A 72089-nucleotide genomic window follows, 5' to 3' on the forward strand; every position below is an offset into this window, starting at 1 on the left:
ATTGATTTCAGAGAGGAAGGGAGAGAGTGAGAGATAGTAACATCAATGATGAGAGAGAAACATTGATTGGCTGCCTCCTGGCGCTCCCTACTAGGGATTGAGCCCGCAACCCGGGCATGTGCCCTTGACTGAAATCAAACCCGGGACCCTTCAGTCCGCATGCCAACATGTCCTGTCTATTGACAGCTGTATTCCTAGAACTTAAAACAGTACAGTACTTGACTTTTAGTAACTACTCCATAAATATTTCATTGCATTTACTAAGCACCTTTCTAAGCACTGGGGACACCTCAATGAACAAAATAGATAAAAATCCCTTCTCTGTGACACTCAGCTATAGAGTGGAAGAAAGAAAAATAAACAATAAACATTAAATCAATGAATCATTCAATGAAAAGATGAAAAACTAACCCAGTGTGTTACCAGGGGAGAAATGCTATGGAAAACCAGAGAAAGACAAAAGGGGTTGAGGAAGCAAGGTAGAGAAAATGTGCAGAAGGGCAAGATGGTCACAGTTTTAAATAAATAAAGGAATAAGAGCTGGCCCTTGGAGAAGGCAACATTTGAGTAAAGACTTAAAGGTGGTGAGCAAGGGAGCTCTTCAGAATCTCAAGGAAGAGCATTCCAAGCAACTAATACATAAGGGAACAGCTAGTACAAAGGCCCTGTGGCTTTAAGGAATAGTGTTGAAGATACTAAACCCAAAAGAAAGTGAGCAGATGGGAGAGAGGTGTACTAAGTGTAGTAAGAAGAGGTCAGACATCTTGAATCTTGTAGGTCAATCTTACTTCTTTGTCTATTACTCTTAGTGAGAGTGACACGGGGAACCATTGCAGGACTTCGAGCAGAAGAGGGACATGCTGTGGTTTTAATTTTAAAAGAACACTCTGGCTGCTGTGTTAAGAACTGGTTATAAAGGAATAAGAATGGAAATAGGGAGACTAGTAAAGAGATGTGCAATAATTAAGGTGAGAGATGGTTAAAAGCTTGGACCAGGATGTAGCAAGAAATGGGGGAAAATGATCAGATTCTAAATATACTTTGAATGTCTCTAGGGGTAAGGGGATTTGTCAGCCAATTGAATATGGGAAATGACAAAAATAAGAAAATAATTCCTTGGACGATTCCAAGTTATATGACCAAAGCAACTGAAGAATGACGCTACATTAACTGAAATAGAAAGAACTGTAGGTGGGCCAGGCTCGGGGGAGGATTTGAGTGTGGATGTGTAAGGTGGGAGAGGTCCATCAGACATTCAAGTAGAGGTGTCCATAGACAGTTGGATCTACTCAGAGTTCAAAGAAAATCTGGATTAGGAGTATAAACTTTGGAGTCATTATGAATATATGAAAAAAGGGCCCTGAACAGTGATAAAACATTTTTACCTTTACTCAAGGAACTTTAACATTCTGTAGCTGAAGGAATGAATTCTACAGAATAAATAAGACCATTTATCAAGAAAGCAAGTCAAAACCTCTCTGATGCTCCTAACCTTCCATTTTAAAGCAAAGTATCTCAAGACATGGCCTGCAGATCCCCTGAATAGAATAAAACAAACTTTTCATTTATTTTCTCCTTCTGCCAAAAGATGGTTTATCTCTTTTTCATATTTCCAAGTCAAGAGGTTTCACAACTTTCCCTGAAAGTACTATGTCAATAAGATTAATATTAAAACATCAGATAATTTACCTTCATCTTTCCTATTGAGTTTTCAACCAAGTTTCTCAGCCCATCACCACAAGAACAGAAACACTATTCTGTTTACCACTTACCACATGGTGGGTGTTTAATTAGTGTTAAAAGCCTAACCATAATATGCAGAAGGTGAAAGAAAAAGTTATGTATTTTTAATAAAAGAGTGTGATAATTTAAAAAAAAAGAAAAAGAATAACACTGACTTTTGTCATAAGCACTCTCAGTGATTCTCACACATATTCAAATCTGAAAATCACCCACTCTGTGTAACTATGTGGCATAGTGTCATTTGAAAGATTTCAATTTCATCCTTATAATGGCATCTAAGTATGGGCTACACATGATGGGCACAGACAGAGGGCAGAGTCACTAGGAACCGCTGATATCCAACTCATTTTATAATTGCCACAAACTGACACATGTTTCATGTTTCATGTTTCATTCAATATTCAAGGAAATATATTTCTGAGCAATCTTCTGAATCATTGCCTGCATCATCTCCATAGCAACCCTGATCATTAGCCTTTAAGATGGATCTCTCTTGCTATGAGTTATAACAACTTGGTTTCGGATGAGCATGATGGTTCAGGAAAGAGGCTGTTGTTTCTCAGCCATATCTGATACTCGGGGGTCAATATTTAAAAAGCTATATGCTCATGACAGTTTTTCAGTTCTTTGTAATCTTGATTTTTTTTTCTTTTACTATTTTTTTGCTTGCTGATGAAGTTTAAGAGCAAATAAGAACTATACTATAGTCTGATGAACTGGAAAGTCCTGGCAAAGTAATTGGTTACTCAGAGAAACAAACACAGCAGATATGTGAAAAGATTACCCAGGTACCCACCCTTTCAGGGAAATGCTAATTCCAGAAAACTATGCAAACACACTTAGGTTTCTTGACTAGCCATTTTAGTCCCAGATTAATCTATAGTAACTAGGTAATATTTTCAAATTTTCTGGACCAGGGAAGCCATAAACCCATGTATCTCTACAAATATTTGTCAGAATACGTGGTAGCTGTGGGCTTTATTCATGTATTGGTCCTTTTGGGTACTGGAGTTACCATTCTTAACCTACATCTACTGTTCTCATGGGTTCAAGATCATGGAACTATATATTTAATCTATGTCAAAAAGAAAAAGCCACGTGGCTTGGTATACTATGGAGAATCTGGTATTAGAGAATCTTTAGAAAGCACTTAGGCCATTTTTAAATCATAAAATCCAAATTTGTAGTATCTCTAGGTTTTTGTTTTCCAAAATTCTAAGTATTTCTGACTTCAGAATAAGTATTTATTGGCTGGACAAGAGGTTTACATTTTAAAATATAGTTGTCCTTTTCACTTGTCTCAACCTTAAAATAATATATATTTTTATAATTTTGTTGCATAAAACATTAATAAATTTGATTGATAGGTTGCACCTAAATTCAGCAATAGTGCTCAAGGACTGAGAGTTCAAGACAGAAATTAGAGATCATAAGGAATCACAATCATGTGGTTATGAGAGAGTCTATGTTGGAGGTCACTGTCCCACAGCATCTCAGAACTGACATTTATAATCCAAAGAAGACAGGGCCCAGGACTGGGGAGGGAAAATGGTGCAGTGAGAAGGTGCTGACTCTGATGACTCTCTGGCACTGTCCTAAGCACTAATTCTGGCCTGGACTCTGATAGTGGTGGGAGGAGAACTCAATGGAGGCCCCGGTCCATAGACAGTAGAAAGATGGCAGGGTTTCCTGGGGAAGTCACTCCACCTCCCTGAATGTAAACCAGAAGGAACAGCAGTATTAAATAGAGAAACACTGACTTTTTCTAATTAAATTCATGAGCTATGAGTCCAGGCAGATAGCAAGTTTGTAAGTTACACCTTTTTTTTTTTTTTTTTTTTCATTTCCCACTGGTTACTACTAAACAGATCAAAAAGGACTTCATAAATATTGAAATATTCCTTCAAACTTTTATCCTCCACTTTGTTCATATGACACTTCATTCAAATCTTGCTTTCTCCTGGGAGGCACTGAATCTTATTTCAAAATATTAAACTACATGATTTCCTTTCTTTTTCTAAACATGGTAAGTAGGAAGCACATGGCCATGAAAAGCACTAGGACCAGTATTGAGATATGGTGGTAAGGAAGGAAATACCATGCCAGGGCACATTACAATGTCTGGGGAGTTCTTCTGTACTTTCTTTTTCCCTCCCTGGCCCGGGCCCTAGTCAAGGCAGGAGGCAACCAATCAATGTCTCTCTCTCACATTGATGTTTCTCTCTGTCTTCCTGCCACACTTTCTATACGCCTTTCCGTGATGTCATTTTCTCTTCAGTTACTTTAACAAGTCCCTGCAATACAGGCATCCTGTTGTCTTTCTATAGTACTTGGAGTTCTGTTGCATTAGATAACCACCAAGTATTTATTGATTCGTGATCTATGCAAATTAAAAAAGGGAAAAAAATTAAGATATCCTACCAAGCCCTGGCTGGTGTGGCTCAGTTGGTTGGGTGTTGTCCTGTGCACCAAAAGGTTGTGGGTTTGATTTCCAGTCAGAGCAAATGCCAGATTGTGGGCTCAATCTCTGTAGGGGGCGTGCAGGCGGCAGCCAACCAATGTTTTGCTTTCACATCAATGTTTCTCTCTTTCCTCTCCCTTCCTCTCTCTCTAAAAATCAATAAAATTATTTTTTTTAAAAGATATCCTACCATGTGTCCATTTTCAAGGCTGCAAATAGCATAAGATGTTGTCACGGAAGCTTAGAAAAGTTGCAGTGTGCTTACGTATATGGCTAACCTGGGAGCTGTAAATAGGAAGAAAAATATAATGTAACAAAATGTTTTCAACACTATTTGCCTAGAAGAAATTACCATTTGGAAGGTATCAATAGTGTCTGCTAAATTGTCTGTTATTAAATATATTGTCAAGAGAATAAATAATTTTGTTGCATGTTGTAAGCAAACAGCTTTAAACAAGATTCCAAGAGGAAGGAAAGAAAAGGGTAAGGATATTTGGTAAAATATCCTTTGTTAAAGTAGCAGCTGCCATTTCCCTTTTATTTTTATAGCTGGTAAAGATGATGAAGACAAAAAAACTAATAGTCTCTAAATATTTCAAACTATATATATATATATATATATATATATGAAACATTATCTTATTTTTAATGGTGTATAATTCTTTTTACAGCAACTATATGAGATAATTCACAGAATTTCCTCAAAGGGATCTCTAAATGCTCTAGTAAAAACTTAGAAAATAATTGAATTCTTCCACAGGAGCATTTTCATTAAGTCAATTATGATGAACTAGGATGTTAACTAGACTTAGTGTGGTGATTATTTCATAATATATACAAGTGTCACATCATTACGTGTACACCTGAAACTAATGTCATATGTCAATTATTTATCAATTTTAAAAAAGAAAGAAAACTCAATTAAGCTAATAAAATGCAGGAGCAGAGAAAAATAGGTATAGAAAAGATCAGGTAAGTAGAAAGCATAAAATAAGATATAAATAAAAATAACATATCAGTAATCAAAATAACTATAGTCTAAATGTATTAATTAAAAATCAAAGACTGTCAGATTTAATTTAAAAAAAAACAAACCACCAACAAATCCAGCTGTGCAGTGTTTACAAAAGACATATCTAAAGCAAAAGGATAGATGCAGTTTGGAAATAAAAAATAAAATAAAATAAATCAGACAAATACTAATCAAAAATAGCAATATAGCTATTGTACTGTTGAAAGCATGATTAAAGATAAAGATGATCACTATGTTATGATAAAAAGGTAAAAAATTCATCAGAAGGATTTAGTAAATCTAAATGTTCATTTTATTTAATAACATATCAAAATATAGAATGAAAATTTGGTAGAATTACACTTTATAAATTGATAATCAAAACAGAAGATCTCAACATACCTCTCAATAATTGATAGATCAAGAAGATAAAATATTAGTAAAAACATGGAAGATATAAAGAAACAATTAAGAAAATACCATTTTGGTTATATCTTCACTGGTCTAACAATCTTCCATGGCTTCTTACTGCCTCTGGCATCAAATCCAAAGTATTCTACTTGATCCTAAAAGTACTCCACATTTGGTACTGCCCTACCTATCTAGCCAAGCTTATGTCATACCCAATACAAATCATCTATCCTAGGCAAACCAAACCTCTAATGCAGCGGTTCTCAACCTGTGGGTCGCGACCCCTTTGGGGGTCGAACGACCCTTTCACAGGGCTCGCCTAAATACATCCTGTATATCAGATATTTACATTACAATTCATAACAGTAGCAACATTACAGTTATGAAGTAGCAACAAAAATAATTTTATGGTTGGGGGTCACCATAACATGAGGAACTGTTTTAAAGGGTCACGGCATTAGGAAGGTTGAGAACCACTGCTCTAATGGACTAGATAGAGGAAGCTCTATGGTACAGTGCTTATGTGCCTGGTTTGGTAGACTACAAAGGTTTAGATTCTGGTTCTAACATTTACTAACTTTGTGACCTAGGACAAGTTACTTAACCCTTGTGATTTCAGCCATTTTTATAAAATGAGGATATTGGTAATATCTAGGCCTATTTTGAGGATTTACAAAGAATATTAATGCCTGATACATTATACTTGCTCCACAAATACTGGCTACATGTCTTTATTTATATTGTTATCATCCTGGAACACATTTCTTTCTCCTTCTATCTATTCAAACTCTATTCAAGCTCAACGGTTAACTCAAGTTCCTTTTCTTTCATAAAGCCTTCACCAATTACCTGTCTAGCCTTCATTTATCTCCCTCTTCTATAGTACAGTAGTTCTTAACCTTGTGGGGGAGAGGTAGAGAGTCAGAGATGCCTTAGAGAATCTTATGGGAGAGTGGGAATCTTCTATTCATAAAAATACACATGCATCACCACATAAGTGCATAAAACATTAGGGGATTCATGTCTCTCTGAAGCTCACCCTGGGGATCCCAATTAAAGTTCCTCTGTGGAGGGGGGTGAGGGGCAATGGGGGCATAAGGACACATATGTTAATACCTTAATCAATAAAGAAAGAGAAAAAAAATCCTCTGTTGTCAAGTCTGTTTCACCATCACACACTCTTTTTTCCTGAGGCCATCTTAACAAAAGCACACAATGCTACATGGAGCTAGAAGAGGCAAAGAGAGAAGCTAATGAAGCTCACTTCAAGATAAGGAAACTGATTCATAGAAAAATGAAGTGACTTACCAAAGCCACAGACAACTAGAGTGGCAGAGATGGAGCCAGAACCTGTATCCTGACTACCCTTCTACGATTCTTTGCAAAGTGTGTTTGAATAATTTATCTCCAACTCAAAGAGCTCTAAAATTGAAAAATAATGTTAGCCCATTATTCAGATGGGGTGATGATCCCTTGGGGAATTTGTCTTCAGGTAATCAGGCCAGAAATCACCAAGAATCATTCTCAGAATGATAATTACCAAACATACCAGAAATGTTGTATTTTATTCTACTTTACCTTTCATATTTTGAAATTCTCTCATTAGTTTTCTCTGAAGCAACACCAAGCTAGGAAAAACAAAACTGCCCCAATTTTATTATTTGAGGAAGTTAACTTTGAACTTTATTTAAAACTTTTCTATGACTATAATAATCAAAGAATATCATCATCAAGTTCTACATCTTGAGCCCGGAAAGACACAGATAAAGCCAATCCAAAATCTTTCATTCTCAGACCTGACCTTATAAAATATAAATATTTTAATAAATATTTTATAAATCTATCTTCTATCTTTTTCCCTAGAATACATTTGTCCAGAATCACTAACAAATAGAAAAATGAACTATACCTTGCTCATTCTCTACCCTACCTTCCAATTCTCAAAGTAGTTTAATGATTAACTAAAGAAAAAAGAAAAGATTATGAAAAGCCTATGAACACAATAACTAGCCTCCATGTTATTAAAAACTGATTCACACTTGTGTAGTCACAGTCTCCTTGTGCATGCAGGAAGCTGTTCCACTGTGTGGAGTCATACAACCAGCCCGGGAATGAGATAAATGACTCAGGGGTGGGGGAGGTTGTAAAATAAAATACATTAGTCAAAAACTTTAATCAAAGAATTTAAAATAAATAAGCTTTAATCAATGACCAGGAGCCCTGGTCAGATAGCTCAGTTGGTTAGAGTATCACCTGATAAACTAAGGTTGGGGATTCGATCCCCAGCCAGGACACATACAAGAATCAACCAATGAATGTATAAATAAGTAGAACAACAAATCAATGTTTCTCTCTTTCTCTCCCTCTTCCCCCCTCTCTCTAAAATCAATAAATTTTAAAAAGAGAAAGAAAAACAGTAAAGCACTTTATAAGAAAACTAGAGGCCCGGTGCATAAGATTCATGCACAGGGAAGGGGGGTCCCCTCAGCCCAGCCTGCACCCTCTCCAATCCAGGACCCCTCAGGGATCGGGTTTAAACCAGCAGTCGGACATCCCTCTCACAATCCAGGACCACTGGCTCCTAACTGCTCACCTGCCTGCCTGCCTCATCACCCCTAACTACCCCACTTGCCAGCCTGTTCACCCCTAACTGCCTCTGCCTGCCAGCCTGGTCACCCCTAACTGCCCCTCCACTGACCTGGTCACCCCTTATTGCCCCCCCTGCTGGCCTGGTCACCCCCAACTGCCCCCCTCTACTGGCATGGTCACCCCTAACTTCCCCCCTGCCAGCCTGCTTACCCCCAACTCTCCCCCTGCTGGCCTGGTCACCCCCAACTGCCCCCCTGCCAGCCTGGTCACCCCATGCAGCCTGCTATTCAGTTGTTTGGTCATCCCTCACTAACCCCCCTGCCAGCCTAGTCATCCCACACAGCCTGCTGTTCAGTCGTTTGGTCGTCCCTCACTAACCCCCCTGCCAGCCTTGTCGCCCCATGCAGCCTGCTGTTCGGGTCATTACTGTTACTGTGATAGCATCCCAGACAATTTGCATATTCCTCTATTATTAGTATTGATAATATTGGAACACCTGAAGAGCATAAAATTTTTAACAAAAGAATCAATAGTATAATACTGATTCGCAGAGATGAATCAAAAAGACCATCTAGTCAAAACCTTTTATTTACAATACAATACTAAGCTGAAGCCTGAGCCCTAAACTGTATCTCCTTTTAAATCCACAGGCTTTCTGGGACCCACCACAATAAGTCAGCTTCCCCAACTGAAAATTAACACTATCTTGAATGAGTATGCAAGTGAAATAAACACTGGAAAGTACCAGGAACATTATTTATACACTAGAGACCCGGTGCACGAATTCATGCACGGGTGCCTCCCCTCTGGGTGGCCTTGCAGGGATCAGGCCTTGCAGGGATCAGTCCAACGCCACCTGCAACTCCTGCCTGCCACTCCTGCTCATCCCAGCCCCACTGTGCCTGCCACAGGCTCACACCCAATCAGTCCCAATCGGGAGAGGCTCATGCTGCTGCAGCAGCACTCACCAGCCCTGAGCCCTGCATCTGGCACCCTCCCAAGGGAAGTGGCCTGCGGGATCCGGCTGAAACAGGCTCTCCGACATCCCCAGAGGGGTCATGGATTGCAAGAGGGCACAGGCCAGGCTGAGGGACCCCACTGGTGCACTATCGGGCAGGGGAGGGACCACAGGAGGGCTCCAGGGCATGTCCGGCCCATCTCACTCAGTTGGCCAAACCCCAGCAGCAAGCTAAGCTACCATTTGGAGAATCTGCCCCCTGGTGGTCAGTGCACGTCATAATGACTGGTCAACCAGTTAACTGTCTGCCCCCTGATGGTCAGTGCACATCAGAGTGAGCGGTTGAGCAGCCTTAGCATATCATTAGCATATTACTCTTTGATTGGTTGTCTATTTGCATATTGTCCTTTTATTACATAGGATTCTAAATAACAAGTTCTATTTAGGCCTGTGGGAAAGTGTACACTCCACAAGCAACTGAATCTTATGCATTTACCAAGTGGCTCAGGTAACTAGATGAGACTGCAGTGCATTCTTGGATGCTAATAAGGATACAATGACACACCTCCTTGCCAATAAGAGGCTCTTTCCTTTGGCAAGTAAAAATACCTAGAAAAAGGAAAGTGTTGGCTACAGAACTTACCTTACATCTGTATATATAAAAACCTAAGCGACCATTACGACCGGTTGACTGAACAACCGGTAGCTATGACACACACTGACCAGGGAGCAAATGCTCAACGCAGAGCTGCCCCCTGGTGATCAGTGTGTTCCCACAGCCACTGAAGTTGGCCAATCTCCTGATCGGGACTGGGCGAGACAGCCCCAATTGGACCCAATCACCAGCCAGGCTGAGGGGCCCCACCCATGCACAAATTTGTGCACCGTGCCTCTAGTGTAGTTATAGTTTCAGTATTTCTATTAATATTTTTTCATAGATGTATTCTAAAAAAATAATGGATCAATAGTGTTCAGAAACAATGCTTGGTTAAGAGAGGCTAAGAATTAATGTTTATTTGGCATAGCAGTAACTTGCTGTATATTATTAATATTGCTTATGTGGGAAATTTAAAAGAAAATGTGATTAACCCTGTGAGTGCCAACCAATATCCTAGGAACTATGCTAAAATTGCCAAGGCATTTTTGCTGATTTTACAGCAGTTTAGGAAAAAAAATTATGAATCATAAGTAAATGAAGTTACATATTCAAAAACTTAAGGAAACCTTTACTACATTTGTTTTCATCTTTGACAAATATTGTTTGCTGATTGTATTATAAAATACTAGTAGAAAAAAAATTTGAACAAAACATATAATGTTAAAATAGAGGGACACCCTTCTCTAATATCTTCCACAAAATTGTCATCTTCACAGCAAGAATGGACATATTTAGCAATATCATCATCACTAATAAAAGCAGACTTAGAACTGGACACCATTTCAAAGCTTTAGGGCTATAAAATCTGAGTAAACTTCATAAAATCGTACTACCTCTAAAAAATTAGGCAGATAAATGCCAGTGGTCAATTTTAGAACTACAATCATTCGGCATCATAAGTAATCTGCACTTAGGTGCCATCTGTCAATAAAGAGTGAACTACTAGCATCTAATAGTGACACTGCAGGAGGAGCGCGATAGTGCTCCGGGCACTTTTGGCGAAAGACAGGAGGAGCACGATCACGCTCCCCGGCACTCTAGGGGTTAATGTATATTCACAGATGGTCTATGGTTGCAAAGAAAAACTGAAGGTTGTTTGAAAACAAAGTCGCTTTCCTGAGAGGAAAGGCATTTATGACTCAGGTGCCTAAACGAGGATAAATCACTTAAAAGTTATTTGCAGAGAACCAAGATGGCGGCATAGGTTAACGCAGGAGTTTGCTGCTTTGAACAACTACTTCAAAAGTGAAACCAAAAAAACGGAAGGGACATCACCCAGAACCACTGGAACGCTGGCTGAGTGGAAGTCCTACAACTAGGAGGGAAGAGAAACGCATAGGGACACTCAGAGGAGGCGCAGTGCTGAAGTCAAATTCTGAGGTGCGGAGTGCGCGGAGCTGGCTGGCGGCGGAGGGCGCGGTTGGCATTTTCAATCGGGAGGGAGTCGCAGACTCTGAGCTCCAGATACAGGCAAGTCTTTAGGGACCCAGACTCAAACGGGAGAAGCGGGACTGTCTGGCTTCGGTCAGACAGAGTGCAGCTTTCTCTCCGAGCTTTGCAGCCATTGCTGGGACTCAGAGAGGCAGAGCCCCTGGGGACAGGACTGAGAGCCGCCATAACTGCTCTCTCCGGCCCACCCTGTTGATCCTGTGCGACCCGCCCCGCCCAAGCCCTGCACACAGGCATTTGCCGTATAGCCTCAGGCAAAGGCTAGATTAGCACCTCCCTAGAGGACAGAAGTTCTCTCACTGCTGACACAGCTGATTCTCATAGCCACTTGGCCTGGAGGTCAAACCCTCCCTGGAATTAGCTACAACAATCAAGATTTAACTATAAGACCATGAACAAAGACCACTAGGGGGTGCATCAAGGAAGCATAACAAAATGCGGAGACAAAGAAACAGGACAAAATTGTCAATGGAAGATATAGAGTTCAGGACCACACTTTTAAGGTCTCTCAAGAACTGTTTAGAAGCCGCCGATAAACTTAATGAGATCTACAAGAAAACTAATGAGACCCTCGATCGTATATTGGGGAACCAACTAGAAATTAAGCATACACTGACTGAAATAAAGAATATTATACAGACTCCCGACAGCAGAACAGAGGAGCGCAAGAATCAAGTCAATGATTTGAAATGCGAGGAAGCAAAAAACACCCAACCAGAAAAGCAAAATGAAAAAAGAATCCAAAAATGCGAGGATAGTGTAAGGAGCCTCTGGGACAGCTTCAAGCGTACCAACATCAGAATTATAGGGGTGCCAGAAGATGAGAGAGAGCAAGATATTGTAAACCTATTTGAAGAAATAATGACAGAAAACTTCCCTCACCTGGTGAAAGAAATGGACTTACAGGTCCAAAAAGCGTGGAGAACCCCAAACAAAAGGAATCCAAAGAGGACCACACCAAGACACATCATAATTAAAATGCCAAGAGCAAAAGATAAAGAGAGAATCTTAAAAACAGCAAGAGAAAGAAACTCAGTTACCTACAAGGGAATACCCATCCGACTGTCAGCTGATTTCTCAACAGAAACTTTGCAGGCCAGAAGGGAGTGGCAAGAAATATTCAAAGTGATGAATACCAAGAACCTACAACCAAGATTACTTTATCCAGCAAAGCTATCATTCAGAATTGAAGGTCAGATAAAGAGCTTCACAGATAAGGAAAAGCTAAAGGAGTTCATCACCACCAAACCAGGATTATATGAAATGCTGAAAGGTATCCTTTAAGAAGAGGAAGAGGAAGAAAAAGGTAAAGATACAAATTATGAACAACAAATATGCATCTATCAACAAGTGAATCTAAGAATCAAGTGAATAAATAATCTGATGAACAGAATGAACTGTTGATTATAATAGAATCAGGGACATAGAAAGGGAATGGACTGACTATTCTTGGGGGGGAAAGGGGTGTGGGAGATGCAGGAAGCGACTGGACAACAATCGTGCACCTATGGATGAGGACAGAGGGTGGGGAGTGAGGGCGGAGGGTGGGGCGGGAACTGGGAGGAGGGGAGTTATGGGGGGGAAAAAAGAGGAACAAATGTAATAATCTGAACAATAAAGATTTAATTAAAAAAAAAGTTATTTGCAAAAGCCATTCATATTTTATGATTAAGAATACACAAAAGGACTTCTTACTCATTGTAATCTTACTTTCAAAAATTAAAATATAATAGAAAAGGATAACTGGATTCATTGAGTACAAATATCCCTAAAATTCTGAAACTTCCGTTTTCCTTTTTATATCGATCTTTTGTTCTCTAATTGAATTCCTTATAGATGTAAAATCTGAAGCCTAACACAGTCTCATTCCCTTGGGTCTTGGTGATGAAGTCTTATGAATGAAAACCATCAGCCCGTGGTGCTTACCTATCTCATAGGTAGTGGTAAGATTTGGCAAATAAAGAAAACTGCATTTCCCAATTTAAAAAACACACAAACAGAAATCATCGTGTATTTTACAGAGAGCAAAACAAATTAAGTCAACTAGAAAATACTACCATCATTTTTACTATCCTAAAATCCAAAGTACTTTCTAGGCAAATGTACGTTTGGTTGTGTGTGTGTGTGTGTGTGTGAGTGTGTGTGTGTGTGTGTGTGTGTGTATCTGCTTCTACGCTATCTACACACAATTTTAATGCTACACCTTTTTTGTTCCTTTTAAAAATAATTATATTTTGTGCAGATTTCTGACTAAAACTAAAACAAATGAATACAAAGATTTTTGTCTCTGATTAAGAAATTTCTAAATTAGCCCTAGCCGGTTTGGCTCAGTGGATAGAGCATCGGCCTGCGGACTGAGGGGTCCCAGGTTCGATTCCGGTCAAGGGCATGTACCTTGGTTGCAGGCACATCCTCAGTAGGGGGTGTGCAGAGGCAGCTGATTGATGTTTCTCTCTCATCAATGTTTCTAACTCTCTATCTCTCTCCCTTCCTCTCTGTAAAAAATCAATAAAATATATTTTTTAAAAAAAGAAATTTCTAAATTAAATTTTCCCTTCAGGTACTGCCAAACTATGTGAATAAAATAAGCATTTTAAGGGTCCTTTTTTACTACTTTATCTAAGTACTGGCACATTGAATTTCCTACACAAAAATAATAACTATGTTGAAAGAATGGTTGAATTATCCCTAAAAATTTCCACTACCAAAAAGAGACAACTGAAAAACATTTAGCATGTAAATCTAAGTGAAAGGTTCGGGATTGGGCCAGGGTCACACAGAACGGACTCAAGGTTCAGTGTAATCAAATGATATTTCTTCCAGTCACCTGGGTGCAGGTGAAAGAGCCAGCGGTGAATTGGGGAGGGAGCAGGCTTTTTATGCGCTCAGGGAGAGCTGCAGATGGGACTTCAGCTTGACCCATGTATCAGGTCCATAGTTTTAAGGCCTTGCCCTTTGTCCTTCTGCTGGCACCAGACATCCTTTGTGTGTGTGTGTGTGTGTGTGCGCGCGTGGGGGGAGGGGGTGTGTAGAGGGGGCATGCAGGGGTGATGGTCTTCAGGAATTTCTGTAAAATAACCACTCAAGGGGAGCATGTTTGTGCAAGGCTTAGACTAACAGAACGAGCTTTCCCTTTGACATTTGTTAGATTTTGTAAGGCTCAAGCCATGTGTTCTCCAGTTAACCCTTTCACTAAGTTAACGCAATATCAAAAGAATGAAGAAATTGCTTACAAAAATGTTTTACTGGCCAAAGTAATTATGTTTTGAGGAAAGGTGAAAGGTGTTGCTTTCTTTCATGTCTTTAACTTTCCTGTTCCTGATTGAAGGTGAGGGTTTAATCTCCCTATAGGTTTACTTTTGTTAATGAAAACTTCTCAATAGTTGCTACAAAAAATGCAATTGTTGCTTCTTCTTTCCTGCATGTAATTTTTGCCTTTTTTGATAACTGTTCTTAAGTTTGTAGAAAGCTAAGATAAAAAATAGGAATGGGGAAGAAATATTTAGAAAATAAGCATAAGCAGCACTATCATACAATGTGAGTAAAAGAGTCGTTTGGGGCTAGATCATAAATATCCAACACCAAGAACAATCATATTTTGTTGGGTAGAGAAGGGAGTTTTTGAGTAAAGTGATTTGGCCAGGTCTCTGGAAGATAAATCTTCAGAACTGGCCTGTAGAGAGAGCCGAGGCAGGAAACTGTTAGGATGCTTCTGGGATAGATCTCTGGGTATCAGTCATGGTCCTAGCAGGAAAAATGTAGTAGTCAACCTGGGTAATTTAAAAAGAGCAACAATGGGAATATTACAAAAATGTGGGCAGAGTTTAAGAAAACTCAAAAATAAGAGTGCTACAATGGCGAGAGCTGTAACCACTCCCAGGCCTAGAGGAAGCAGGAGAGAAGTTAGAGGAGCTGGGTGAGGGTGGCTGCAAGAAGAGAGCTGCCTGAGTGGAGCTATGGCCTTTTAGAAGAACCAGCCAACCAATAGCAATGTGCAGAGGGTTGGAGGCATACAGAGCTTCACCTTCCTCTCTTCCCACTCTCTGATCTTTTGTCATTGCTACACCCAGCTGGATGCCAGGAGCAGAGAGCAGAGTGGAGGGAGGATCTAGAGAAGCAAATGGAAAAGTCCCTGTCTAGGGGTAAGGTCATGGTAGAAGAAATGGAAAGGGCACAATATGAGACAAATTTAACAGGACTTTGCCTGAAATGGATTTGGAGATGGAAAAAGAAAAGTCAAAAATGACATCCTAGTTTCAAGCCATAGACTAAAATGACAATAACCTCAATTGAACCTATTTTTACTAACTATTATATTCCCAATGCCTTGCACAGAACCTTGGGCATAAAAAGCTTCTATAAACAAATTGGAGTGAATGGATAGACAATGAAGAAGAAATTCGAGGGAAGATGATGTTTATGTAACCTTACACATACTGAGTTTGGAGCATGGTGGAAGAGCCCAGCAGGTGATTGGAGATTTGAGCCTAAAGTTCTGAAAAGGAAAGAAATAAAGATATACTTCTAAAAACCATCTGCACAAAAATGTTGGCTGACACCAAGAGCGTGGATGACATGGTATGAAGAGAAAAGAAGGAGGGCCTAATACCAAACTTGAGAGCTCTGATATATGGGGCCAGAGGAGGAAGGGACACCAACAAAGAGGGGGACGGGTAGGGAAACCAACGAAGGGAAAAGACAATCTGTGCAACCATTTGCTGTATTATTAAAGTAATTTCACATACATTTGCACATCCCTGGCAAGCTCTATTCTTCTTGACACTGCAGTGTTGTCTAATATAAAGATGATACAAATGCAAGCTGGAGTTCACCACTTACCTTCTTGCCTCAATAAAGGCTTTTTGTAAAGCCCTAATTCCCCACCTTACCAGTTTTGCTCACCTTGAATCTAACACAGCCAACATTAATCCTTTCATAATTTAGAAAAGTCTGTTCGGCTTCTTCTTTCAAACAATCATGTATTGAGTATCTATTACACATCCAGTACTCTGCTCAGCAAAGTGGAAGTAAAAATCAATCTCCAATCATCAAGAAAATTAAAATCCCCTTGGACTAAAAAACCATTGAGCATAAAACAGTTAAAGTTCAATTAAGAGCTGACCTGTATGATTCACACCAAGTAGCATTTCATCCAATGAAGATTCATACCATTCAGCACATGTTGACATCTGATTGTTTTTTCCTAGCTCAGATTGATAGAGGAGATAAATTCTACATAGGTGTACTTCCTATTAAATGCCTAATTATGCCACATAGTAAATATCTCTTTACCTTTCTTCTCCATTGTTCTCAATAATCTTTGAACATGGTAGTCATTCAAATGTTTGTTATATGTGTGAATGAATCAGAAGCTAAGCCAAGTCCAGAGCAACTGTCAATGTTCTTAACTCTCTCCTAAGGCAAATCTCAAAAGCTTTAAGGTTAAGAGTCTTGGCCCAGGGCAGTGGTCGGCAAACTGCGGTTCAGCAAACCGCGGCTCGTGAGCCACATGCAGCACTTTGACCCCTTGAGTGTGGCTCTTCCACAAAATAACTGGCTCTTCCACAAAATACCGACTTCTGCACATGGGCCACGAAGTTTCAATCGCACTGTACATGCGCGCCCACATGTGGTATTTTGTGGAAGAGCCACACTCAAGGGGCCAAAGAGCCGCATGTGACTCGTGAGCCGCGGTTTGCCGACCATGGGCCCAGAGGATGGTTGGTATTAAAGACATGGTACTGAATGTTAAGGCAAAGGCTCAGAAAAACCCTGGGAAATCCTAAAACACTTTTAGAAAAGAGGAAAAAAGAAGATTCTAGCAAAATTCCTGAAGCATAAAATGTGTTCCTTAATCCCACTAGGGGGTGTGCAGGAGGCAGCCAATCAATGATTCTCTCTCATCATTGATGTTTCTCTCTCTCCCCCTCTCCCTTCCTCTCTGAAATCAATAAAAAAAAATTTTTTTAAATGTGTTCATTAAATGTTTATGAGTGAGTGAACAAATGACAGCTGAGGAAAGATAGTAAGCTCAAGAAGAGACCGAACTCAGAGAGTATACATGACAGATGAGGCTGTATTTAAAGCCCTCTCTAGCAGAAACTCTTCCTAGCAGATTTACTTCCTAATGGCAATTATGTCCATTTCTATGGATTAATTCTCCAGCGTAACCCTTTCTTCACTACTTCCAAACTCCCTTTAAAGGAAAACCAAACCTCAACCCCACAATCAGCAGGGCCTCCCAAACTCAACTATACATACTCATCGCCTAGAGATTTTGTTAAAATGAAGGCTCAGAATTATTACATCTGAGGTGAGGCCAGAAATTCTGCATTTCTAACAAACGCCCAGCTGGGGCTATGATGCTGGTCCAAAGACCACACTTTTAGAGTGTCAAGAGCCTGAAGACATTACAGAGAAAAGGTAAAAAGTCTTAAAGCTGTGAGTAAGCTGCCTTCTGCTCCCACGTTTCCTACTTGTACAACAAGCATATCAAACTCGCAGCCTGCTGGCCGCACGCAGACCACACGAATATTTTTGCAGCCTAGCCAATATAATGGTATGTAAAACGCTTTAATAAAAATTTCATAACTTAATTTTTACAATATCCGGTTATACATAATTATCAATATGAACTACAATGTTCGCTAATGACTGATTACTATCATGTTGCATTCATTTCCCCTACATGCCTTACTCGAAGGCGCACCATTTCTCTCCACTAATATCAGCAGCGAATATTTTAGCAGCCAACTGCCATGTCATTAGTCTTGGACTGACTTGTTTGGTGTGCGCAACAGGAAATATTTTGCTTTCGGAGAACAAGAAAAATAGGTTTATTTGAGTTACGCTTATTAATTTGTGCAGTTATTCAGTGTCTGCTAAGTAAATGTTCAAGAAAAAATATTAATTTTTTATTAAAATGTTCTATTATTTTTATGTTAACAATGACTCATTTATTTCAGCCCTTTGTACTCAGAATGTCTCTATCGAAATAAACCTACGTTTCTATGAAAATTGAAACTTTTGGGGGGTTTTTGCGGCCCACATAAACATAAACCTTGTTTATTTGGCCCGTGTTCACCTTTGAGTTTGACATACTCGTTGTACAACCTTAGACAAGTCATTTTACCTCCCTGAGCCTTCCTTTGTCATCAGAGGAACATGGTGAATAACAACAGCTAAGACTTACTGAGTGCTTACCATGTACCAGAAACTGTTTCATAGTCATCATTTTAGGACTAGGACTTAAGTTAAACAACCTGTCCATGCCCTAACCGGTTTGGCTCAGTGGATAGAGCGTCGGCCTGCGGACTGAAGGGTCCCAGGTTTGATTCCGGCCAAGGGCATGTACCTTGGTTGCAGGCACATCCCCAGTAGGGAATGTGCAGGAGGCGGCTGATTGATGTTTCTCTCTCATCGATGTTTCTAACTCTCTATCCCTCTCCCTTCCTCTCTGTAAAAAATCAATAAAATATATTTAATAAAAAACAAAAACAAACAACCTGTCCAAGGTGGTTACAGTAACCCTAGGTCTGACTCTAGATGCCAGTGTCTAATCACCGTGTAAAACTGCCTCTGCAGCTTCGCTCTCAGAGTCTTTTTTTTAAATATATTTTATTGATTTTTTTACAGAGAGGAAGGGAGAGGGATAGAGAGTTAGAAACATCAATGAGAAACATCGATCAGCTGCCTCCTGCACACCCCCTACTGGGGATGTGCCCGCAACCCAGGTACATGCCCTTGACCGGAATGAACCTGGGACCCTTCAGCCCGCAGGCCGGCGCTCTATCCACTGAACCAAACCGGTCAGGACTCTGAGTCTTTATGAAGATTAAATAACAACTGGTACGCAGCTAGCATTTATTGGGCACTTACAAGTTCCAGGCCCCAGACGAATCTCCCTTGGAAGCATATCAACTCATTTATTTTTATACTAGCCCTAGAAGATCACAGGTTTTAAAACAGGCTGGTGTGGTTCCGTGGTTGGGTATGGACCCATGAGCCAGGAGGTCCTCTGCCAGGGTTGTGGGGCGTGGGGGAGGCAGCCGGTCAAGGATTCTCTCTCATCGCTGATGTTTTTTTCTCCCCCCCCCCTTCACCTCTGAAATCAATAAAAATATAGTTTAAGTAGGCCCAGAGACGTTAAAGCTGGAAGTCAACCAGTGGCACGGTCAGGGCTGGACCCAGGCAGTCCAGCGGCAGAGCCCGGCGCTCTTCGGCCGCCAGCCAGGCGAGCGCGCGGCCCAGAGTCCGAGCTGCGGGGCTCCGCCGGCGGACGGTCCGTCAGCCCCGCTCGCGCCCCGGGCAAACCGAGCCTGCGCTTAGCGCCACGTGTCTGTGCAAAGTGTCCTTCTCGGCCCTAACCCAGGACCCCCACGAGCGGGCCAGGGTTCGGGTGATATAACCTGACTGGCTAAACATCTTGAGAACACATTTTCACCGATATCGTGACAGAACCGCTCCGGAACCCCACACTCCGTGGGCCCAGGAACTTGCACCGCCCACCTGCGCCGCCGCCTCCGGGGACCCTGGAATTTGTAGTCCGGGTTCTCGCACCGGCTCCGCCCCGACCGGGCACGAGCCAAAAAGGCCGCTTCGAACCCCATCTGCTCTCCAACACTGCCCTCTGCCGGCCTCTTCTCATCCAGTCGCCCGGATGATGAGCCAGTTCCGGTTGCTCCGGAAGTGAAGCTTTCTCTTCCGGGGCGAGCGTCTGGGCTCTCGCACGTGGTTGTGTTGCCCCGGCTCGAGCCGGCGCTGGCGGAGAAGTAGTTTGAGTTGTTTTACTGGAGCTGGTGAGCGGAGCCGGGACCATGGAGGGCCAGAGCGTGGAGGAGCTGCTGGCTAAGGCGGAGCGGGACGAAGCCGACAAGTTGCAGCGCATCACGGTGCACAAGGAGCTGGAGCTGGAGTTCGACCTGGGTAATCTGCTGGCCTCGGACCGGAATCCTCCCACGGCCCTGCGGCGCGGGGAACCACCCCCGGAGGCCGAACTGCGGGCCTTGGCGCGGGACAACGCGCAGCTGCTCATCAACCAGCTGTGGCAGTTGCCCACGGAGCGCGTAGAGGAGGCGCTGGTGGCGCGGTTGCCGGAGCCCACCACTCGCCTGCCGCGCGAGAAGCCAGTGCCCCGGCCGCGGCCGCTTACCCGCTGGCAGCAGTTCGCGCGCCTCAAGGGCATCCGTCCCAAAAAGAAGACCAATCTGGTGTGGGACGAGGTCAGCGGCCAGTGGCGACGCCGCTGGGGCTACCAGCGCGCCCGCGACGACACCAAGGAGTGGCTGATCGAGGTGCCCGGGAGTGCCGACCCCTTGGAGGACCAGTTCGCCAAGCGGATTCAGGCCAAGAAGGAACGGGTGGCCAAGAACGAGCTGAACCGGCTGCGTAACTTAGCCCGCGCGCACAAGACGCGGCTCCCCAGCTCGGCCGGGATGCACCCGACGGGACACCAGAGTAAGCAGGAGCTGGGCCGCGCCCTGCAAGTGGCCAGGGTCTCCACCGCTTCCGTGGGGCGCTTCCAGGAGCGCCTGCCCAAGGAGAAGGCCCCCCGGGGCTCCGGCAAGAAGAGGAAGTTTCAGCCTCTTTTCGGGGACTTTGCCGCCGAGAAAAAGAGCCAGTTGGAGATGCTGCGACTCATGAACAGCAAAAAGCCTCAGCTGGACGTGACCAGGGCCGCCAATAAGCAGATGAGGGAGGAAGACCAGGAGGAGGCGGCCAAGAGGAGAAAAATGAGCCAAAAGGGCAAGAGAAAGGGGGGCCGGCAGGGTCCTGGGGGCAGGAGGAAAGGGGGGCCCCCGCCCAGCCAGGGAGGTAAGAGGAAAGGAGGCTTGGGAGGCAAGATGAATTCCGGGCCGCCCGGCTGGGGTGGCAAGAGGAAAGGAGGGCAACACCAAGGAGGAAAGAAGAGGAAGTAAAGTTGACCCTCTGACCCGAGTCCCTGTAAACCAAGAACTCCTCTACATGTTAAGGTGTCGTCCTGCAGGGGGTGCAGAAGAAGGTGGCCACCACCTTCATTGAGGGTGAAGGGACAGGATTGCCCTCCCCTCAAAATACTATGAAAATGTTGGACTTTACAAAGGAATGTTTTTCCAATAACCATGTCTTTGGCTGGAGATGTAAAGGATGTATTTTTTTTTTTTTTTATTAACTTTGGGTGTGGTATGAGGGACAGTTCATATTTCAGAGACAAAATAGTATGCCTTCAGCTTTATTTTTGTAACAAGCTTGTGTATTGATCAAAGTAGCTGGGAGCACACAGAAAAATTTCAGAACTGACCTTAAAAGTAATTGTTGTGAAGTTATTTAATAAAAGTGTGTCTGTATTTAATGTTGCTTTTCACTATTTGGCTATCATTAAATAAAGCCAGTGACCTGGCTATCTGGCACATACTATTTTACTTTCTAAAACAGCAGCATACTTGTGATTTTAGCAACATCACTGTAAAAAAAAAAAACAACTTTTAGTATCAGATATAATATTGAAGGTAGAGTATAATTGGTTTTTCTGAAAACAGATTTCCTGCTTTTCAACACAAAATATTGATTTGCTTGCTGTAAATGATAAGTTTGTGTATAACTGAATAACGGTGGTAATTGTCATTAGTCCAGAAAATACTTAAATATTTCTCAACATTTTATGTCCCCAATTTTTTTTTAAACTTCAAATAGGAGCTGTTTTGGGAAGACAGCTTACAAAACTCTTAATTGAAACATTATCTTTTACTCATTTGTCAAATTGGCCTGGAGCTGGTTTGTTTAGGTGTTGAAATGTTATTGCCATTCTGGTTATCTCTCCCTAATATCTCCTGAAAAGTATTCATAGTAGATCTCAAATCCAGGGGGGTCTTTTTTTGCTGCTATTACAGAGCTGAGAGCCATTATACTCTGCTGTTTGGTCTGATAATTGATAGGAAATTAAAATTGGGAATTCATTTTTTTCAGTGTCTCATTTTAATAAGGTTGCTTTAGAAATTGCTATGAAAGAAAAGAGATTTCATACAGGTTACTTAAGACACTTGTTCAGTCATTACTTAGGATATTTTCTGATTAAGTGAAAGTTGAACTTTTCCAAGTTGATCATTGATCAACTTTCCCACGTGGACTTGGTACACTTGGGGCTGCTAAGCCCTCCCAGAGTGTACCATTTAATGGAATCCTGGAGCAACTTCATCAAAAGCCGAGCCATTCAGGGAGCATTTAATCTTTAATCCTCACCCGAGGATGTTGTTTTGTTTTTTGTTTGTTTTTGTTAGAGAGAGGGAAAGACAAATCAATTAGTTGGCTCCTGCACACCCCCAACCAGGACGGGGAGCTAGGAGGAGCCTGCAACCGAGGTACCTGCCCTTGACCTGATCCAACCCCGGACATTTCAGGCTGCAGGCCAGTGCTCTATCCACTGGGCAACACCTGCTAGGGCTAAAGAAATTACTGGGAAAGGTATGCCCTTGTCTTTCCCTTTCCCCACATAAGAAAGAGGGTTTTAAGTGGAGACTCAAGTACCCAAGACCCTTCGGAACAGTTACCTCTGGCGATTTCCAAGGCAGATAGGGGACTGCAGTTGGAGCACTGGCGGTTTTGACTCGTGGGAAAGTGGCCCTGAGCCACCCGGAGGGCCAACCAGGGATTTGCCCAACTGAGGCGGGTGGGCGGGAGGAGGAGGCGCGGCGGTGATTGGCCCGAGTGGGGGGCGGGCCCCGGGACGCGATTGCGCAGCCATGGCCGCCGCCCGCGCTCGGGTAGCGCACCTACTGAAGCAGCTGCAGCGCGCAGCGTGAGTGCGGGGCCGGCGGGCGGGCAGGGACCCGAGGGTGCCAGGGTGCCACCGTGCCCGCGCAGCCCCCTGGGTGTGATCCGCCCGCCCTGCGCATTCGTCCTCGGGTCACTTTCAGGAACCGGGGAAGGGGCTTGCGCAGGGCGCGCCCACGGTGCGCCAGGGGGGACTGCGCCGTCAGATTGTGCCCCGCATCCGCACCCCGCGCTGGGAGGCGGGTTTTACCCTGTTCTGTGTGCCGTCCAGGAACAACAGCCGGTGGTCCCACGTCGTGCCAGGCAGTGGAGGGCCTGGCACAGTGACCGAGACAAATGCTTGTATCCAATCAATACATTTATACTGGGTGCATGTGATGTGCCAAAAGTTGTTCTAGGAGCTGGGGACACAAAGATGGGAGATCCTGGAGCAGTTTAAAGGCTAGTAGGATATTGGATGCAGGGACAAGGTTTGTAAAAGGGGCCTGTGCGGAATGCAGCCGATCAGGTATAGAAGAGACGGATGGACTGATGTCAGTATGTTAAATGCTTTGACATGCCTGACTCTCTCTCCATTAAGGAAATGTGGGGTACGTAGCAGCCACCTGATAAAATACGTGTTGAGTGTGCAAGTATTTTGAATAGTGGGCCAGGGAAAACATGGAAAATTTAAAGCAAAGAGGTGGAGATACATAAGGAAGGAGGGGGACTAAAGAGGAATTTCAGGTAAACGGAGAGCAGCGCCAGAGACAAGAAATGTAGAAAATCTAGACCTCCCTTCATAGGAGGAGGTGAGGATGGAGAAGACAGACGGTAAAAGACCACGAATAGAAAATAGAATTTATTGGGCACTTACCATGTGCCAGGCACTGTACTGCACATTTTACACATATTATTAATAGTAACTCTAATCCTTACACCAACCCTATGCAATACTGTATTATATCCTCATATTACAGTAAAGAAATAAAGGCATGGAGAAAAAGAGTTTGTGCAGTGTCAGACAGCTAAGTAAATGGCACAGCCATAATATGAGCTCATATATTCTGGCTTCACAGTTCTTGTTCGTATCCTCTGCTAAGGCGCTTGAATGGTGTCATGTGGATAATGGAAAGTTATGGAAGCAATAATCCTCACTGTGAAGCTGCACCTTGAAATGCTCCACGAAAAAAGAAGTACAGGTGCAAGGACTTTGCCAGCTTACATCTGGCCCCCAACACATGGCCACATAGATTTGAGCTCACTGCTACATAGCTCTCTTGTAGAGTCAGGATGCATGTCTGCACATGAAAGGGCTCTGAGAAGTCCTGCAAAAGGTGGGGGGGGGGGGGGGCAGTGGGTTAGCTGTATTTAAACTCTTGATTCTAAACCTGTGTCAGCATAGAACTTTTTATCAAGCAACACCATTCCTTGGAATCAGTGTCATGTAGAACATGTAGGTAGAGTGGTTGCATGGCAAAGGAGTGTGGCATAATTAGAATTGTGTGAGAGCTTTCGGGTGGCATTGCAGAGTGGGGAAGAAACACTAGAGGTAATCGTAGTGCTCCAGCTAAAAGGTGATGGCTTCAGACACCCTCGGGAGGCAGCTGGTACAAGGGGTAGATATGAGAAATACTGAGGAGTTGGTTAGAATCAGCAAGATTTTGTTTTTTAGTGAAACAAGGAAGAAATTGAGGTTTCTGGCTGAGGCATCAGGTAAGCAGTGGGGCCATTTACCATGATAGGTCCTGGAAGAGGGTTTGCTTTGGGAGGAAGATGATGACCTAAGACTTGGGCATTTTGAGTTGGACATGCCTCGGGTACGTCCAGATGAGGACCTCCAGCAGGGACTTGAATATATTTTTCTGGAGTTCAGGAGCAAGTTGAGAATTCATCCTTGAGTTGGGAAGCAAGGTTTTGGCAAACTGTAAGCATAGAAGAAAAGGGCACTATGCTAGCCACTGCAAATAAAGTTATGAAAAAGCGTAGCTGTTGCCTTGTTATCACAAAATTTACAATCTCAAGGCAAATGCCACCAGGAAAAGGGCACCAACACAGTGTGGTAACAGTTTTAATGGGAAGGGAGGTGCAGTACCAGGGATCACAGAGAGAGGGTGTCTACCAGGAGGCCTCTGCCCAGGGAAATTGACATCTGAATTGACCTGAGAAATACTAGTTACCCAGAAGAGGCAGGAAAGTGAGTTCCAGGCAGAGGAAATAACGACAGAGTTCTGGCGGCCAGAGAGAGAGGATGTGGCTGATTAAAGGAAAAGAACCAAGTTAATTTTTTGAGAGCTCAACCCCAGAGATGGAGGATGATGAGGGGCTAGGCTGGAGAGGATAGTAGGACCAGTGAGGTAGGGCCACATCTGAACTTTATCCTAAGAGCCGTGACAAGCCATCGAAGGGAGCAGCATCCTTGGAAATATGCCCCTGATCACAGTGTAGTAAAAGTAGAGCGAGTGAAGAGAAGCCTGTTAGGAACGTCGTAGTAAATCCAGATGAGAGATGACACCAGAACCAGAGAGTGGCAGAGAGCCCCGGAGCAGTAGATGGATTTGGCTAGAGAAATATTTGGGGCCTTGATGCATGGTTGGCTATAAAAGGTGAGGGGTGAGCCCTGCATGGAAGCCAACCTTTAAGCAATGGGCAGAGTGGAAAAGAAGCCAGGGGCAGAATAATTAGAGGTGAGGAGGGAGTCTGGAAGCCAAGAAGAGCGTTTCAGCCTCCTAGGGAGGGGTGGCCCACAGTGTTTCCTGCTATGAGAGCAAGGTGCTAGGATGAGGTCAGAGAAGTGAGGATGCAACAGGAAAGCCGGGACTTCTGAAGACAGAAGCCAGATTTCAGGGTGCAAGGCAAGGAAATGATGCCAGCAGATGTAGGTCAGGGGCAGAGAACCAGAGAATGAGCAAGCCAAGGGGGTTGAGTTCTAAGCATGAAACTCTTAAACATGATATGACAAGGATCAAGTGAGGGGAAGGACTAGGGAATGTAGGACAGATGGAGGCCCCAGGAAAGCAAGAGGAGATGGGATTCAAAGCACAACTACGGAGTAGAAATGATGGATTGAGGTAGCCTCTGAACCTGAAAAATGTAAAATAAAAGGGGGGGGGGTGGAGCATGTGCTCCCATGATCCTGGGCATTAGAAAGCTTTGAGTTTGATTTTTTTCTTCCCTTTGCCTCCCTTTTCTTGGAGGGCGTAAAGCTCACGTTGGCCTTGCCTGCTTTCATTTTTCCTGCAGGAGTCTGTGGCTGGATCAGACCAGCTGGGATGCTCTAGGACAGGCATGTCAAACTCCTGGCCCATGGGCCACATGCAGCCCACAAGGAATATTTTTGCAGCCCAGCCAATATAACGGTGGGAACAGTTATTTACAATTATGAAAGGAAGTAAGTCTCCTGTCAGATCCAGAATTACTGACATTCACCGTGGGTCAGTTTTGAAAGTAATCACTGCGAACAAGATTTCCCCCGAAGTAGGAAAGAGAGTAGCAGAGAAGAGATAAGAGATGCCAAGTGTCAGGAAGAAAACATTAATTTTATCATTGCTCTTGTTCTCTTTTTTTTATATGCTATACTTTTCTAAGTAAAACTACATTTCTATGAAAATTGAAGCTTTTGGTTTTTTGCGGTCCACATAAACTTAAACCTTGTTTATTTGGCCCTTGTTAGCCTTTGAGTTTGACATGCTTGCTCTAGGAAACCCCGTAGCACTTGGTGTGCTCAGTGGTGCCCACCAGATGGCAGCCTTGATTCATGGTAACGTGCACATTCGCCGCCCATATAGTTTTTGACTGCAATTCTGTTTTTGAGATCTTGACTATCACTGAGTTCAACCCTTTTCTTTCTTTCTCCTTCTTTCCCCTCAGATGTTTGAATGGGGGGTGGGAGAGGTTATACACTCACTTATCTATAGGGAACTCACTATGACAAGGCCCCCTGGACAATAAATAGAAATAAAACCCTTTCTCAACAGCACTCAAACACAGAAAGCAGGACCAAAGAAAGCCAGAGAAGGGACTGCCCAAGAACGAGGAGGTGACTAGGACAGGGAAGGGATACAGAAGGCAGGGGTAGAGGGACAGGTGTGGGCGCAAGAGTGGACAAGCACAGGGAGCCTGGGCAGTGGTCTCAGAGAAAGGATGGAGGCATGAGGTGGTCCCCAAGGAGGCCAGGGAAACAGGCCCAGAACCTTTTTGAAGAAAAATGAAACACCTTGAGGACAATGGGAAAACACAGAGAAAGGGGGAATGAGATGCCCAAGTAGTTACCCTGGGTCAATTTGGTTAAAGTTCCTAACCTAGTAAGAGCTGAGACCTCACCCAGACCAAAGACCCCATTTTTAATTTACTTGCGTCCCAGAGTGCTCATCTCGGCTCCTGCAGGGATTTATTAAGAAAGAACGAGCTTACAACACTGGGAAGACTCTGAGTCCACTTTTTGTCCATGGTGATGTCTGTTTTTTTCTACGTACAGTGTTTGCCAATAGCTACTGCTTTGCTAGCATTTTAACACTAAGGCTGCAGAATAAATTAAGACTTCTTACTTTTGATTTTCTAGTTATATTTTACATTTTTTTCTTTTTCCTTTCTTTTCTCTAGATGTCAGTGTCCAACTCATTCTCATACTTACTCCCAAGGTAATAATATATTTTGTGTTTTTAAACTAACTACACTTTCCATTTCCACAGTTGGCACTCCAATACATTTGCGCAAAGGGTAAAGCAAGAAAATCAAAGGATAGAAGAAGGAAGTTGATGAAATTAACTGCCTTTTCACTTGAAATTGGCAGTATGTAGTTCTAATTATATGATGTTAGCTGAATGTATGCTACAGATTATGTGTTTGGCATATATTTATACATATATACATAAATATTTAATGTCATTTTTAATGTATTTCTGTTTTAAGTAGAATTATTTGCCAAAGCTAAAAAGGATGCCACAGATAGGATCTTAAGATTGTCTGAATGCATTAAACAGAATTCATTACGATGAAATCTTTGGAAGTTTCTAATACATCTCAAAAAAAGAAAGGGGCTAAAGACCAAGGTGCTTCCTAGAAGGGAAAATCTTGTATATATTAATTTTTAAAATAGCATTCTATTTTTTAATAATTAAAAATAATGACCAAAGTTTTCAATTCCCACAAACATCTTAATCCTTACCAACTCCATTGTCTACGGAGCAGCAGGAAGCTCATTGTAGCTTCTGCATGTCCTCAGAATGTCACATGAATTATTGACACAAACACTGATTTCACCTCTTAGAAGAAAAGGTCAAATGTAAACAGTTATGCAAGGGATGAAAAGGAAGGGGCCTAACCAAACAGGACCCTAAGCAGAAACCCCAGAGAAGCCCGTTGGGAGTGGAACAGATACAGAAACTAAGTGCTTTTCCTGCCCATGGAGTGACTCACCCTTCAGGACAAGCCAAGGGACCTCCCATTCACGAACGGCCATCTACCAGACGAAAGCATGCCCAGCCTTTCAGGCCCTCGTGAGCATGTGCAGAATTTCGTCTTCAGCCGGTTGTATCCTATTCTTACTGGGCTTCAGCAAAGATTCAGGAATTTCCGATTTGGGTGAATAAAATTAGTAGTTTAGGGAAAGTTCATTTCATTGTTTAATAGGATCCAATTTATGTGTTTTCCTAAACTTTAGTCACAGAGTAATAGATTATTTTTTAAACCTATAGAGATCAAAGAACTTTGGATTTTTCATTCAGGAAACTAGTTATAATCTCTTTTCTTTTTTTCACTCTTATGACTAACCAGGACTGATTAAAAATAAGCAGATAAAAACAAGGGTGAAGTTCATTTAGTGGGGTCCTCTTGTTTCAATATGACAGAAAATTATTTTTTCCCTAACTACAACTGTTGCAAAGAAGTATTAGTTTATAAAAATTCTTACTAAATTTCACAAAGAAAACTAAAATTTTTATACTTATAAGCTTGAGAAATAGAAATATCTTACTGTGATACGTAACCTCCATGGAAAAATATTAATTGAAACAAATGGTCACAGTTGCTATAAGAAATGTAAGCAAGACTCTGATTAATGAATTTACTAATAGTTGCTCTCTAACAATAACCCAGCTCTAGAGTCTAGAAGATTTTTTTTCTAGAAGAACTTTACACATTATGTTTTCAAAAGTATATTTTCATTTCAATGTATAAAATATTTTAACTAACTTTATTTTCACACCATCAGCATCAAGTTAGCATTACATTCTCTTAAAGTGCAGGTTTGAATTTTAATTTTATACACAACAATGAAACCTGAAAAATATATTTTAAGTAAGGCTTCAGGGGAGATGCATTGTTCACTGCTAGAATGTCAATTTACTATCAGATAATATTTTGCCTTGTTTTTGAGGCCTACTCTGATTCTAAGTTTTACATTTCTAGCTCCTGGGCTTTCACCTTCTGGAAAAACAACAGATTATGCCTTTGAGGTAAATGTAATCAGTCCATTCTTTCTTTTATGGGTGACCTAAAAAAATACAACTAGGGTATTTTGCATTATTATCTCATTTGAAATCTGCTGTTAATTAATGTCCCTCAATCTCATTATTTGATCTGGCCCTGTTTAGAAAAGTACCTTGTTAGAATAATGGACTATAAATCTTCTGATAACATGAATAATGTCTAGATACTGTCTTCTGTACAGCCATTGAAATAGAACAAATTCCCAGTTCTAGGCAACTTTCTGCTTTACATATGTTGTAGGTTAAATCTTCTTTAGCTTTGTAAGTATAACCCCCAAAGGGGTCCATGTAATCTTTTGACACAAGAATAAAGGAACAATTAATTCTGATGAATTTTTATCACACTGTAATTACAGAATTACTTGTCTAAGTCCCTATCTCCTCCTAGTTCAGGACTCATAAATTAAATGTCTCCAGTGGCCTGACGGTTAACCAGTCCATGAGCAGGCTGGGTGAGGACAGTGCTGAGTTCTCTGGGAGCACAGGCCCATCTGAAGGATACAACCTCCACTCAACCCCATTGCTGCCACCTGGGAAGTTATTCAAGAGAGATCAGACAGGCACACTGGACATTTTTACCCTGATTTTTAAGAGTTCTAAGACAATTCAAAACAGAAGAAATCTAAACATAATGTGGATCAAACAAAACATGTCTTTGGGCCAATAGTGACCCATCGTCCAATCAGTATAAAAGCTCTTCTCTTAGCTATAAACATTAGGAGGCTATTTTTCTTGTTCCTAATTGTATAATCAGAGCCTAGCACTATGCTTGGAGTATAGCAGGCATTTAGTAGCATTGAGTGGGTGGAAGACTGGGTGGGTGGGTGGATGGATGGATGGATGGATAGATACGTGCATGCAAAAGAAGGTGGATGAATGGTTGGATGGATGAATGTATGTGATGAAAAAATACGTGAGGAATCAGCATTTAAATTGGAAAATAAGAAATTTGAGAGGTAACTTATTTGTAGAGCAAGGAAAGGCAGGCAACAATTGAGAGTTCATGAGATGTTTGGGAAAATATAAGTAATTCTAGTGTGACTAGTGCCAAGGCTTGCTTAAAGAAGTATGACGAGTCTGAGGCCAGATGGGGTGACTTGGACGTATATATAAAGAATATATACTTTATAGGCAATGAGGAGCCATTTCAGGCTTTTAGAAATGAAATGGCCAATCTCCAACTCATCCCCCAAATCTTTTTTTTTTTTTTCAGATGGCTGTTTCAAATATTAGATATGGAGCAGGAGTTACAAAGGAAGTGGGAATGGCAAGTATTTAAGATTTCTAGAGTCTACTGTGAAGGTTACATATCTTCTAAAACAAGTGAAAATGCACAAGAGATGAGGCCTTTGTTCTTTAAAGTGTTTAATATTTCCTGACCAGTGTGGCTCAGAGGTTGAATGTCGACCTATGAACCAAGAGGTCACGGGTTCAATTCCTGATCAGAGCACATGCCCAGGTTTCGGGCTCCATCCCCAGGAGGGACTGTGCAGGAGGCAGCCAGTCAATAATTCTCTCTCATCATTGATGTTTCTATCTCTCTTCCTCTCCCTTCCTCTCTGAAATCAATAAAAATATATTTAAAATAAAAATGTTTAATATTAAGTTGGCCAGAGGTGTCTGTTATATTTCTAGTGTAATCAAACCTAACTTACAAATTATTTTTGTTATTGTAGGACCTACAGAACATGGGTGCTAAAAATGTTTGTTTGATGACAGACAAGAACCTCTCCCAGCTCCCTCCTGTACGAATAGTTATGGATTCTCTAGTGAAGAATGGCATAAACTTTAAGGTTTATGATAATGTGAGGGTGGAACCAACCGATAGAAGGTACCTTTTCATTGTTGTTTTTTTAAGTGGAAGCCAACACACACCACTGTTGTTTAAAATTTGCCCCAAGAGTTACTGAGTGGCATGTCAGTTTGTTTGAAAAATATGACATAATGGCTTCTGTTTTTCTTTCTTACAGCTTCATGGAAGCTATTGAGTTTGCCAAAAAGGGAGCTTTTGATGCCTACGTTGCTGTGGGTGGTGGCTCCACCATGGACACCTGTAAAGCCGCTAATCTGTATGCATCCAGCCCTCACTCTGATTTCCTAGATTATGTCAGTGCCCCCATTGGGAAGGGAAAGCCTGTGTCTGTGCCTCTTAAGCCTCTGATAGCAGGTAAAGACTGTCTGTTTGTTTGTTTGTTTGTTTGTTTGTTTGTTTGTTTGGGTTTGCAATTGCCAAAAGGCCTTAGGAAATATTCGAGCCAGAAATTTTAGGGTATGTGTTTCCAAAACTTTCTGATTTCTTCATTTCAGTGTGCTACCTTGTTTAGCGATCAAAACGGAGAGCAATTCATTTATGTTTAAAATTCTGATCTTCACTATGCACTAATATAGACAATTGGGTCAGTGGTAGGAAAGTTTGCAGGTTTAAGCTGTGAAGCCACTATGTGAAAGAGAGGGGAAGGTCATCATTTATGTATTATTAGATCCCTCTATAGGCAGCTTTGTCTTCTAAGCCCCTCTCTGTTTTGTCCCATTTTGCCAGCCACTGTGGAATTGAAGGGGAATATTCACTATTATTTTTCTGGTGTTGACTCAACCCTTTCCTCCACATAATGGTTCTTCAGCTGACCTGAGGCTCTGTCTCTGCCCTGGGACACGTGGCCAGCACGGCCGCATCGCTCTGGGAGACATCTGCTCACGGGGCAGGCACACAAACCCAAATCAGCAGAGCTTGTCTGTGTCACACCAGCCTTGGCATCTTTCTGACTTTTCTTCCCTCTCATTTTATAGCTGTTAGCATATTACTGTTTAAAGTTTTATAGCTAAAATGTACCGACTGGTCACTGGAAATATCAGTTTAAAATCTTGTTCGCTCTCTGCTCCCCTCTTCTGCCCTTACCGTGAATCTTGTGATGGATTAGGAGTGAGTTGATGGCAGATGAGCTGTTTTGAAGGGAATGAGCAATCAGCAGGGAGCAGCATAATTGATGTCTGGCAAATGGAACCCTCTGGTGAAACTGTGTCAGCATCACACAGAAGGGTGATTAGTAAAGTTTAGAAACTTGACAGAACTACAAAACCGCAAGCCCAGCAAAGGCAGAGCGTTACTGTGCTTGCTGCCAAGAGGGAATAAAGACATCTTTCAGAGAGGCAAATACAAGTCTTCTTCCTAGAGATGCCCCGCAGCCTGCGTTTGCATATCCAACTGCAGCTGCTGAAGCTCTGGCACTAGAGGAACCTGAGGTTCCCAGAGCTCCTCACTGTTAATACAGAAACTTTAAACCTGCATGTGTGTTAATACAAATGTGGACAACATCCATATATGTTAACACAGACACTGGTATCACATGTCCACTTCAAAATGTACACACATGTTTTACATGCATGCATGTTTATACAGAATGGACATTTTACCGTTAAACATGCATGCTAATTCTGACACTGGCATCATATTATTGTACGTGCATGTTAACGTAAGCACACACACACATGTGAAGTATACATGCATGTTAATAGAGATACACACACCAGACAAGCAGTGGGGGCAGGAAAGCTTCCTTCTAACTTAGCTCCTTATAGCCTAAGGCTGAATTAAGTGTCGCCACTGACCTTTACTTAGATGCTTTATTGATATTCATATTATTTTTTTCAAGTCCCAACTACTTCAGGAACTGGGAGTGAAACTACCGGAGTTGCCATTTTTGACTATGAGCCTTTGAAAGTAAAAATTGGTAAGAACTTTGCTCTTAACTTTAAGTTATTTTACCTTTCAAACTAGCCCCTTTTACTTTAACAATCAAGGAGCTATATAGTTAAGGGAACGGTATATACATGTACACATTTTCTTTCTTTTTTTTAAGTATATGTGAAAATATTAAACAATCTAATGAACTTCTTTTTGAGAATTACCCAGAAAATATATTGAAATGCCATGAATCTTGATTGGCTATTTCTCTGTGCAAGTTAGTGGCTGTATGTCAATGATAAAGAGTTATTCCCTTTCTTGGACATCGTTTTAAATTAATTTTGTTGAGATATAATTTTTAAAAAATATTTTTTATTGATCTCAGAGAGGAAGGTAGAGGGAGAGAGAGATAGAAACATCAATGATGAGAGAGAATCATTGATTGCCTGCTTTCTGCACATTCCCTACTGGAGATCGAGCCTGCAACCTGGGCATGTGCCCTTGACTGGAATCGAATCCAGGACCCTTTAGTCCACAGGCTGATGCTCTATCCACTGAACAAAACTGGCTAGGGTGAGATATCATTTTTATATAATAAAATGCATACATTTTAAGAGCCTGGTTTGATGGATTTTGACAAATATAAGCACCCATGTAACTACTACCTACCCCAATCAAGATATAAAACATCACCCTAGATAACCCCATTCCCAAATCACCACTGTTCTGCTTTTCATTTCCTTTGTCCTTTTTAGCCTATCTTCTTCTCTCTCAGCTGAGGTGGTAAAAATGTCCCTCTACTTGAGTCTGGCTCAGTATCCTTCTTTCAGGACTTTGCAGCAGAATAAATTGACATTCAACCACATATTTATAGTAACTTCTCTTTTTTAAATTAAAGGACATTATCCTTTGACATCAAGAAATAATAGTTACCAACACCGAAATTCTACCTTCCAATTTTTAAAAGACTTTTCCATGATGTTACCTAATGTGATCCTTACAGCATCTCAGCGAGGGATGGAAGCTCTGTGATTGGATAGTCTAATCTCATGGAGAACTCAGGGAGACGAAGTGACTTGCCCAAAGACACAGGGTAAATTGCGGAGCAAAGACCCAAACCAGCAGTGAGCTAGTAAACCAGCTCCCTGGCATTTAATAATTAAATAAGCCCTGGTTTGTAGCACTTGCCAGTTTCTGTGGTATAAATACTCCCTCCGTAGTCAGTGATGTCACTCAGCCTGCCCTTGGGAAGAGACACACATACTTGGCTCCTGTGAACGGAAAGGAGCGTCCTCTCCACTGACAAGCCCAGGTTTCTGACTCCAGATCTCTCTCCACTGCTCCTTGCAGCCTCTCTACGTGAGAATGACTCTTATCTCATAATTTTTATATTTTAGGATAATTTATCGTCAGGTTATTTAATGTTTTTAAATGAAGTCCATGCCTATAGCCTCCATTGAAAATCCCTGTCCTAGGCATTGGTTCCCGAGCCATCAAACCCACGCTGGGACTGATTGACCCTCTGCACACCCTGCACATGCCTGACCGGGTGGTTGCCAACAGTGGCTTCGATGTGCTTTGGTAGGTACCTGGAGGGGCATGTTCAGTACCTGGGTCTATGGACAGTATTTTGTTTTTTATTTATTTTTTTTAAAGAACAATAAGCACCTTTATTTCATGAGCTAAGATAGGAGGGGGACTTATTTGCCTTTCTAGGCCTTGATTTTCCTCAGCTAGAACTCCAGGCCCTTGCCCTCTAATTCATAACCATCTCCTCAGCTGAGTCTGGTCTTGGAGTGATGCATGCAAGAAGCTTGCCCTCTCGGAATTGCTCCTCTGGAAGACTGCTGATTGTGGCATTCTTTTCCCTTTCGTCATATTTCTTCTGAATTTTCCTTGATCGCTTTTTGTTTAAAATCTCTTCCTCCTCAGAGTCTACTTGACCCCCTTCTTGCAGCCCCGAGGCAGTGCCTAGTGGGACTCGTTCCACCGCGGGTACCATGTGCTGTCAATGAGCAGGATACAGTTCTTTACGAGGGTCTTGGTGCAGACCAGTTCATTGTTGGATGCATTCTGGACAACATCAATAATCCTTGTTTTGTGCATATAATACTCTGAGCCCCAGGAGAAGTTGCTCACGTCCAGCCTCAAAGCTCCCTACTTCTTGTTGCCTCTCCGCACACAGACTGGGTGTGTATGGCAAGGGCCAGTCGTAGTGTCGACAGCAGGATATCTCAGCTCATATTTTCAGTTCTTGTGGTAGGGCTTTCTCTTGCCCCAGGTCTTGCGGCGCTTGCGCCAGTGGTTCTGAGAGATGCCCATACTCGACACCAGCTGGAAAGAATGCAGTGTTTTCTTACTGAAATTACTTACTAAGCATTCATTGATTAGCACGCCACAGCAACCCCAGCTTGAACTGTCATGATTCCCTTTCCTAGATGAAAACAAGGACACTGTTAGTGAGTAGGTTAGTGAATAAGTGAGGCCCTGGGTGAGCCAGAAACCTACTATTCAGGATGGACCATCCCAGCCACAGCTGTGGCCACAGGGACATGGCAAAAGGAGCAGCCGGAGCTGGCATGCCTTGTGGCTACACTAACCAAGGAGTGCCCAGGGCTGCCACAACACGGAAGAAGGCAGGGAGGGGAGCTGACATCCCCTGAACTGGACCGTGCACACTGTGTCAGCACTTTATACACATAATCACTTTACCACAGCTCTGTGCCAGGTGAGAACTCCCTTTGAGATGTTTAGTAACTTACACATAGTCTACCGCAGGCTCCCTGGGCTTTAGCTCCGTGTGCGATGGCTTCCTAATCAGTGGCTTCTACCATAGACCTCGCTTCTGAGCTCCAGGCCATTCATTCCAGTGGCTTCATGGAGGTCCCATGGGCACTTCACATTCAGCATGTCCCAAATTACCCTATTTCATGCATTTTTCACACACACATTTTTTTTCATATTCTAACATCTCAAATCAGAAAATATTTTAAAATCTGTAGCATGGTAGGTACAGTTTTTAAATGGAAATTTGATAAAATCTGATAATTCTTTTAATTTCCAATAAATCCTCCCTGTCCTCCCCGCCTCCCACCAACATGCCCCATGGCTTCTCCTCCTGAGTCCCTTAACGTAGTGAGCAGCAGGACTCAGTATGGACATCTTCTTTCTCTAATGCCCACACTAGCCAGCAGAATCTCTCTTAGATATGCTCCCTCCTGTCAGGCCTCATTGCTCCTGCCTTGGTTTAGGCCTACCCCAGCTCTGGTCTGAGCGGTTGCAGTAGTCTCCTCATCAGTCAGCCTGTTTCCATCCCATAGTCCTTCCTCCTGTCTTCCATGCTGGCCTCATCAAGCTTGTAGAATCAATACACACACACACACACACACACACACACACACACACACACACACACCTCTCTACCTTGCAAGTCTTTCAACCCCTGCTATCCAATGTCCAAATTCCTTTGGCCTTGGAATGTTCCCAACGCTCTGCTCTTTATCTGTTTGGATAACTCAGCTTTCAATTCCACTGGAGCGTTCTCTCCCTGATGGAACCTTTTCTGACCCTCACCTTCCCTCTCCTCAAGTACAACTGACCACTTTGTCCTTTGCTCTCCCCCACCGGGGGGCCTGTACATTGCTTCTGACACATCCCTCTCTTCACATCCCTGTCTCCCTCAGTGCAGTGTGAGCTTGGTGAAGGCAGAACCATCTTACTCACTTATCTGTCCCTGCCCCTTGCAAACCAACTGTCACTCCATATGCACTCAATTAATAGCTATTGAAGTTCACACAAGCAGGAAGCAACAGAGTAAGGATTCAAATCCAGGTCTCCAAATCCATGGCCTGTTTTTTTCACTACATTACGCTGCTTACCAAAAAACTGGAGAAAATTGTGTTCAACTCCTTCCTGGTCAAAGTTGTCAGTACTTTCAAGAGTCATCCCCTAACAACTTGGAAATAAGATTACCCTCCCTAACTGGAAGCTACATAATAAATTTATAATGGACCAAAGCAGCCACCTTTAAGTGAAGAACTCATAGGCCCAAAGACTTCACTGTCAATCAAAAGCGGGGGGAGGGAGTTCAGAAGAAAGAATGATGGTAGTAGCCCTTCTAAGTATTTTCCAAGGAAGAGAACACCTCCCCTGAGGAATCTGCCCCTGGGGCCCAGTGGCCAGTTCTGAAGATGGACACACCCATGAATTCAACCTTAGAGGCAATTCCCCTTGCTAGGACTTTGTGGGGCTAACTAGTGGACTGCATTGTGGTTATCAGTACCACATAGCATATCCACAGTGGAGTGAGTACATTTCTAAGACAGTTTGTAATCATAATGGAGAGGGGAAGGAAGACCATGTTTTCAATCTGTGTATTTTAAATATTTCTCGTTAGCCATGCCCTGGAGTCCTACACTGCCCTTCCCTACCACATGCGGAGCCCCTGCCCTTCAAATCCCATCTCCCGGCCAGCCTACCAGGGCAGCAACCCGATCAGTGACATTTGGGCAGTCCACGCACTGCGGATCGTCGCTAAGTATCTGAAGAGGTATGCCACCCAGAGGGAATGGAAACAGAACAGAAAAACCACATTCCACCCTTATGTAAAATGTAGCATGCCAGATCCTGACATGTCCTAAGTCTGTTCACCAAAAGGTCCGTCAGTGGACGTAGAGAAGCCTCAGAAAGCTCCTGGGAAGATGAGAGGAATTGGAGGGGGTTGGGGAGGGGCGGAGGGGAGGGGCACACATGTGAAGACAGCTGAAAACTGGGTCCTTCAGTCTGAAAAGGGTAAACTAGGAGTCCCTAATTTATGAAAGATGCAGCGACAAGGTTTATTCATTGACGCCTCAAAACGTAAGCTAGGATGAGGAGAAATGTCCTTTGAGATTTGGCTACCGATGCCAGACAAGAGAACCACAGAGGCAGATGTTGGCTGTACCCATCGGGGCCCTAGGCAAAGGCACACGAAATCGGCCCAGTGAGCACACTTGGAGGAGCTAAATAGAAGCATTAAATGTGTGGAGTTGTCTGTCCCAGGAGACACAAAATGCTTCCTAAAAGGTTATGAAAGATTTATGAATGACATAGCCAGAATAGGCTCCTGGGAGAGCAAATATATACTCAGAGATGAAAGCTGATCTCGGAGACATGAAGACATCTGCAAAGTCAGACTCACTTGTGTACTTATGCGTAAGGGAGGGAAAGCACACAGCAGTTTAGGCCTAGAGGTGAGCACGGTGCCTCCTCTGGCCCTGAGCTGGAAGCTGCTCTGGAGAGGGGACTGAGCCGGGGAAGGGACACAGAACTATTTCAGGCCCAGGGACAATCGGGAAGCACAGAAGCATTTGACTGGGTAGAAGCGCATACAGATAACTGTCAGCCGGGTGTTTGGGCAGGAGCAGCAGTGGGAGGTGGGGGGTAAAACGGACAGAGGAAAGACTGAAGCGCCATCATTTACTATTTTACCTTGTTATTCAGGGGACACAGAGCGAACAACTGGGTTTTGGAAAGGAGACTCAAACGCCCAACCATTCCAAATGAAAGCGGGGGAAACGCCATGGCACTCTTATTTCATAACAGGAACCCTTAACTCCAGGAAAAATGGCAAAAAAAAAAAAGCAAGTGGGAAGTGGTTCGCTTGGCAGTCTCAGGCTTCATCCCCAGGACAAGCAGTGAGCTGCATCTGAAAGGGGCCTTTGAGAATTTGCTTTTCCGAAGTGGCACCGGGGACAAATAGAGCCAGCAAAAGCCTGTCCTACAATAACATCCCACTTCCACAATAATAAATATTAAAATAACATGTGCAGTTTCCACAGATAACAAAAGAGGTCTCCAGTGGGTCCAATCGGGGCAGTGTCACAGGAAGAAAGATGGCTGGGCGGGCTGCAGGTAGCCCCAGGCGACAAGGACTCACTGCAGGGAGCCCGTCTGGGCCCTGTGCACTCTGAGTGTGTGTTTACTCTGAGCCCATTCACAGCTGCAGTCAAGGTCATTGACAAATGAAGAAGAAGAATGAGTCTCAGGGCACTTGGCTAGAGCGGCTCTCACAATCCAAGGGTCAGTGCGCTGCCTCCCCTGACACTTTTATCACATGAACAGCCTGACAGCGTATTTATTATGCCTCTGCTGAAACCATTGATGAGAAAATATGTTTACCCTCAGCCTTCCTTTAGAAGACAAGATGTCATGTGAATAACTTGCCTAATTTTTCTTCCTACCAAGTACCGTTTCTTTTTTTCCAGCTCTTTCCCTAAGGCGGCTCTTTATTCGGTAGGAAATGCCAATGCTGATATGTTATTGTTAGGAATTTATATCATCCACAGGGCTGTCAGAAATCCCGATGATCTTGAAGCAAGGTCCAGTATGCACTTGGCAAGTGCTTTTGCTGGCATTGGCTTTGGAAATGCTGGTGTTCATCTGTGGTGAGCGAATTGGAGATTTTATTTCTTTACCTAAGCTGCTGCTCTTAAATTTTTAATATGTTTAATAACTTAGGACAGGTGGTGATATTTAAATATGTTATAGAAAGAAGATATTTAACTTAAGGTCCTGGAATGTTTTCTTAATTCAAATGTAATTTATTGGGTCACAGATTTTTTTTTTGTAACAATTTTTTGTTCAATTTTTTGTTATATTTGTAACAATATAATTCGCACATTATATAATTCACCTATTTTAAATGTGCAATTCAGTGGTTTTTAGTATATTCACAGTTACCATTACCACAATCAGTTTTAGGACATTTTATCACCCAAAAAAAGAAATTCTATACGTCTTAGCCTTCACCTGCCAATACTCCTATACCCCCAGTCTTACACAACTACTAATCTACTTTCTCTTTATAGATTTGCCTATTCTGGGCATTTCATACAAATAGGATCATATAATATCTGGTCTTTTGTGTCTGGCTTCTTTAACGTAGCATAATGCTTCCATGGTTCGTTCATGCATGTATCAGTACTTCATTCCATGCTATTGCCAAATAACATTCCATTGTGTTGCTTTTTCACATTTTATTTATTCATTCATCAGGTGATGGACATTCGGGTTGTTTCCACTTTTTGGCTATTGTGAATAATGCTGCTATGAACATTTTTCATTTCTGTTGATTATATATACCTGCGAGTGGAATTGCTGGTAATTGTTTAAATTTTGAGGAACTCCCCAACTGTTTTTCACAGCAACTGCATCATTTTACATTCCCACCAGCAGTGGATGAGGGTTCTGATTTCTCCACATACTCTGCATGTGTTGTGGGGGATTTTTAAAACCTCAAATGCAGAATTTTGTCTTCTAATCTCTCACAAAAAGAGAGATCAGAGTCTTTGCCAATAGCACGACTTTAATATATGATCACACTCTGCATTCAGTTTTAAACAATGCTTTTGTTACTTAATATTCTTTGTAAACATTTTCCCATATCATTTTTTATTCTTCTAAAGCATTATTTTTAATAGCCTTATTTTATTCTTTGAGTACTACACTTTGGTCAACCATTCTTTGCAGTACTCAAAGAATAAAATAAGGCTATTAAAAATAATGCTTTAGAAGAATAAAAAATGATATGGGAAAATGTTTACAAAGAATATTAAGTAACAAAAGCATTGTTTAAAACTGAATGCAGAGTGTGATCATATATTAAAGACGTGCATAAAAAGACTAGAAGGAAATATTCAATCATGGTTATCTTGAAGAAATAGAATTATGGATTCTTTTAATTTTTTACAAAGAACATATACAACTGTTAAAATTAAAAGATTAACTAAAATATTGGCTATAATTAGAAAGGTGCCCTTGAAAGCTACATGAACCCTTTCACGTCATGAAGGCACACTGGGAAATAATTTTCTGAATACTTTGGAGCCCGAGAAATGTAAAACATATTCCAAAATCCCAAACAACTCAGAGAACCCATAGCCTTCGATCTGCCTCATGAAAGATGGTAGGCTAGGGCCCACCCCCCCCCCTTTATTTTTGCTAGATTATCATACACTTCACCAAATATTTCATCTTTCTATGAAATGTAAACTTTTTGGTGAATAAGCACATAGCCATCCAATATAACCCATATCAATAGACTTACAGGCCATTTTACTATTATAAAATATTTTATTTTTAATACGTTAATTGTAATGATACTAACTTCTAACAATGTATATCTCCTGAATCATCTATTAAACTATAATATTATCCTATTTGTTCATTAAGAATTCAAGAGGATATAAATAGTTTTTCCATTCCCCCCCTCAAATATTCCCATAAGTAAAAATCATGGTGCTGTTTCTTGAAAGTCTTTCAGACTAGAATAATCATTTATGATTCAACTCCATTAGTATGTAACATTCTAAAGGATGTATTGATCATTGGTGGGACAGATCACTGACGGGTCAAACTTGCATGTCTAATTTATCACATCTTGGTTTATAAATCTCCCACTGACATGGTTAGCTTGTGCAGGGACACGCTGCCAAAATATTGCAGAGCAAGATAAAAAACGCATGCCCTGAAATGTATTAAAGAAACTTCAAAGTGAATTCTCAATTTCTTCAAGATTATACGGCTAACCAATGTATTTGGGGAGAATCTTCTGTATTAACACGTTTTAATGGTATACAATTTTATGAGCATTTGAATTTGAATATTTCAGAGGTTTTAATATGAATAACACCAAATATCGAGTGCATAACAGTATTTTTTATCGTAAAGAAAACAAAGTGGATAAACTTTGTGAGATAAAGGTATTGTCTAGAGACTGTGAAGAGCTCTCCCATAAGAGTGAGTATCTTTCTTTTGTCTTGAATTTCTGATATCTTTATGTCAACATAAAGGCTTCCTTTCTTTTCTAGCCATGGAATGTCTTACCCGATTTCAGGCTTAGTGAAGACATATAAAGCAAAGGAGTATAATGTGGATCACCCGTTGGTGGTAAAATCATAATACATTTTTTAATTAAGTCTTATATTCCTTGCAATTGTTATAAATGTATTTGTCAATTCTTGATTGCTCGGAGTACAGGGTAATTTAATATCTAGAACAAGCAGGTTGGAGGCCAGTTTTGCCCATCAGTCACCATGTTTTGTTTCTCCGTAGCCTCATGGCCTTTCTGTGGTGCTCACCTCCCCAGCGGTGTTCACTTTCACAGCCCAGATGTTCCCTGAGCGGCACCTGGAGACGGCAGAAATATTGGGTACGAATCATTACTCATAATCCTGTGACCCACATAACGTGGAGCACTTCCTAGGTCTGATTCCGAAGATAAACCATAAAGGATAATACTAAAAAAATGTTGCTTTGAGGTAGTTAGTAATAACTTGTCACTGACCTGCACAATTTAGTGCTAAAATTTTATAATTGTATGTTCTAATATTCTGGTAACAGTGAAATGGAACCAAATATTGCTTATGTTAAGTTTGGAGTAATCATATTTCCAGTTTTCATCCCCAATGAAAGTGAAAGTCTTTACATACTACAAATGTGGTAAATGATTTTGGTGTGTTTAATAGGTAATAAAATGAATCTAATTCCCAATTATAGAGTCTAAACAACTAGAAACTGTATAAAAAGATCCCCAAGGGAGAATATTTTTGCTGCTCTGTAGAATAAGTAATGTCTGTAATAACTTTCCAGCAGTGCCTTTTGAATCTTACAAGAAATAAAATTGTATTCAGGATAGCTTAGTTTAGTAAAATTTTGGTATTTTTCTAAGACAAAAAGGTCTTTTAAGTACACTTGAGTATTTGATTAACTGTCCAAACATCTTATTCCCCTACTTGTGTTTAGGGTAGGAAGGGAAAGTCTAAAAGAAAACTTCATTATACTCCTCTAGCACCAGCCGTTGGAGAGATGATTTCCAAGAAGGTGGGAATGACCACAGACATCCTTCCGCGGGGCCTCTTCACTCCCACTCCTCTCTCACTCTGACATCTGTGCTTCCCGCATGTTCAGGAAAGAAGTCCAGGGCTTGGTTTTCCAGCATGTGCTGTCGGAAATGTGATGCCACCTTTACCAAGGGTCTCGTGTTCCTTTTTCCCTTTGGGACTAGGGATGTTGTTTAGCCACTTGTTGGGACTTAGATGCCTTTGGAAATATGCAAACAGTGTAAACAGACAGGATCCCACATAGTACATGGATGATAAATGGGAAAATCTTAGAGAACTTACAGCTAACATTCCAGGCAACCACCAAAATTACTGAGAAAGCGATTCCTCTGTTAGACAAAACCCAGGCCGGGAGAACCCACCAGTTTTTTTCTTGTGGCATCGGAAATTTTGATTAATATTATTCTATATGTGGCCATTAATATTTTGATTCCCTAAGTAATCTCAGGTTTTCTTAGTTTTATACCAATGTATTCACTTTCCTACCCTCTCTTTTTTTCCAAAACACTTCATAGAAAAACCCAGAGGTTTTGGTGGTGTGTTTTATGGCAGCAATCCCAAGAAAATAAAAATCTCATAAATCTCGTATCGTATGTTGCCTCTCCACCTACTCCATATTTTAGCTGCTGCTGTGTAATATACACTGGTCTTGTCAGGCAAGGTTTACCTTCCTGCCCAGCTGCTCCACCAACCAGCCCCATATCTGGTTCTACTTATCCTTTTCCAGGATTACTAAACCACTTCTCATTGTCCTAGGAGAGAGAGGTTAAGATTGGCTTAATAATGTGCTTCAGTATGGAGGTGAAACATACATTCCAGTCTCCTTTTGAACAATACCGAGAAAGTGGACTTGGACGACAGCTTGAGGCATCCTGGATAATAACTAAGGCTACATTCCATTTGTAAAGGGCTTCACTTCCAGGTAGTGACTGTGTTCAGCTGGAATAGATGGAGTCAGGGGTGCCAGGGTTTGGGGATCAGGTTCCTTCATCTGGGAGCTTTCACCACCACCCTTCCTAAGGGCAGAGCCCCCTGGCTCTTCCAGACTGATGCCTCTATAATTTCGTGTATTAATTATTCATTATGTCCAAGTTCTGCCCTCTTACATCTCCAACGCTTGTCAACCTTCTTCCCCCTCCACCAACATCACCATCTACATATTAAAAACTGTTTGCTGAGAGTCTTCGTGTTCTTGGTTCTGTCTGACTGGTTCTGCAATATGTAGAGGAACCTGCTTTGCCCATTGGTAACAGAGTCCAAAATAAAAACTTTCTATAGCTATAGAGAGGGAATACTTTCCTTCCCTGGCCTCACATGATCCACTTTTGTCATCTTCTTCCTTTCTGGCAGTCAGTGTTGGCGTTTTTGTACTTACATAGATCCTTGTCCCACAAAGTGTTTTTGCAAAGGGTTTGTCTCTTCCCGAAAGATTGCTGTGAGAAAAGACATTGAACATGTAATACCTCTAGATGTCAGCAAATTCCAGGCCTTGACAGTTACATAAGCTGTGTTTTCTGCCACAAATGCTCCTTCTTCTTCATTCAAACACCAGCCTTCTTTCTGGGTCTCCTTCCTGGGCCTCTTTTCTTGGCTCTGTTCCTTGTCTTCCCTCCCCACAAGGGGCGAGGAGCCCATTGGAAAGGTGAGAGCCCGGTTAGCCGCCCCAATGGACTCCTCCGCACTGGCCTGGCCCATCTCATTTGTCTTCTGTGGGGCTGCGCGCTGGGCCAGCCTCCATGCGGAGGCACATTGGTGCCCTTGTCCTCCGTGTCAGGGAGCCAGCCGTAGGTTATATATCAGCTCTCGTGTGACTGAATTGCACCCAGGGCCAGCTTCCTCCGCTCTGTCTACAGTCGGTGCTTTGTGTCTTCCAGGAGCCGACACCCGCACTGCCAGGATGGCAGATGCTGGGCCCGTTTTGGCAGACGCACTCCGGAAACTCCTACTGGATCTGGATGTGGATGATGGCCTAGCTGCCATTGGCTACTCCAAGGCTGACATCCCCGCGTTAGTGAAAGGAACGCTGCCCCAGGTGAGAGATGCAGAGCATCCTCACTCCCTTCCAGCTGCTGCAGGAAAGACAGGGTCCCACCCGGGGCACGTTGGGGGAGAAAAAGACTCAGGGGTCCTCCGGCGGCTCCCAGGTCTCCTCCACCAGCTGGCGGCTCTCCCCTTCTCCCCCCGGGGATGGGGCCAAGGCTCCCTTACCTCTATATTCTTCCATAAAACTGGGGCATGTGTGAAACTCTTATGATGGAACTGAAAGGAGCCTTTATAAAAATTCAAGGCAAAAACAACCACTTTTACATTGAGGTATGGCAAAATTCCCCTTTTCTCCATTTCTGCTCTTTTAAGAGTCCCCTATAAAACTATACGAAGCTGTTACTAAAGAACCACTAATACCGTTTTCCATTATAAAGAATGACAGATTCCTACCATTTTGTGTAGAATAGACATGGCCTTTAAATTAAGACTACTACAAAATCACTGTTTTATATATTTGGGGGATTATATATTTTATACATAAACATATAGAATAATGTCATACGCATATCAGCGTCTTATTTATTTAAATGTTGGTAAAGAATTTAAACTGAACTGCTATCCTTCATTTGGTAGAAAGATTGTAATAGATGTAGAGTTTCCCCTCCCAAGATTCACATGAAGAGAATTCAACCCCCATTGACCTCTCTTCCATTTGGACCAGATACCCCGATACCCCTGTGCTGTAGCATCAGATCCTAACAAACCAATACCATAAAACAGAGAGCTGGAGTGCTCAGTTTGTGGGGCACACTGTGCTCCCCATGCTGAGTGCTCACTTAGTCCTCCTGTCCAAAATGGGAAAGCCAGGAGCACTTGGACACTGTGAGGACATGGAGATAAGGCATGTCTGCCCAAAGGTGTTCACGACTCTATCCCTGAAATGGGAACAGAGTTAGCTGGAATATCCCCTCACACAGCATCCTGCTCACCCCACTCCCATTAAGCAAGAGCCTCACACTAGCTTCTTCCCCACTTAGCAAATGCTTAGAAAGTTGAAGCCCCCAGCTCATCTAAGATAATATTTGTTCGGGTTCATTCATATCCACAGGAGCCAGGAAGGTAGCAACAGTGAACAAAGTAATTTAAGGCAATGGCAAGTGGTGGGGACTTTGGTGAACTGGAAAAACTCATGGCTTATTTTCAGCTACAATTTAGTATCTCCAAGTAGAAATTCAGATCCCAGTGTTGGTGGACCTTCCAGTTTTCAAGAAAAATCCACAGTCTGGATGTTTGTATTGAATTCCCTCATGTCCCAATGTACAAAGCAAACATGGCCCATGGAACACCAGTTTCCCTGATAAAGACTGGGAATCGGTGGACTCTATTGTATCTAAAAATATAAATGAATGAGAAAAGAGGAGTCTCATAGTGTAGCAAAGCTCCCAGGCTAACACAAACTCTTGGTTCTAACCCACAATCCCAGGAACTAAATGGCCAAAAAATATGATCATCCCAATTATTTTATCCAAATCTACTAGACTGTAAGTTCCATAAAGTCTGGAACCTGTCTGTTTTGGTCATCCATCCTCTATTGCATCTAGCATGGGCCAGTAAACATGTTAAATGAACACATACATGCAACCCTTTCCTCCTATACCAGGTGAGCTTAATGGCTGAATGGTGGTAACTTTTTGAGAAATTTCCTTAGATTGAATAGGAATCAACCAATGACAATGAGCAATGGTCCAGGGACACCAGGGACCAAATGGTTATTAGGATTTTGATGTAGTTCTGGCTCTTATAATATAATTACAGTGATAGTGTCCATTCTGCAGGGGGTCTCTGAAAAGTTCTGCTTACATAGCCCAGGAAAGTGTTTGGTAATATGTGTTAGTCAACCTCTATGGGTGGTATTCATAATTTTCCAATGGAACTGTATGATATTATTGGCCATTTAATTGTTGGTGGCAATGCATCTTCCAGGCATCAGGACACATTGGCAAGTGTTCCCTGTTTTAATTCTACCTTGCTCAGACTTCCGCTTTCAGAAGCTGTTGCAGATTAACATTTGAGTCCATCCACTAAAATAGCAAGTAAATTGGGTATTCTTCTGAATGCCTCAGCATACATATCATACTGGGAAGTACAGATAGCAAAACTTTAATTAGCCCTGACTGGTTTGGCTCAGTGGATAGAGCATTGGCCTGCGGACTGAAGGATCCCAGGTTCGATTCCAGTCAAGGGCATGTACCTTGGTTGCGGGCACATCCCCAGTAGGAAGTGTGCAGGAGGCAGCTGATCGATGTTTCTAACTCTCTATCCCTCTCCCTTCCTCTCTGTAAAAAATCAATAAAATATATTTTTAAAAAAACTTTAATTAGACAAAACTAATTTTTTTGTTCCACAAAAGATGCAAGGTAAATGGAATCTTTGGCATACAAGTCATGTCCATAAAGTAGGATTCCCTCAGGCTGTATTCATAAAGCAGCCCCAACATGTATGCTGCCTTTTTCTCTTTCGATCATGTTAGAGACATTGTTAATTTAAATGAACTATCAGCCTGGCTGGTGTGGCTCAGTGGTTGAGTGTTGACCTATGAACCAGGTCAGGACATATGCCTGGGTTTCAGGCTCAATCCCCAGTGTGGGGTGTGCAGGAGGCAGCTGATCAATGATTCTCTCTCATCATTGATGTTTCTATCTCTCTTTCCCCCTCTCCCTTCCTCTCTGAAATCAATAAAAATATATTTTTAAAAGTAATAAAATAAATTAACTATCACATTTGGAGCCAAAGTCATATATATAATATATACAATATAAATAATATATATATAATATAGAGAGATAGAGATAGAGATAGAGATAGGTATGTAAATAGATATAAAGAGAGAGAGAGATAGTCACAGGACTTTAGAAGGAATCTTAGAAATAAACTTATCTTGAAAATGAAGAACTACTATGGGGTTTTTTTTGTTTGTTTGGCAACAGTAAACACTTTACAGGAATACTGTGGCAACTTCAGATTTTACACATGGGGCACACTAATCTTCACTTATTAGTATCACAGGGTTTAAGGTAGTGAAGGGGATAGATATAGTGGTTCCTGCAAAAAAGGTTATTTCATGGAGTCAGCATTTGATAAAGCTCCTTTTATGTTCAGCAACGAGGGATCGTTTTTCTCTGGACGGAACAACCAGGCCAGTATTCTTGACCAAACACCGCAGCTCATACTGGCAGCGGCAAAGAGCAGCCCTGTGTGCACAGGCTTCCAACCGCCGTAGCCAGGCTGCAAGGGGAGCGGGCAAGAATAAATTAATCTTCCAAGCTGGATTTCTGAAACTTCTGGAAAGAAACATTTACATTTCAAATCAAAACATTTCATTACTGAGGAGAGCTGTCTACCAAAATGAGCACTTCCACTCCCTGGCAGACAGGCCAGCTGAAATGTTGTTATTTTATGAATGTGCTAAAAGTAGTATGGATTTATTTCAGTGCCCATGTTAATCAGTTGTCCTTCGGTCTTACATGTCTATAAATAATAGCACATTGCAGAACACATCTTAATTCTGAGAGTTTAGCTTTTATATGGCATCGATGATGTGTGTGGGGATATATCACAAACGTTATGTCCTTGCCCCCATTTAACCAGTCGTTGGCGAGGGGGGCGTAGAAATCTGAAATCAGCTCGGCTTGGCCTGACATACTTCTGAGAGTCCTGAACTACTTCACCAAAGATGAACAAGATCATTTTAAAGGCCTTTTAGCTCATCCAATAAGACTTACTCCATTATTAACCCAATAATGGGACAGCGTTCTTCACTTCTTGACCCTGCCACAAAGGCATACATAGGTCACCATGACCAAGTCTCTGGACCTTGCTACAGAGTTTCAATGCAAATGAAGAGCTACCATGGAGATCTGCTGGGATGTACAATTTTATCTTGACTTTATCCATACTCATCATTATTGACCCCCATTCTTCTCCCATCTGTCCATCCATCCTTCCTTTTTTTTTAAAATTAATTTTTTAATTATGGTAAAATATACCTAACAAAATTAACTACTTTAATCATTTTTAAATATACAATTTAGTGCCATTAAGTACATTTACAATCTTGTGCAACAATCACCACTGTCCATTTCCAGAACTGTTTAATTATCCCAAATAGAAGCTCTGCTCTATTGTGTAATGGTAAATAATATTACCATTCCCCCTCTGTCCCTTTCCCCCAACCCCTGGTAACCTCTATTCTCCTTTCTATCTTTATGAATTTGCCTGTTCTAGGTACTTCATGCAAGTGGAATTATACAATATTTGTCCTGTCGTTTTGCCTAGTTCACTTAGCATGATGTCTTCAATGTTTTAGAACTTCATTCCTTTTTGTAGCTGACTAATATCCCAGTGTGTGGATATACCGTAACTTGCTTATCCATTCATCTGCAGATAGACATTTTGGGTTGATTCCACCTCGGCTCTTGTGAATAGTGCTGCTAGGAACATTGGTTTACAAGTATCTGTTTTAGTCCCTGACTTCAATTTATTTGGGTAATTCCATGTTTAATTTTTTTGAGGAACTGCCAAGCTATTTTCCACGGTGGCCACACCATTTTACATTCCCACCAACAATGCTCAAGGGCTCCAGTTTCTCCACATCTAACACTTTTAAACACTTGTTATTTTCCTTTTTTTAATTAGTCATTCTAATGGGTGTGAGTGGAAATTCATTGTGGTTCTGACTTGTATTTTCCTAATGACTAATGATGTTGAGCTTTTTCCATGTACTTATTGCCTATTTATATTATCTTCCTTAAAGAAATGTCTAGTCAAGTCCTTTGCCTATTTTTTTCCTTCCTTTTTTAAAAATATTTTTTTATTGATTTTAGAGAGGAAGGGAGAAAGAGATAGAAACATCAATGATAAGAGAGAGTCATTGATCAGCTGCCTCCTGCATGCCCCACACTGGGGATCGAGCCTGCAACCTGGGCATGTGATCCTACCAAAAATCGAACCGTGACCTCCTAATTCATAGGTTGACGCTCAAACATTGAGCCACGCTGGCCAGGCTGCCTTTTTTTTAATCCTCACCCAAGGACATGCTTACATTGATTCTAAAGAGAGAGAAAGTGAGAGGGAGAGAGAGAAATAGCGATCAGTTGCCTCCCATGTGTGCCCTGACTGGGGATCAAACCCACAACCCTTGGGTGCATGGGACCACTCCAACCAACTGAGCCACACTGGCCAGGGATCCTTTGCCTATTTTTGAATTGGGTAGTCTGGGAGGTTTTTTTGTTAAGTTGTAGCAATTATTTGTATATTCTGGATATTAATCCCTTATCAGGTATCTGACTTACAAATATTTTTCCCATTCTATTAGTTATATTTTCATTCTTTTGATAGTGTCTTCTGATGCATAAAAGTTTTTAATTTTGATGTAGTCCAATTTATCTGCTTTTTCTTTTGTTGCCTATGCTTTTGGGGTCATCCAAAAAATCATAGCCAAATCCAATGTATGAAGATTTTCCCCTATTTTCTTCTAAGAATTTTAAGGTTTAGCTCTTAGATTTAGGTTCATTTTGAATTAATTCTTTTCATTCTTCCTGTTACTTAAGAAAGACTTAGTGAAGTCATACTATATATAATCCATTGTATGGAATACAGTGAGGAGGGCAAGTCCTTTCCCTTTCTCATGGAGCTTACATCCCAATGAGGAAAGACAGACAATGGACATCTAATAAAACCTATAAATAAGATACAAGTAAAATCATTTTTAGATACTGATAAGTGTATGGAAGAAATCTTGGTGATTTCATGTAGTGTTGAGGGAACTCCAACAAAGGTGGTCAGAGAAGGCCTCTAGTTGGAGCTGGAGTCAGCCAAGTGAAGATCTGGGAGAAGCACCCCAGGCAGAGGGGAAAGACTAAGGCGTGGTGAAATCAGCATTGTCATAGGACTGAATGGGGATGGTGGGACTCAGTGAGATGAACCGATGAGAGAAGAGGTAGAGCTGGAGTGAAAACCAGGGCCAGATAAGGTGGCATTAAAGGCTATGGTTTTGTCCTCATTGCAATGGGAAGTCATTGGAGAGCATTAAGCAAGGGAATGGTATGATCAGATTTATAACAGTGGGGGGAAAGGGAGGGATGGGAGGGGAGGGGGCACAGGGAGAAATGCTGCCGTTAGCCATTGGCCTCTCTCTAGGGGGTGAGAGTGGAGCAAAAGGTAAAACATTTTTATTAAATTAAAAAGAAAAGAGGCCTTTCGAGTAGAACAGAGGAGTGGAGGTGACTTAGACTTGGACTGTGGTGGAATGGGAGGTGAGAAGCAGTTGGATTTGGGATTTATTTTGCAGGTTGAGCCGACAGACTTGCTGATGGATTTAACACATAGGGAAGGGAAAGAAGAATCAAAGATGGTTCCTGGGTTTTTGCCTTCGTAACTGGGTATCATTTCTGAGATGATGAAAATGGGAGGCAGGGAGGCAGGGAGGCAAGGTTCTTCTATCTTGTATGTGAATTTTGAGATGCCAAGATCCCCTCCCCCCCCTCCCCCATCTTTATTAATTCAACAAATAACTGTTGAGGACCTATTTCCTCTGTGCTAAGCACTCTGGGAGGTGCTGAGCATGGAGTGAACCCAGCCCTGCCCTCACGGAGCTTCCCTCTTCCACCAGGTGTGCTCCCAAACAAGTGCTTAGCACAAGAAAACAGACCGAGAGACCCAAGCTGCTACATTTTTTAATTTTATTTAGACCCAGAAATTTGGACACAGAGTAGTCATTATAATATCTCTTAATCTCCTGTCCCAGAGAAATCAAGGAGCCACCGATGAGAGTATAAATAGCAAAAGCATGTGCTGGCTAGCTCTGCTGACTTGACTCAATAATCAATGGAAAAATTAAGCAAGTCACCGAATTCGTTTGCAAAGGTAGAGATAGAACCTTAGTTAATATTTAAAAAGAAGTCCCTTGTTGCCCAGAGCCTGAAAATCATGTCCTAAATGAAGTTCTTTTGACTATCCCCGAAGACCAAGTTGCAAAATATACAGTCTTTGAAGTCAGGGATGACCTGGTTCTGTTTTCTTTGCTGTGCCTGGGACAGTGTTCTCTGCACCCTAAAAACTGGCCAAGGTTGCTGACCAACACAGTTTGGTCATTATAGGAGGTGTTTTTCCTGAGGTTGGTTTAGTTCTGTACATTTGAGCAGAAGACTATTTATTGGCAGGGCATAAGGCAAGGACAATTAGGCAAGGCATAGGCGTTTGAAAGCTGCATAGCACAGGGAATCTAGTCAATAGTATTGTAACAACTATGTGTGGTGCCAGGTGGATACTTGACATGTTGGAGGATCACTTTGAAAAGTATTTGGTTGCCCTCACCGGTTTGGCTCAGTGGACAGAGCGTCGGCCTGCGGACTGAAGGGTCCCAGGTTCGATTCCAGTCAGGGGCATGTACCTTGGTTGCGGGCACATCCCCAGTAGGGAGTGTGCAGGAGGCAGCTGATCGGTGTTTCTCTCTCATCGATGTTTCTGGCTCTCTATCCCTCACCCTTCCTCTCTGTGAAAAACCAATAAAATATATTTTTTTAAAAAAAGTATATGGTTGTCTAACCACTATGCTGTACATGAAACTAATACAAAATAATATTGAATGTGAACTGTAATTGAAAAATAAAATGAGAAAGCTTTGTGGGAAAGAGGCATCACTTGATAAACTTTTGAGTTGGGAGTCAACTAGTATGAAGCAAACAAGAAATATGACTTTTGCCCTAACCAGTTTGGCTCAGTGGATAGAGCGTCTGTCTGAGGACTGAAGGGTCCCAGGTTCAATTCTGGTCAAGGGCATGTACCTTGGTTGCGGGCACATCCCCAGTAGGGGATGTGCAGGAGGCAGCTGATCGATGTTTCTCTCTCATCAATGTTTTTAACTCTCTATCTCTCTCCCTTCCTCTCTAAAAAAATCAGTAAAATATATATTTTTAAAAGAAATATGACTTTTAAAGATAGAACTATTATAAAGTCATTGTTTATTGTATCCAAGTTAATTTGCATAACCTAGTAGCTTTTACAAACTGCCTTTTCAAAGCCTGGAGTAACTCCTTTTGTTTACCTTTTCAGGAAAGGGTCACCAAACTTGCACCACGCCCTCAGTCAGAAGAGGATCTGTCTGCCCTATTTGAAGCTTCAATGAAACTGTATTAATTTTCATTTTCACTGAAAGAATTGGCTGTGATAGTTCTGAAATCAGAAGTTGATCTAGTCAGAGCTCCACACATAACTTACCTGTTACCAGTTTGAATGCGATATAAATGTATCCTGCAGAAGATTCCATGATGCTCAAAAGTCAAGCTACTTCCATAATACAGGTTAGACAAATGCCCAAAAGTATTGGACCCTGGTTTGTGTTCCTTCCATATATTCTGAAGACTGTCCCTGCTTCATGTATCAATTGGGTAAAAGCTCAGTATCAAAAATATCAATGTCCATATCCTATGTGCAGTAATCCATGTCTAGAAATTTATACTATAAAAATACTAGCATGAATGTGTAAAGAAATATGGCAAAAATGTTTCTGGCAGCATTTTTTTCTAACAAAATATTTGAAAGAACCAAAATATTCATTAATAATATATTGGTAAATAAATTACAATATATTAAATAATAGAATGTTAATGTGTTATTAATAAGAATGAAGTAAAATGATTGGAAATATGTTCATGATACACTGCTAAGTTGGAAAAAAGTAAGTTGCTGAACAATTATATATTAGTATGGTTCGGTTTTTATGTTTTTAATTACATGTAAATATATGTTTATATATACATAGAAAAGAAGGATGCACATCAAAATATTAAAAGTTATCACGGGAGAAATGGAATTTGAGGTATAGAGACTTAAGAGAAAATACTTTATATTTTAGACTTTCACTTTTTATTTTATAAATGTCTATATTGTTTGGATTTGTTACAACGAGCAAAGAAGTAATTTTAAAGGAGGGGGGAGAAAAGGAAGAAAAATACCATGTTCCTGTGTTAGGTCAGGTTCATCTTGTTTTATAAAAATACTAGTAACTAATATTTAAAAGGTAAAAACAAATACAAAGGGATAAAATATTAGAGACTGATCTTCTGCCAAAGAAAATGTTCTTTTGAGAAAAACGCTAACTTTTTTTTAATTGAGGTAGCATTGGTCAGTAACATTACATAAGTTTCCGGTGTACAGCGTTACAATTAGATATCTGTGTACACTATAGCTTGCTCGCTACCCAAAGTCTAGTTTCCATCTGTCACCAGGCATTTGAACCGCTTTAATTTTGCTCTCCTCCATTTTTCCCTCTAGTAACCACCAATCTGCAGTCTATATTCATGAATTTGTTTTTTGTCTTGTTTTGGTTTGTTTGTTGTTTTATATTCCCCATTTGAGTGAAATCATATTGTTTTTGTCCTTTTCCAGCTGACATATTTCACTTAGCATCCATGTTGTTGCACGTGGCAATATTTCAACTTTTTTATGGCTCGGTAGTATTCCATTGTAAATACGTACCAAATCTTCTTTACCCATTCATCCGTCAATGGACACTTAAGAGTTTTCATATCTTAGCTATTGTAAATAATCCTGCAATGAACATAGGCGTGCACATAACTTTTCAAATTAGAAAACACTAACATTTTACATGGTAATTCCCTCTTTGGAAAAATGTTCCTGGTGCTCAGAATAAGTTACTCCAAGAGCAAGCAGTTTTGTAGTTTGCAGATGGTAGCCTTGCATATGGAATCTAAGGAGCATGATGGTCGGCCTCCCTGTTATTCCCGACCTGCAGAAACTTCTGCGTCTCATTTTTCCCCACAAGGGTTCCCACACTGAGGTCTGTCTGCTCAAGCTTTGGGGTCTAGATCTCAGTGTATGTGTGGAATTATTCGCATTTTAAATTGAATTAAAGTTTTAATCACCTAAGTCATATCTATTTATTTAATCACATCAGGGCATCATTGTTCCATTCAACCTTCCCAGACCCACTTTATCTCTATAAAGACCTTTATTTCCTTAAGATTTTAAAAATAACATTTAAATAATGTTTATTGTAAAATAATTTGAGATATAAAAATGCATTTTCTATCTCTCTTAAGTGTTGGATGCCTTTACTACCGGTAGCCAGATGTCTAAATGTGACTCACCACGAAGAGTGTTTGTTATTCATATTGATGATGACTCTAAAGGAAGAATTTAAAGGTCAAGCATGAAGAATCAGACTTAGGAGGCCTTCATATTTTTTTATCTTAATACCAGTCATTTTTGGTCCTCACAATTTAAGTATATGAAAAATGTTTCTTGACGTACCAGCTATTAACAGAGTGTGAGGTAGGAGATTAAGCCCATTTCCACAAACCGAACACTTCGATGTTTCTGAGACAGTTGAGTGCATTTTTCTAAATAAAATCCTTTTTATTTTATTTTCAAAAATCAGTAAGTCCTCAGGTCTCACAGCTCCACTTATATGGATTAATTTACTTGCAAGGGCAAGAAACATTAAAGAACAGTATTCGAAAGTTTGTGAAATATTACTTTTATAAAACTATCCTCTATGGTGGCATTTTCACTTAAAATACATGCACATCCAAATTTATTTCATGATACAAAATGCTAACCTGTTTCAAATGAGTCATGTTTCTACAGTTTTGTCAAGTGCCACAATAAATAACTGACTGGTTTTGCACTCCTGTCCCTTCTCTATGCATCGGGAGTGCTGTGTTGGGCTTGGCATTGTTTGTGTAGCTGTGGACACAGCTGTGGGGTGTTTTCAGTGGTCAATGAACTAAGTCTGCTCTTGTAAAATCCAGACAGGTACAGTATCAAAATAGAGAGCAAGAAAAAATTGCTTTTCTGGCCTTTTAACCCTGAGAAAGATTAATGGTTGTTTGGATTAGAAACTGTACCCTAATGAGAGACTGTTGCCTCTGGGGAGTGGGTATGAGAGAGGGGACTGCTCACCTCTGGGTCAATACCGCACAGGCCGCTGTGTCTCTGATGACTAGCAACCCCAGTCTGAGACAGCTGCCTGGGCCGGGGCTCCTCCATTAAATGCACGATCCCCTGAGACCTGCTGAGGAGGCCAGGCCACCTCCCAGCCATCACCATCACAATGGCCTGCACCAGGAAAAGCCACCCTTGGGCAGAAATTGGTTCTTGGAGCCCTAGGCTGAATGACTGGCAGCTGGGGGTAGGAGGGTCTACTTTCTCATGCTATTATTCCACTGTCTTTCCAACCACCCCACCAACTCTCAGAATAAATAAATGTATAAGCCTCACAAATTGCAATCCTGTTGGTGATTTTGTCCCATGTGAAATCCCTCAGGAAGCTATGAGGAGGACAGCTAACTTTAAAATAACCTCATCTTATTCATTCTGGTTTTAAATATTGAGCTTTTGCATTATGGTGCTTTTACTTGATTTTGCAATTTATGAAATTGGAAACTAAAATAATCACAAGCGAAAATGAGGGAAAAAAAATACCATCATGCCATTATCCAAACACAGCTGTTATCATTTGATATATTTCCTTTCCATCTTTTTCATTCCATCTAGCTCTTAAGGCCTAACATTTTCAGCATTTTCTATGTTGCCATAGAATCTTCATAACCATTCATTTAAAAGATGCATGATAGTTTATTGAACAGGAATTTAATTTATTCTTATAGGGCTTCAAGATTGCTTCCAAATTTTACCCTCCCAATACCATAGCAATGAATATTGTGTATACAGATATTTTCATACTCTAAATTAATTTCTGAGGCTAATTCATCCCCATATGAAATTTTACAGTAGAATATGGACATTTTTATGACTCTTGATTTATATTGTTAAATTATATACATCTCACTATTGTTTTATTTATTTTTTCTAAATATAGTTTATTGGTTTTTTACATAGAGGAAGGGGTAGGGATAGAGAGTCAGAAACATCGATGAGAGAGAAACATCAATCAGCTGCCTCCTGCACACTCCCCACTGGATATGGGCCCGCAACCAAGGTACATGCCCTTGACCAGAATCGAACCCAGGACCCTTGAGTCCGCAGGCCCATACTCTATCTACTGAGCCAAACCCGGTTAGGGCTCACTATTGTTTTAAATGCTGCTTACCTATCCTTCAAACTTACTTCTCTTCAAAACCAATAGTAGTGTACAGAATAGGCAATATAATCAATAATATTTTAATAATTATGTATGGTGCCAAGTGGGCACTTGAAATATCAGGGAGAACACTTTATAAAATATATAATTGTCTAACCATTAAGCTAAACACCTGAAACTAATATAAAATAATATTGATTGTAAACTGTAATTTAAAATAAAACTTTAAATGAACAAATCAACAAGTAATGAAACAAAGTTCACAAAGGACCAGGTAGACCTGCACATTTCAGCTGTGGTTTTTCTATTATGTCAACATAGTTTAACAATTCACATGAACAAATTAAAATTTTCAAATAAAATTATGAAGCTTACTTTAGTGTTATATTACTGACTCAAGTGAAACTATATATAGATCACTAAGTCTATTTTTCTTGGTCACTTACTTTTTTTTTCTTTCTAGAACCCTCTTTGGGCCCCTAAGTCTATGATCTGTGTTATTACATTCATGGTCCTCAATATTGCTGGCCAAGAAAAAAGACCCAAGGAAGCCACATGAAAACATAAGTGTGCTTTTCTCTAAGGATGTTCTAGAATCATTTGCACCTGTGAGTGAAAGCTTTGCTGCACTTGGGAGGGAGGTGAGTGACACCCAACAACCCTCCCCACCCCCACCCCCCAACAACAAAATCCCTTCCAAGGATCCAAGTTGCACTCTAATCCAAAATCTCTCAAAGCTTTACAGCTGTGCACAGTGGTCCCATGGTGGCTTTGGCAACATTTTCTGGGGACCAATCTGAACTTTATACTAAGCATTGCATATGAAAAAAAGAATAATTGTAAAATCTATAAAAATAAAAGGGTAATATGCTAATTAGACTGGACATCCTTCCAGACATCCTTCCGTCCTTCTGGATGAAGCTGAGGCTATGAGGGAAGCCCGAGTCCCTGGTGCCAGAGGGAAGCCAGTGCCAGCAGCTGGGGGAAGGAAGGCCTACTCTTGCACGAATTTCGTGCATTGGACCTATAGTAGTATATAATTGAAGAGATGTCCAAATAGTAAAAATAGGCTGGAGTGACAGCCTGATTAAGAACAGGCTAGTTTCTTTCATTTTTTACATCTCACTTAACAACTACAATAAACTCAGTACCTTAAAAAGTAGTTTCCCAAACATTGATTTGGGGAGAGGAGGAGAAATGGGGCTCTGCGGGCAGGGGTGTTTTGGAGGGGGCTAGAGAATAATTACAGGAACATGACATTTAGTAGTATTTTTAACCAAACTATTGACACTTAAAAATATCAACTCTTGCCTGGCCGGTGTGGCTCAGTTGAGTGTCAACCTGTGCACCGGGAGGTCACCGGCTCAGGGCACAGGCCTGGGTTGCGGGCTGATCCCCAGTGGGGGCCGTGTGGGGCATGACAAGTCAGCTTCTATAGCTCTCTCTCCCTTCCTCTCTTTAAGGAAAAAAAAAAATCAACTCTTATGAAACACAGACATCTATTTAGTAGAATACTATTACAGCTGGCAATAATAAACTAAAGACAATAATAATACAGGCGTACCTCATTTTATTGCACTTTGCTTTATTGCACTTCAGTTTGACACACTGAAGGTTTGTGGCACCCCTGGGTTGAGCAAGTCTAGTGGAACCATTTTTTTCCAACAGCATTTGCTGACTTCATATCTCTTTGTCACATTTTGGTAATTCTCACAATATTTCAAACGTTTTCATTATTGTATTTTTTGTGATCTGTGATCAGTGATCTTCGATGTTACTGTTGTAATTATTTTGGGGTGCCATGAACCATGCCACATAAGATGGAGGACTTAATAAATGTTGTGTGTCTGACTTCTCCATTGACTGGCCAATCCCCCCATCTTTTTCTCTCTCCTCAGGCCTCCATATTCCCTGAGGCACAATATTGAAATTAGGCCAATGAATAAGTCTACAACAGCCTCTAAGTGTTCAAGTGAAAGCAAGAGTTGCATGTCTCTCACTTTCAATCAAAAGCTAGAAATGATTAAGCTTAGTGAAGAAGGCATGTTGGAAGCTGAGATAGGCTAAGAGCTAGGCAGGCCTCTTGCGCCAGTTAGCCAAGTTGTGAAAGCAAAGGAAAAGTTCTTAAAGGAAATTACGTAAAAGTGCTACTCCAGTGACCACATAAATGATAAGAAAGTGAAAGAGCCTTATTGCTGATATGGAGAGAGTTTTAGTAGTTTGGATAGATGGAACCAGCTATAATATTCCCTTAAGCCAAACCCTAATCCAGATCGAGGCCCTAATTCTCTTCAGTACTATGAAGGCTGGGAAGGTGGGGAAGCTGCAGAAGAAAAGTTTGAAGCTAGCAGAGGTTTGTTCGTGATGTTTAAGGAAAAAAACAGTCTCCATAAAAGTGCAAGGTGAGCCCATGCAGTATGGCTCAATGGTTGAGCGTTGATCTATGAAATAGGAAGTTATGGTTCAATTCCAGGGCACATGCCCGGGTTGTGGGCTCAATCCCCAGTAAGGGATGTGCAGGAGGCAGCCGATCAATGATTCTCTCTGATCACTGATGTTTCTATCTCTCTCTCCATCTTCTTTCCTCTCTGAAATATATATATATATAGATAGATAGATAGATAGATATAGATATATATAGATATACATATACATATAGATACATATACATATAGATACATATACATATACATATACATATACATATAGATATATATAGATATATATCTATATAGGTAGATAGATATACAATATACACATATACAAGACGAAGCAGCAAGTGCTGATATAGCAGCTGCTGCAAGTTATCCAGAAGTTGGCAGAATAGAAAGGAAAGGAGAAAATGAAACAACCATTCTGATTTCTTTCCTATTCAATCTGATTTTTCATTGGCCAAGTTCTCAAACTTTATGAGTGAATAAATGCACTCCGCATCCCTGGATCCTTAGTTATAACCAATGAATATCAGAATTAACATCCCTTACTTGTTATATCCTGATATAAGAACAACCTGGCAAAAAGCAAAAAGTGTTCTAGGATCTACTTTTTAAAGTCCTGGACCATTAAGAAAGTTGGGAGGGCAGCCTGGGGGTTCACAGAACTTAGGAGTTTCCTCTTACAGATCAATGCAGAGAGAACCCCCTAGCTGAGCCAATGAGGGACAACTTTATAAAAAGCAGACACTGTTTATCCATACAAAAGAAAATCTTCCTACCAGTAGTAATGTATTAACATCTGAGCAGCTTTTCCATTATGAATCTGACATTTCCTTCTTCAAAGCCCAGTTTGAGCGCTTTTCATTTTTAAAATGAAATAATAAAGCCATCAACACACACACACACAAAAGCTATGCAATATTTATAATCAGGGGTTTTTAGAGTGTATTTTACGTTAAAGAAAAGATTGAATTTCTAGGCCTTCCCTAATTACTCCCTTAAAACCTTCAGCTTTAAAATGAGAGACTCAAATTCTCTGGTCTTAATTTTTGTGTGGCTTCCTATTTCTTTGTTATCCCCTCTAAAACTTAAAATCCCCTCAACATCGTTTCAGCTGCTTCCATTGAACTGGCAGCAGGCTGATCTTTTTATTGGTGGGTAATGGAGTTAGTTTGATTGCTGACATAGGAACAATGAGAGGATAAACAATCCCATTGTGGCCATGAAATTCCCCATCTGTTGAGTGCGGTCCTGACTGAAGAACGCTGGGCAGAGACACATGAATGAACCCACCATGCCTGATGTTAAGGACATCCGACATACAAGCTGAACATGTGGCTTCATAAATCAAAAGCTAATAGCAACTTTGATTGCTCATGTCATTAACTCGCCAGCCGTTTAAATACCTAAAAATTTACCATAATGTTGAGCATGGGGACCTGATTTGCAATTTGGATCTTACCAAGAAACCAGAGGTAGCAAGGGTAGCCAAGAGTCATTTTCTAAGTTATTAAAAAACAAACAAAAAACTATTAAACACCAATGACTTTACTTGTGGGGGGGTGGGGGGTTTTTCAGATGCATGCAAATGATATATATGATGTCTAGAGTTGGTTTCAAAATAAAATGGGAGTAAGTCAAGATATAGATGAAAAAAGGTTGCCTATCAGTTGCTCATTGATAAAAATGAGTTATGGAAAGCTGGGGTTTATTATACTATACTAGAGGCCCAGTGCACAAATTCGTGCATGGGTGGGGTCCAGCCAGCCTGCCCCGATCAGGCTGATCGGGCCGGGCTGGCCGGGGGAGGGGCCATGGGCAGTTGGCCAGCCGGCCCGCCCCCTGGTCGAACTCCGGGTCAAGGAGACAATTTGCATATTAGCCTTTTACTATATAGGATTCTTCACTTTTGTATATGTTTAAAAGTATTCAGAATGAAAAGTTTTTAAAAATTGAATAAGCTGGAAAATGGGAACTTGCATTTTATAGTACAAGCATTGTTGCCTAATTTTATCTTTTCTTAAAGAAAAAGAGAAAATTATGTTCACACAACCATTCAAACATTGAACAAGGCAAATAAGCCATCCTCACTAAACAGGAAACCAACACATTTCAAGAGGGAGATCAGGCGACACCTACTGTGGTTTTTCAGAAACCAACATCACTCCACTGAGGAGAACCACCTTGCCCAAGGTGGCTGCCCTCCAGTGCGTCAAGAAGGAGGTCAATTCGGAGGCCTTACTTAGCATAAAATACAGGTTACTCAATTAGATTTGAATTTCAGCAAACAACATAAGTTTTAGTATAAGTATGCCCCATGCAATCTTTGAGATATACATGTACTAGGAAAACTATTTGTTGTTATTCTTAAATTAAAATGTAACTGGGTAATGTATATTTTATCTGACTACCAATACTCCAAGCACCTGCCCTCATATAAAGAGTCTTCTTCACCCACAAAGAACATCACTTTGCATAAGTTAAAGATCAAAACCACCTCTCTCTCTCTCTCTCTCTCTCTCTCTCTCTCACACACACACACACACACACACACACACACACACACGAAGTGAAAGTTGGATGTTATACCTGCTAAAATTACAAGTGTATCTCCACAGTCTGGTGCCCCCAAGTCTGCAAAGACTCACACTGTGGCATGGTGTGGAGTCCAGGTTTTGGAGTCATGACTAACCCAGGTTAGGGACTATTTTCTGTAAAACGGTAGTAGGCCCACCTTGCAGGGTTATTGTAGGGTGAATGTATAAAGTGCCTGGTACATAATAGGTATTCAACAGTAAATTATCTGCATAGTGTCTGGCACATGATGAATTCTATAAATGTGCTGTGAATTGGTGAACACTGCAAGGTCCAAGCCAGGAACCCGCAGACCACCATTCACATTGAAGGCTACCGCCCCGCTGCTCAGCCACTAAATCCACATCCCCCCAATGGTTTTAAAATCATGTATAGTACATTCTTCTGGGAACCATTCCAGGTCTTCGGAATCAGAAGGAACAAGTGTAGGGCCCAGGCATAGGGGTGTTTATCAAGCTGCTTAGCAGAGCTGATGTGCAGCCAGGCTTAAGAACCACAGATCCAATTCTTGGAGGAGCACTTTGTCAAGAATCCTCTTCTGTTCACTAGTGGTTCTCAATCTCTACCAAATCTCAGAAGCCCTGGAGAGCTTGTTCAAACACAGATTGCTGGGCTCTCTACCCCAGAGTTTCTGGTTGGGGTTGGAGGGCGGGGAGCTGAGAATTTGCCTGTCTAACAAGTTGCCAGGTGCTGCTGACCTGCGGTCTGGGGACAATTTGAGAACCACCTCACTCTATCTGAACCCTACCTGCATATTATAATCATGGGGGGTGTTTTTTATGCATAGGCTTGGGCCCTAGGGAATCATATTTAAATAGTCTGGGGTAAGCGTGGGGGCACTTGAGTGCCTCATAATTCTAATGCACCCAGGTCAGGAACATCTGCTCTCCTTACGTGAACTCTCTGCTCTCACGACCTGTACACCCTGGGACCAGCAAGGAGGGCTTCACAGGAGCCCCTTAAAAACTCGGTCTCTCAGGCCCACTCCAGACCTGTGGAATCAGAATCTGCACTTTAACAAGATCCCCAGTGATTCCCATGCACATTAAAGCCTACACAGAACTTCCTCAGAGAGGACTTCTTCAGCACCTTTGAGAGGGTGGATCTGCAGAGCTCCCAGGTTGGAGAGAGAAACAGAATTAGCAACTCTCAGCTCTTCCCATTAGCCAACGGGTAACCAAGCATTTTGCAGAGCACACAGTAAAGAAATAAAGGCTTCCATTGACATTAGTTGATTTCCCTTGGAGTAAGTACAGAAGCAGATTTTTATTTTGATTATTTTGAATTTTTATGAGTTTACTTGAGCCAAATGGACAACATATGCCAGGGAGCAAGATCTCAAATGTCCCAGAGAATAAGTTTTTCAGCTTCTTCTATGCATTTGAAATTACAGGATAGTTAACAAGATGATGTGCTTTCTTGCGGGTGGTTATTTCAAAAGGTGGGTTAACCTAGAATAGATGCACAGAAACAATGGATAGAGCTTGCTCAAGGCAAAGACAAACCTTTTACTAAAAAGTTAGGCACCTGGGACATGACTTCCCACCATATCCTGTCCAGTTAGGAATTTATTGTAACCTTACATAGAAATCCTTTTCTTTTTGTCCATAATTCCCCCTTTTGGTAATAAACCAATCCGAATGGTGCATCATTGACCAGCCTTTTGGTGAGATTGTGTGGTCTCACAGCACTAGGAAGGCTCATTCCTAGGAAGTCTCAGTATTGATGTTGTCTTATTGATCATTGTGGATGGGGTAATACTGTTACCATGGGATCTGAATTGAGGCAGAATTCCCCCCAAACAGAAAGGGCAGGTAAGTGGAAGGCAGTCAGGTCTTATGGCCACAAAGCAAAAATTTTAAAGGGTTGTAAGTGAACATCCATGTGCCAACAGTGTAGAACTCTCAGCAGTGACTTTCCAAAATCTCGGAGAAGACCCCAGGCCAACACAGACCTCCCTTACTTACTTAGTCTGGTCCTGGACAGAGATTGTTACCAGTACTCATAGGTGTAATGTATACCTACTATTGTGTACGAATTATAGATTTTGTATTCCAAAATGAGGACTCAGTCATTCACCCCGCCAGACGTTGTAAAGTACGTGGGTAAAAGGACCCTAATTGTGTAATGTGGTCAAGATTCTGGACTCAGAGCATAAAAGCCAAACAGGATCATGTTGGCAAAAAATTTAAAGATTAGTAATATCGAGTATTGCCAAGGGTGGGAGGAATAAGCCCCTCATATCCTATTGTGAAAGTGTCAACTGATGAAAAATTTTTGGAAGGTAATTTGGAAAAATCCCTCAAAAATTTTTTAAATATTTTTATTGATTTCAGAGAGGAAGGGAGAGGGAGAGAGAGATAGAAACATTAATGATGAGAGAGAATCATTGATTGGCTGCCTCCTGCACTCCCCCTACTGAGGATCAAGCCTGAAACCAGGGCATGTGCCCTTGACTAGAATCAAACCTGGGACCCTTCAGTCCTCAGGCCGATGCTCTATTCACTGAGCCAAACCAGCGAGGGCCCTCAATATGTTAAGTATGCATATGCTATGATCCACACTCCCACAACTAGAAATGTAGACAATTAAAATATTAGAAGACATACATAAAGTTGTACTTTGCACCATTATTTCTACTTTTATTTTTTTAAATACATTTTTATTGATTTTCAGAGAGGAAGGGAGAGGGAGAGAGAGATTGAAACATCAATGATGAGAGAGTATCAATGATCGGCTGCCTCCTGCAGGCCCCCTACTGGGTATCGATCCTGCAACCCGTGCACATGCCCTTGACCGGAATTGAACCGGGACCCTTCAGTCCACAGGCTGACGCTCTATCGACTGAGCCAAACCAGCTAGGGCTATTTCTGCTTTTAAAAAATGGAAGTAAGCTATAGGCCTATCAAGAAAGAAATGAATAAATTATTATAATGTAGTTTTCTGCTCATCTATTTAAAGATTGGGAACTCTATATATTCACACATGAGTGTGTGCATGGATGTGTGTATGTGTGTATGTGTAGTGTGACTCTATTTCTATTTTTTAAAATTGTATACATATATATATATGAAAAAATCTGGAAATGCACAATACACCCATGAATCTGTGAGCAATGATTGCTTTTAGGAAGTGAGACTAGAATTGGGGAAGTATATATCACTTTTTCTACATACCCATCTACAATTTTTGAATTTGTTATAATAAGTATGTGTTATTTTTATTATTTAAAATATATTTCAAACAGGTAAAAATGACTTAGGAATTGTTTTTTCTGGGTGTGTTTCCTCACTTTAACACATTTAGTTATGTGTTTCAAGCTTATTCATTAAATACAGTACAATATACTCTATTTGATTAAATTTTGGCTTTCTTAGAAAAAGCCTAATCCGGCCTGGAACCTTTGAGATTAATCCAGGTAACTGATTGGCTACTGGGTACCCAAAAGGGGTCTTAATTTCTATTTAGTACCAGGCCCTTGAAACCATATTTGTGTCTTTTAGTCCCAGCCCTTTAAATAATATTGCCTCTTATGAAGTGTGTGGTTAACCAAACCCCAGACCTCTTTTTTAAAAATTGCTGCTAGCCTGGCCGGTGTGCTCAGTGGTTGAGCATCGACCCATGAACCAGGAGATTGTGGTTTGATTATCAGTCAGGGCACATGCCCATATTCAGGATTGATCCCTGGTGGGGAGGCGGGAGCGGGGGGGGGGAGGGGGGGCCTGCAGAAGGCAGCTGATTGATGATTCTATCGCATCATTGATGTTTCTATGTCATTCTTCCTCTCCCTTCCTCTCTCTGAAATCAATAAAAACATATTAAAAAATATTGAGAGAAAAAGACCAGCTCCACTCCATGCTCACCTGAGAGGAGGTGAGCATCACTCACCCAGCCTGATTATCCCCCTGCAGATCCAGGGTAAAAGTTCTAGCTGGGAGAGGGGAGCAGGTGCTCTTACCTCAGCCCATACGTGGTGCGTCTGTGGTGATGTGTGCAGGCGGGTGAGGGCCAGTGGGAGAGATGAGGGCTTGGAGAGGAAGGTAGTGTTGCAACACAGAGGGGTGTATGGGGGATTGAGAAAGAGCATAAAGAGGTAGAGATCAGGGAGGGAAAGAGTATTGCCCTGACTTAACAGTTTCCCATTTCCTGCCAGTCTCACTCAGGCCTAGAGTCACTCCTGTCTTGTGGTCAATGGGATCCCTCAGTCTCCATCAGATAAATCTCCTTTTTGCTCAAGTTTAAGTAGATTTTGATCATTTTCAGCTAAAAAGAGTACTGTGTAAAAGATGTGTCTATAAATTTTATAACCTCGACAGTGGTTAAATATGGATGTTTAAAATAATGTAAAATTTGGAGGAATATCTAGTGTATTAGAAAGCAAGATCCAAAATTATGTTAATAGTCTGAAATTATGTGAACAGACTGTAAGTAATAAAACCAACAAGATGAAACTTAATAGAACTAAATAAAAACATCTACCTTTACATTTTAAAAAATTAAGTACGGAATTAGGGTGAGCTGATTTAGCAGCATTTTTTAAAAAATATATTTTTTTATTGATTTCAGAGAGAGGTAGAGAGAGGTGAGAGATAGAAACATCAATGATGAGAGAGAATCATTGATCGGCTGCTTCCTGCATGCCCCCTTTTGGGAATCAAGCCCAAAACCTGGGCATATGCCCTAACTAGGAATTGAACTATGACCTCCTGGTGCATAGGTCAATGCTCAACCATTGACCCACAATGGCCTGGCTGAACTAGGTATTTTAATCTTGGGCAAATTACTCAATTTCTTCATGTCTTACTTTTCTCACCTATAAGGTGGCAAAAATAGTCTTATTTGGGTAGTTGTAGACAGTAAATGAGATTCTATGTCAGGCTTCCTAGCTCTTAGCAAAGTTGAAATGCCAACTCTCTTTGTTAATATTATTATATCATTATCATTATCAATATGAAGAAGTAAATCTATACTGTCATGAAAGGCAGTGCATTAGGACATAACACACATATGTTTCAACCTTATTTTTGTGTATAATATATGCAATATACAGGGTAAAATATAGCCACCCTGTAACTGGGCACCTTGAGTGTGGGGTCACTGCTTGTTCCTGCAAGCACCTGAAAGGTTGTACAAGGAGATGCTAAGCACAGAGCTCTCTAGAAATGTCAGCCTTACTGTGCACTGGTGGGAGGCGAAAATGCTGTGGAGAAACAGTCCTTTTGCTTAACATAGAAATTTTGAAGGAAGCCAAATTAATACATGGCAAGTTATTGAATATCCAGTTCTTCTGGAGCGAAAAGAAAAAAGTGAAAGAAAAAGGAGAATTGCTGTTACCGAAGATCACGTTTCCTTTTCGGTGAAATTCTCCAGCCAAGCTTGGCGCTAACCGAGTAGGCGATTTCACTTCATCACTTCACAAAAGACTTCCAAATTCACTGCGGCAGGCAGACACGGCAAAATAAAAAATGTTAAATACATCCTGGCTGGGAGGGGACTGAAGCCTCCACGCTCAATCAAAGGTTTGCAATAATAGGATTCATAAAAAAAAAAAAAGACAGATGGGATTAGAAAATGTTGCAGTGAAGACTGAAACGAGATGAGCTCACAGCACCAGCCTGTCTTTTGTGGACCTGCACAATGATCCCCGAGCCAGACTGGATTAGGAAACCTTGCAACTAGGGGTTCACAGAGAGGCCTCCGGTTCTCAGGCACGTTAGGGGAGAGAAGGCTGACAGGATGCATCAGATTTATAGCTGCAGTGACGAAAATATCGAAGTTTTCACCACTGTGATTCCTTCCAAGGGTAAGTAAAATTGTCCTTGACTGTTCCCTTATTGAGGCACCTTTTGCTGGAGGGTGAGGGCCATCACGTGCTGCTTTACTAAGGTTCCCCCTCAGGTCTCTGAGCTCTGACCGCTTCTCGGTTTTGATGATATTTGTTGTTGTTGTTTCTGAAAAGGAGGGACATGGATAAACATCAATCGTTGAGAAACAATCCATGGAGGGGAAAAGAAGGACGGTTAAATATTCCTGTTTCACTTAACTCGATACTGCAACCCACTAAGCCAAATGAAAGTGACAGCAAGCCATTGCTGGAGGAAACAGAGGTGAAGACAAAATTCCCTGAGCAGCTAGAAAGATTCTTTCATCTCCTCCAGTGAGCAAGTGGGTCCTGAAATGAGAACCAGCTGCCTCACAAATCTGACTTCTAACTGTGCAGTGAGATATGAGGAGAAATACTCCCCTCAGTGAACCAAAGTCCAAGGAATTGGTCAAATAATGCCCTAACCCTGGCTGGCCTCTATACATACCCCAGGGCCACGCTCCCAAACTTAACCTGGAACTAGCGCCACCAAGAAGTGTGACTTTGTCAGCCCTTGTCCTCCGAGGCCAGTGGTGTCAAGTGGGTGTCAAGTAGAGGGAGGGGCTTCGAGTGAGAGCTCAGATGATGGCAGGTGTCTGTTGACTAAACAGTTCCCTTGCCCCCTTCAAACCTCTGTCCTCTCTCCTGCGGCCCCTGCTCTGTCCCTGCGGCCCCTGACGTGCTGGGAGAGTCCGGGACTCCGGCTGAGCCCTGGTCTCATTGTCGGGCTTGAATGAAGTGGGCTGGGTGTTTGCTGGTGTTGTGACCCTTGTTCAAACAATTCCTTTCTTCTTCCCTGGGCCCTTCCTGGGGGAAGGGGGGGCGGGGGGGGGGTTGGGTAGGGAGGATAAGTTCAGCCTGGCCACAAAGAGACAGCCAGCAGAACGTAAATCAAGCTTTAGACACCTATTGCCAAAATGCCAGAGAGAAAAGGAGCTAGGAGGCAGTCCACATGCAGGAGCTGGAACTCTCTCTGGAGACTGAAAGGTACTTGGAGAAGCGAGGTGGCCAGGACCCTCTGACCCAGCTGTTCCACTTCTCTCTCAGACACAGATGCTCACGGCGGTGCTGATGCTATGACAGCGAAATTGAAAAGAGCCTAAGTGTCCTTGAAGAGGGGAAGGGGTAAAATGTGGTGTCATCACACTGTGCAATACTCCACAGTAGTCAACAGCAATGGAGTAGATCTGCGTGTATGGACATAGGTCTTGAAACATCATGTTGAGTGAAAAAAAAAAAAAAACAGGCTGAAAAATTATATATGTATGATAACAAGGACTAAGTTTGGAAATATAAAACAATACCATATATTGTGTATGGGCACATATTATGAGAAAAGTGTGAAAACGTAGGCTGGAAAGATATGGATAAAATTGGTGATCTTAGTATCCCTGGGGAGGGAGGGAAGACAGCAGGGGCCTAAACTTGCCCTCTAATTTTTTATTACTTTTATATGAGAAAGAAACAAATTGGAAGGAAATGTTAGTATGTCTATTTCCTGTCTTTTCCTCTATTTAAACATTTTTAAAGGGAGAAAAAAATCAAAGCCATATGGCTCTTTTTAATTAAAAAATTATTATGCAGCTCAGGAGCAATATCGTACTTCCCATGAATAAAATTATTCAAAACAGGACCTTTGACTTCATGTGCTTAGCATAGTGGTCAAAAACTGCCACTACTTCTGCACTGTGTGACCTTGGGCAGGCTACTTAACCTCTCTGGGCCTGAGTTTTCACTTTTGTAAAAGGGGGAACTAGAACTCGCCTCCCAGGGTTATGATGGGGAGGGGGGGATGAGATATGGAGAGATTATATAAAGCATCTAGAACAGCCCCTGGCATGTAGTGAGCACCATTAAGCACATCACTTGCAAAGTGATTCCCATTTTTATTCCATACTTACAACAATGAATATGTTAGGTCAAAGGTAAATATTTAATCCCATATTCCTTTCTTGCCATTTTTATTCACAGACATCTCATGATGTTAAACCAAGTATTCATTGGTATTCGTGCACATGTCACTGGTTAGGAAGTCGTTGTCTAGAAAAGGAGTATTTGTAGTTTATATTAGACCAGAAATGGGAGACGTCTGCCTCGTCCTTCTTCTTGTTTTGCTTCTTGCTTCTCTAAAGCCATCAGGCAGAGGGTCCTCAGTGAGAGAAGACAGTGCAGAAATATAGGCTGGTTTGATTTCATCTAACAAGGGTTATAGCCCTCCCTGATATGCCCTTTCCCAAATGCTAGTGTTTAGTCCTGCGTATTCAATGGCCAAAGACCAAAACATTTCAGAGCACAAGTCCAGCCACATGGGCAGTGCTGCCTAGTGGTTAAGAGCATTGGCCTTGTTCCACCATCGACTGTGTAACCACAATCCTCAGTATCTCCATCTGTAAAATGGAGAGCATCTGTGTCCTTGCTGGGTAGCTCAGTTGGTTAGAGCATCGTCCCAATATGCCAAGGTTGTGGGTTCAATCCCTGGTCAGGGCACATACAAGAATCAACCAATGTATGCATAAATAAGAGGAACAATAAAATTGATCTCTTTCTCTCAAATCAATAAATACTTTTTTAAAAAATGAAGAGCACCTGCCTCACAGAGTTGCTGGGAGGTGTGAATGAGATACGGCAAATAAGCCATCTACCTAGTAAAACTTCATGGGGAGTTATTATTACATTTATTTTTTAAAATATATTTTTATTGATTTCAGAGAGGAAGAGAGAGAAACATCAATGATGAGAGAGAACCACTGATTGGCTGCCTCCTGCAGGCCCCCTACTGGAGATCAAGCCCACAACCCAGGCATGTGCCCTTGACCGGCATCGAACCCGGGACCCTTTAGTCCAGCCGTGGGCAAACTACGGCCCACGGGCCCGTTTGAAATGAATAAAACTAAATAAAAAAAAAAAGACCGTACCCTTTTATGTAATGATGTTTACTTTGAATTTATATTAGTTCACACAAACACTCCATCCATGCTTTTGTTCCGGCCCTCTGGTCCAGTTTAAGAACCCATTGTGGCCCTCGAGTCAAAAAGTTTGCCCACCCCTGCTTTAGTCTGTAGGCGGACACTCTATCCACTGAGCCAAACTGGCCAGAGCTATCGTTACATTTATTATTGTTGTGTTATATCTCTCTTTCCAACACACATGTATTGGGTTCAACCTAATAGTGATTTTTCTTTTTAGCTGAGCCATCTTAACACCTCACAAAAATGTTATGAAGTTTCTTAAAGTATTTTAAAGGCACTTAAGTATTTTATGGCCACAGCAAATATTATGGAGTTTTTTAAATATTTTAAAGGCACTGAACATAAAACAAATCTGTATGTAACTAAGGACAAGTATGTCTTTTTACTTTCTGGAGAAAGAGAGACCTTTCAAGGAAAGGTTTCATAGCCACAATTCACAGTAAATACAAAAGATAAAAACTGTGGTTTTACCAAGAAGTTATACCAGCAGCTATTTCCTGGGGCACACCAGACTGGGTTTAATTCTGGGGTGAATAGTACCACAGCGTTCAAAATAACCTACTTGGAGATAAACAATGATGGGGAGGGGTTAGTTAGTGAGGGGAATAAGCGAAAGAGGAAATGGAGAAAACTCCAGAAAGAGACACTCTAATGGAATGCTATAGTCTCTACAAGTTATCACCTATTCCTCCCACCAACCCTCATCTTGCAGAGAACGAGGAAAATCATAATAACCACTATTAATTCCTGGGAACTTACTCTTTGACAGGTGGTAGGCCAAAGGCTATATACTAGTACAAATTAGTTCGTTTAATCCTTACCGAAGCCCTCTGAGGGAGGTGTAATTACCCCTAATTTACAGATGAGGAACGTGAGGGCTTAGAGAGGATGAGTAATATCTCCTAACTGGCAAGTGGTCAAGTTCAGATTCACACCCAAGCGAAAGGAGTGCGGAGCCCTGGCTGCTGACTGCATGCCTGGTGGTGGGTGTCATGGCTGCACAGCACTCCTCTGATCACTGATCTGACCAGAGGCAAGAGGTCCTTTCAGGTGTAGGC

General features: G+C 41.6%; 3 protein-coding genes across 5 annotated transcripts in view; all 3 read left to right on the plus strand.

Annotated features, from left to right (window-relative positions):
- Positions 1 to 20097: 20097 nt before the first annotated feature.
- RRS1 (ribosome biogenesis regulator 1 homolog) lies at positions 20098 to 21606 on the plus strand (the record flags this gene model as incomplete). Its single annotated transcript, XM_081110940.1, has 1 exon — positions 20098 to 21606. One exon carries the CDS (start codon positions 20098 to 20100, stop codon positions 21196 to 21198), a length of 1101 nt encoding a protein of 366 aa, XP_080967066.1. The 3' UTR covers positions 21199 to 21606.
- A 1373-nt stretch (positions 21607 to 22979) lies between these two features.
- On the plus strand, positions 22980 to 53629 carry ADHFE1 (alcohol dehydrogenase iron containing 1). Of its 3 annotated transcripts, XM_081110937.1 has the most exons (14): positions 22986 to 23054; positions 27611 to 27648; positions 29417 to 29463; positions 30710 to 30763; positions 31173 to 31327; positions 31467 to 31663; positions 33147 to 33224; positions 34654 to 34759; positions 37575 to 37727; positions 39505 to 39603; positions 42028 to 42106; positions 42272 to 42368; positions 44934 to 45091; positions 53158 to 53629. In XM_081110937.1, exons 1-14 carry the CDS (start codon positions 22999 to 23001, stop codon positions 53239 to 53241), a joined length of 1401 nt encoding a protein of 466 aa, XP_080967063.1. In that variant the 5' UTR covers positions 22986 to 22998; the 3' UTR covers positions 53242 to 53629. The 3 variants fall into 3 exon arrangements, with proteins under 3 accessions (XP_080967065.1, XP_080967063.1, XP_080967064.1); XM_081110939.1 differs by lacking the exon at positions 37575 to 37727 and having other exon boundaries at positions 22980 to 23054; XM_081110938.1 differs by lacking the exons at positions 44934 to 45091; positions 53158 to 53629 and adding an exon at positions 43008 to 44238.
- A 13280-nt stretch (positions 53630 to 66909) lies between these two features.
- Positions 66910 to 72089, plus strand: part of VXN (vexin) — a 24137-nt gene continuing 18957 nt past the window's right edge. Inside the window, exon 1 of the mRNA XM_081111661.1 lies at positions 66910 to 68002. Coding sequence (XP_080967787.1) covers positions 67936 to 68002 — 67 coding nt within the window. The 5' untranslated portion in view covers positions 66910 to 67935. The remainder of the gene's footprint in view (positions 68003 to 72089) is intronic.

The sequence above is a fragment of the Myotis nattereri genome (assembly GCF_964212035.1).
Source record: "Myotis nattereri genome assembly, chromosome: 17".
Lineage (NCBI taxonomy): Eukaryota > Metazoa > Chordata > Mammalia > Chiroptera > Vespertilionidae > Myotis > Myotis nattereri.

What these genes read in the sequence shown, in the direction of transcription:
- ADHFE1 (XM_081110937.1), top strand. Translation starts at nt 22,999, where the DNA reads ATGGCCGCCGCCCGCGCTCGGGTAGCGCACCTACTGAAGCAGCTGCAG. An exon ending in CAACAGATTATGCCTTTGAG is followed by an intron (nt 29,464 to 30,709) that starts GTAAATGTAATC and finishes TTTTTTTTTCAG; the next exon opens with ATGGCTGTTTCAAATATTAG. An exon ending in TGAAAGGAACGCTGCCCCAG is followed by an intron (nt 45,092 to 53,157) that starts GTGAGAGATGCA and finishes TTACCTTTTCAG; the next exon opens with GAAAGGGTCACCAAACTTGC.